General features: G+C 50.1%; 1 protein-coding gene across 15 annotated transcripts; it reads right to left on the bottom strand.

Moving 5' to 3' along the window:
• Nucleotides 1–18,974: 18,974 nt before the first annotated feature.
• On the bottom strand, nt 18,975–61,854 carry ZBTB40 (zinc finger and BTB domain containing 40). 15 transcript variants are annotated; one of them, XM_074893241.1, is made up of 21 exons: nt 61,695–61,854; nt 56,848–57,010; nt 54,218–54,493; nt 53,249–54,036; nt 52,492–52,625; nt 45,427–45,622; nt 44,761–44,903; nt 39,243–39,435; nt 36,281–36,417; nt 35,583–35,772; nt 35,277–35,489; nt 34,389–34,522; nt 33,256–33,424; nt 27,491–27,898; nt 26,793–26,999; nt 25,825–25,989; nt 25,154–25,368; nt 24,419–24,581; nt 24,024–24,110; nt 22,824–23,044; nt 18,975–22,087 (listed from the first exon to the last, which is right to left on the bottom strand). In XM_074893241.1, exons 4-21 carry the CDS (start codon nt 53,973–53,975, stop codon nt 21,896–21,898), a joined length of 3,894 nt encoding a protein of 1,297 aa, XP_074749342.1. In that variant the 5' UTR covers nt 53,976–54,036; nt 54,218–54,493; nt 56,848–57,010; nt 61,695–61,854; the 3' UTR covers nt 18,975–21,895. The 15 variants fall into 15 exon arrangements, 12 of the variants coding, with proteins under 12 accessions (XP_074749342.1, XP_074749341.1, XP_074749347.1 ...); XM_074893240.1 differs by lacking the exon at nt 54,218–54,493; XM_074893246.1 differs by lacking the exon at nt 54,218–54,493 and having other exon boundaries at nt 24,419–24,578.
• Nucleotides 61,855–70,911: the final 9,057 nt, after the last annotated feature.

Below are 70,911 nucleotides of genomic sequence, written 5' to 3'. Positions count from 1 at the left end.
AGCTATCAGCTGCAGATTTCGTATGGTTCTGAGAGGGGTTGGGAGTGGGTCAGAGACAGGAATTGTGGCCAGTTCCCCCCTTGAACTGCAGGAGAAGACAGAGCAGAACTTGCCCCAGAGCATGTAACCTGGGATGTTTTCCTGGACTAGTGCAAATTGCACCAGCACAGACGGAGAGATGAGCTCCCGCCATCGTCAGCACACATGGCACTTGCTGAGCAGAGACTTTTTGCTGCAGGTTTTGTTAGAAAGGTTGCTACAGTCCAGGGCTGAATGTCGCTTCCAAATTGTTAGCTGCTTACTGTGGATTTGCCCTGGATTTCTGACAAGAGGGCACTAGGAGTCACGGATCCAATCTAACAAATACACCCTCAAGCTTCATAGTGAGAAGGTTTTTTTCTCCACCATATTGGTTAGTTTGTGGCATTTAGCTGCATTTCCCAGCCTTGGTTGGGTCCAGCACCAAAGTGTCTGGATCGGGTGGGGACTCCCTGGGGGTCATGCAGACTGTGCTGTGTATAGCCCACCACCCCAATTTCCCAGGCAAGGGAAGCTGATGCCAGGGTTATGAGCACGTGTTTCTGCTGTGCAACTCAAAACGCACTGGGCAGGAGGAGAGTCTGAAGCAGCAACTGAAGTTTGCCAAGAGTCATCAGCCTCCATCTTGGAAGAAGAAGCAGTGCCCAGGGATCACTGGGCACATCCACCGCTGTTGCTTTTGGCAAGCAGGTGGCCAGCTGGTGGTATCACATCCTGGTCACCTTGGGCAAGGCACTGATGGAGCTGAAGCTTCAAACCTCTGATCCTGGTTTTCAGTGTTTCACCTTGTCCCCTTGCATTCCCCCAGAAACCATTGCTTTGGCTGCCAGCAGCCTGGATGGGAAAGCAGTAGTACAGCCAGAAAACCATGCCAGAAACAAATTTTCTCACCCTCTCTTAGATGATGCCAGAGGCTGGGATGCTGCAGGCTCCGATTGCTTTGCTTTTCCCCTGGCAGCTCACCGTCCCTCTGCAGGCACTGGCAGTGCCAGTGGTGTGAGCCCTGGGCAAGGGCAGCAAGCATCCTGCCCCAACTGGGGCATACACCTCCATCGCTCACCCCGAGCACCAAAACCCACCAGGCATCGATAACGATAGCTGCCATGCTCCTTATTACTGCCATTGTAACGCTCGGCTTCCAGGACACCAGCTGCAACAGGAGAGGAGGAGGCAATGCAGGGGCCTCTGTTCCTGTATCAAACACACAGAGGATTGCTCCTTTCATCTGCGGCATGCGATGAGAGAAGCACCTGGTGCCTCCTCTGATCCATCCCTGCCCTGCTGCCTTCTGTCTTGGCAAACACACCCTGGCCCGGCCATCCAGCCGGGGTGTTAATTGGAGAGTGGAGAGGACGGCAGGGAAAGGGAGAGCCCAGACTCGGCAAGGCACAGCCACCGTCATTAACTTTTCATTGCGTCTGCCACTTCCTCTTAGGGAAAAAGGCTTTAAACATCACCATTTTCTGCTTTAATGACCTAAGAGGCAGCCACGTGCCAAGCACTCCTTGCATTGCAAATCCAAGCCAGGGGAGGTTTCCAGCTCAGCCCTTGCACATGGGGATTGCAAGAGCACAGGATTCCACCAGCTGGGGTCTCAGCTCCCCAAATATTGGCTTGTACTGAGCCCAGAGAGCATCATGTGTCATGGGAGTCCCTTTTCAAGACATTTCCTCAGTGATTTGGCAAGTTTGTGAGAAAGTTGAGATCGTTTCCCTGCGGGATCACCTGGGGTCAGGAAGCGGGCTGGAGGAGGGAGCAGGGACTGTGTGTCCCAGACACAGACAGTGTCAGTCCAGGGACCAGTGTGATGGCTACAATGTCCCACTCATTGAGAAGTATTCTTGAGACTTCCCCATTTAAACATGCTTGTTTTTGCCAGAAAAGATCCCATTGATAAGCTCAAAATGCAGGAAACTGATGTAAAAACCTCAGTGGGAGACTGCGTGAATGGGAAGGGGATTTTATTTAATGCCATTTCCAAGATGACCTCAACCATTCGCCCCCAGCACCCACATGAGTGTTCAAGTGGTCTGGCCAGGACCACTTGTTCATGACAGAGGGGACATGGGCCATCAGTCAATGACCTTCTCTCCAGCACTAGCTTTAACACCTTCTGGGAGGTAATGGTGATTACAGGGTGATGTGTCCCCTCAGGATATTGCTTACTTCAGCTCTCACAGATCATGGGGCAGGTTGCTGCCTATTTCTTTATTAGTGTTTCTTTGTGTTCTCATTCTGCATGTCTATGGCTACAGCCTTCCTTCTGGAGGTCTTTCCCAGATCTAGCTCAACTAACCTCCTCTGCTGCAGGCTGTTCCCCAGGGAAGGCAGTTTTGCAGGACAGGTATGGAGGGAGAAGCCCAGGTCATGAGCTGTTTGCAGGTGGGGGTCTGCTCTGTGCCCCATGGGGAAGGAAGAACTAGGCTGAATTTCTGCAGACCAGTGAAGATTTACCATCTGCTACTTCAAGGGGACCTTCAGACCAACATGCACAACCTCTAGAGAGCATCCCTTCAATGTCTTGCTCAAAGAAAGGGTTTGTCAGAGACACATAGTTTCACAGTGTTCATGAAAATCTTTATTTGGGTTTGGCATCAGCCTTGGTGTCTGGTAGTGAATAACCCAGGGTCCACTGGGGCAGCTTTAGAGGCAGAAATTGTGTGACTGCACCATGAATGCAGATACATAACTAGAAAACAAAGATCTCTTTAATGCTACCCAAGAAAGGAGCCACATTCTCCGGAAGGATTAATAGCAAGAGTAGCTCAGTCTGTGCTGCGCAGAGGGAATCACGTGCTCGCCTCTCTCTGCTGGGGGTCTGACATTTTGTCTGCATAGGGACAGTTGGGTCTGGCTTGACGGATGGCCTTGCAGCAAGCTCCCAGAGCTCCATATCTCTTTGGGTTGGATCCCCGTAACGAAGTCTGACAGCAGCACTCAGATCTGCTCTCCTGCTCAGCATTATGTTAATGAGGGGGCAGATGAAAAAAGAAAACTACATATATCTTATTTGCCCACTCAAGAGATAAATAAACAACCCACTAATACAAGCGAGCAGAGTTTGGAAAGGCTGGTGCAGAACCTGATGCCATGTAGATAGGCTGGTGCAGCATGTCACAACTCTTCTCACATGTACTGGGTCACTGTTTTCCTTCCAAAAGCAGAACTAACATCTGCAAACAGCACGGGCTCAGCAAACATGCCCCAGTCCCCACAAGCACATGAAGGACTGTGAGCAAGTTTTGTATCTCCAATGAGGAGAAGAGGAATCACCATTTACCTGTCAAAGCACAGACTAGCTCTGAAGGAAGAGATCCTGAGATTCTCCAATCTGACGGCGTCCCAAGGGGATACTTACAAATTTGGAGACTCCTGAATCTTATTTTCTTCCAAGGAGGTATTTTGGTCCAAGCCAGCCACTTCATAGTAATGGCTTTGAGATTAGCAAATTCACAGCACTTGCTGTGAAAAAAAAAAAAAAATTAAATAAAAATCACTGTCCAGCCCCAGTCATCCTCCCGCATCCTTGATCCCACTGAAGATATTGAAGCCTATCAAATCCAGCAGGCACAAAGCATGAGCTGGAAGGATCCACACCTCTACCACGTGCCTGTGGTGAGCTCACCAAGCATCTCTTCATCTTCCAAATCGCTGGACACAACACCATCTTGGTCCTCTCCTTCCTGCTCTGGCACTGCTGAGGGTTACCTCAGCCATCCTCATGGTCTGGCTTTCCGGGGCAGGAGTTGCTGGGTGCAGCCACGAGCCTTAGCCCTGTCCCTGCTGCACCTGCCAGGGATGGAGACCTTGGTGGCCCTTGATGCAGCCAACATGCGAGCAGACTGCTAATGCCAGAGGCTGTTCACAAGAACACATCCCTCAAGCGGTGACAGGGCCAATCAATACGGTGGCTGCTCTTTAGCAATCCCCGGCAGGGAGCAACAGCCCTCCCAGCACTATCTGCCAGGCAGGCAGGCAGCAGCTCATCTGCAGGATGGATTAGGGACAGACTGACAACGGGTGGCTCTTCCCCCACCACCGCCACCCACACATACAAATTGCAGCTGCAGAAATAGATGGGGATGAGGCACAGGGACCAGGTCACACATCCCGTGCACGCAGATTTACACCCAGCTCAGGGATGTGTTGGAGGACAGCATTGGCTTTCACAGGGCCCCCCTGATCCTGAGGCCCCACGGGGCAGCATGTGCTCCCTGGACACTGCCCAGCACAGTGGGACAACCCACAGCTGCAGCTGTGCCGGGCCAGCCAAGCAGCCCTGGACACATGGCATGATGCCTCCAGCATCCATCCATGCGAGTTGTGTGCGATCCCACTGATAGCGGGAGGCAGATGAACACCAGGAAGGTGAACATCATGGTCAGGAGCAAGAAAAAGTTGTAGCTCAGTACCCTGGGTTTAAATTGGCTTAACCTGTCTTGCTGCAGAGCCCAAACCAACGAACCCCTTACAACAAACCAAAGTTACAGAAGTGCAGCCAGCTGGGTCAGACTTTGGTCCCAGAAAGTCCCGTGTCCATCCCATTGTGCAATGGATCTGGGTAACTCCAGCACTCTGGCTGCACCCTGGTTCCTCAAAAGGCCCTTCGGGATGGTGCCACCTCTCCACAGCACTTGCTCTTTGTCTCCATGGACCACATGCACCTCTCCTGCCCCTGGCTGCACAAATGCTTGGTACCCAGCTCTTCTCCACCCAAAATCCCTGTGTGCCACTGAGCTGTGCTGGTTCAGAGACGTGGATCTTCCCTGGGGCATGTGATCAGGGCCAGCAGCAGGGCCCTGAAGGACTATGCATGGCCAAGGGGAGCCCAAGCAGCCCAGCAATCTTGCTGCTGCCCTGTCCCTGGGGCTCCCGTGGGCAAGATCTTCAAAGGGACCAGGGAAGAAAGGAAAGATCGCAGGTCCCGCTGGAGCAAAGGACCAAGGGCTTGACACAGCGTCTGTGGGACTGTCAGCGTACTCAATCAACCACTCATGAAGCAGAGATGAGCCAGGGAAGGCAGCCAAGCCTGTCCCAAGAGAGCCCATCCCTGCTCAAGAGCAGAAGCACATCGGAGCCTCTTTGTTGTCTGCTGATGGGAGGGAACATGACGGCCCCATGGAGGTGCCACTGCCAGTGCAGAGCTTGCTAGGACATGATGCAGAGCTGCACAGTGGGACAACATCGGCACAGTGGTAGAGGGACAAGATGACTGGTATGGCCAGGACAGCAGTGGGAGCTTGCAATGGTGCTGTTTTCACCAGTGCTGTGCTCCCAGGACAAACATTGCAGCGTGGAGACAGTGTCGGGAAGGTGCAGTCTCTGACCAAGTGAAAGTCTCTTCCTTGGTGGGAGAGATGGGGACGAGATGGGGTAGAGGGTGAACCAAAGAAGTGGGACCAGCTCTGGAGACTGGGAGAAATAGCTGCAGATGCTAAATGTTGGAATGCATCTCGCAGTACAAGCGAAATCCCAACCCAGCACCAATACGCAACAGAAAATACGCTCCTGCCATTGCTGTTGCCGGGTGCAGGCAGGAAGCAGCAGCGACAGCACGAAGAGGTGCCCAGAGCAGGTCCTGCTGAGGAACAGCCTTCAAACTGATAAGAGGCTGCAAATAATGCCTGAGAGCTCCTCTGTGGCTCTTAGCAATCATAAAATTGTTATTATTTAACAAAGATCCACAGCTTTTCCATATGCCACAGGCCATCCCGGTGTTCGTTTAAGGGATCTGCTGCGGCAGACCTGCTTCAAGTATCAGGTGAAAATGCCGTTAGACGGGACAGTTAAACTGCACCTACATGACTCCCTCCAGCATCCGTGAGCCATCAGAAGCAAAATGTGTTGATTCTGGTGAAACTGAAGAAAATAGTTTAAATGCAACAGAGGTCCCTTGCACAACCCAAGACAGAAGAGAGAGTTTTGGACACCAGGTTTCCAGGCCACCTTCAGCTCGAGAGGCAGAGGCATCTTCCAGATCCAGAGTGATGCTGGATCTCAGCCCCTTTGGGCAGGGAAGAGGGAGAGCAACATGCATTAAGCCATGCAGCAGTTATCATTTGACCCTCACTAGCTGGGTACTGTATGTCCCCCTCATCATTTTACAGAGACAAAGAGAGGAGACTGTCTCTTTCTCCTGAAAGATAAATGTCTCCAGACTGGAGCCACTCGACAGGTCCACTGAAATTCATCAGTTCTGACTTGAAATGAAAGCTGTAATAAATCTCCCCATTGAATAGGAGATCAAAGGCAGATCATTAGAGCTCTTGGATTACACAGTGAGAGTGCACTTCCATCAGCTGCAATGCTGCTGATTCCTCCATGTCCAGAATGACCCCTTCGATGGTAGAGCTTTGACTGTAAAGAAAGGGACAATTTCCCTTGGAAGAGGTCTGGGCTGCGCCCCTCTCCTCTGCCCACCTCTTCCCTGACTGCTCTCAGACAGCTCTGTACAGCTTGCGGCCACGTCCTTGGCACCCACGCTGGTACAAGCTGCTGCACAGCATGGAAGAGGACATTGCTCCACCACAGAAGACAGAACAGAAGAGCTTGGGGTTGGCCCAGCCCTCAGGGGAAGCTCTGCCCCACATTACAAACCTCCTGCATCTTCTTCCCAGAGAAGGAAAATCCTCCCCAAGCTTTAGGAAGTATCCCAGCTCAGTTTCTCTCCTTTAATTAAAGACAGACCTCGAGCTGCAAGGTAGAGCCTTGCAACATTTCAGTGGGACCAAGTGTCTGTATCACCTCTGGCTCTGGAGAGATCTGTAAGAATGTTGTGCTGATTTTCCACTCTGCTCTGTGGTGAGTCTCAGTGAAGAGTCTACTGACCGGCGGCCACCAGGGACCAGGAGCAATCCCTATCTCAGCCTCTCCAAACCCATTTGTGGGTAGCAGCCTACGATATGGCCATGGTCTCCATGGGCTGCAAGTTGTCCCCCTTTCCTAAATCTGTGTTGGCTAACCCCTTCTCTCTGTTTGGCCCATGAGATCCTAAACTCAGCCAGTCCCCTGGGCTTCCTCCTTGCCTCATTTCAACCTCAGTAGCCTTCCAAGTTGGCATCCACTTGTGGGTGCAGGGGCAGGTTGTGTAGAAGGAGCAGGTAAAGGAGGCTTCAGACCACAGGTGGTGACATTCTATCAGCCATACAGATGCTTGTCCACCCTTCCTGGCGCCTTGGTCCTGCCAGGGATGATCTTCTCCCAGTCTAATGCTGATCTGGTGAGACAGTTGTGTCTGAGCCAGCTGGAGGAATGCTGGAGAGCAGATACATCAGGGTCAACCCTGATTCTCTAAATGATTTTATTTCTCTAACAGCATAAGGCGAGTTGGTTTTTCCAAATGCCCTGGCCTGTGGGCCAACAGATTTTCACCAGAACAAGCTGGCAAACATCATCTGACATCCCTTGCTCAGCACAAGTGGGACCCACCACTTTGCTTCAGGTCTGGGTGCAGCAGAGCTGGGACCGGGCTCATGGGCTGCCTGCCCAGCAGTGCCTGGAGAGCCGAGGAATACATCTGAGGGACTGGTCCGCGCAGAAGCCACACAGAGGAGTGAGGTTTATCTCCGTGCAAAACGTGTCGCACTTGACAGAGTGAATTTCATTCCTGGAGAGATATTTTTTTTTCCCACTGAGACCAGGTTTGCTGAGCTTAGCTCTGAAATGAGGGACCATAATAAGTCCATTAGCTTCAGAGGTGTTATCCTGAGCATACAGTTCGACCTGTGATCCCCCATTTTACAAAGGGCTAAACGCAGAGAGGATATAGCAGTGGAAGTGAGAGACCCTCTGCCATTTCACACACAGGAGGACTTGGCTGTGATGTGAAAATCAGTACTGGGGGTGAAAGCAGGGTTACATGGGACTTGTTTCACTGTCTGAAGTACATGGTACTGGCCATCAAGCTTCTCACATTATAGCTGCCTTTCAGTACTGCAGGACGGGGTATGGGGTGTCTTACAATAAAGGGTGTCTGGAGACAGAGGGTACACGTGTTGGGGGTGTCCCATGATGTGGGGAGTCCTGCAGTTGGGTGCCCTGTGATATACCCAACAACACCCAGTGTCCTAAGATACAGGGAACCCCACAGCGTGGGATGTCCTGAGGATGTGGGTGTTGCTACAGGACACCCATCACCCTGAAAAGAGGCACTTTGGCTTCATTTTTACTCGGTACCAGCCTGGCTGCCTGCAGGGAAATGTCTGCAGCTGGGAAAAAAGCAACAAAAGGGGGTCCCAGTGCTGAGGCTTCGATAATGAAGAAACAGCCCTGCAATTTGTAGCTGAGCTTACAGTTTTGGAAGTCCATCTCACAGCTTTTGAAGTGCAAACCGGCACAACACCCCCCGCATTGACCAGCTCACTGCCGAGAAAAGCCCACAGCCTTTTGTGTCACCTCCATCGCAGGAGGTTTCCTGGACCCCTGAGCAAAGCCCCCACTGGACACTCGTACAGATGAAACTGCGGAGCAAGATCAAACGTGAACCATTCCCCAGGCTCCCCCCTGCCTCCTCCAGCTGCCCGGATAATCCCCCAGACTGAAAGGGAACCTGAACCCTGAGTGGTTTTGTGCAATGGGAAACAGAGCTGAGCCCCCAAACCCTCTTTGTGCTGGGATAATGGTCATGGTGCCTCACATCCCTGCGCTGTCCCGCTCCCCACCGGCACTGGCCGGGAAGATGAGCTCTGGAGCTGTCACTGCTCAGAGCTTCAATCCGACATAAACCAAACTTTTTGTTTAAGGTAGTAGTGAAAAAAAAAAAAAAAAGAAAAAAAAAGCAGCATATGTCTTTGATCTTGAATAAAGCTTTTATCACAGAGCCTTCAGTCCCGGTGAGCAAAGGGGATTATCTTTCTCTTGCACAAAAGTTCACCTCCTGGTGCAGGTCACAGGAGGAAGATTTCAGTGGAGTGGGAGGCGTTTTCTCTGGGGCATTCACCCCAGGTCCGGCAGGCAGCCACTCCCAGGGAAAGCTTTTTATGAGCTAACCTACTGCCTCAAATCTTTTCAGATGCAAAGGGAAGAGGGAAAAAAAACTCTCCAAAAGAAAGAAGCGGGTGCAAACTCTCTGACAATCTCTGCCAGCCTCATTTAGCAGGAGAGACCTCAGCCCAGCATCCTGCCGGCTACCCTAACTACCAGCAAACAACCAGGACTCAAAGAAGTCACTTGAGGCTGTGTCCTGACCCAAACCCCATCCTGCAAGCAGCCAGAGGATGGGCTGAATTTAGTCTTGTGCGGGGTTTGGTCTGGATCTGGTGGCTGGCTGTCGCCATGAAGCCACTCCCTATGCAGGGCAGGCTGGAGCCACCAGGGTCATCTCTTTCCCCATCGATTGTTTAATCCAAAAGATGGTTGTTGCCCACACCACGGGTAATTGCTCTCATTACCGACGCACTGGGCAGTCTCCCTGCCTTTACCTCCCCTGCCCATGCATCAGGGAAGGATTTACCTACGCCTGGGATCTGGCAAGCATCACGAGTGTACTGAAGCCTGCCCCGGGGGGGTACGCAGGCATGGCAGGGCTGCCCAAGGTGCAGCACCCACCTCTGCTCTCCTGCCACAGCTGGGAGCCGCAGGGAACAGAGCGCTGGTGGCCACCTCCGCGGCTGCAGCCGGGAAGGAAGGGTGCGAGGTGGGGAGTGACAAGTTGCCCACTCCCAGGACATTAATCGAAGTGACAAATACGCCTTGACATCAATTATGTTGCTTTCTTGTTCAGCCAAGAAGTAATTAACTTAAGTGAAGCAATTAGGTAAACTTATCAAGTGAGGTTTGCAGTACCTTAAGCAAACAGCTAATTGGGCTGTGAAAGGAATGGGCATAAAAGGGGATGGGGATAACACCCCCAAATGGGACCTGGGGGTCCCCGGGGGCTGAGGCTGCCTCAGCCATCAATTCAAGGGGCAGATCCTGCAATGGGAAGGTCTGGAGTGAAACATCCCTCCTCATCCCTCCTCTCCTTCGTACTTCTGAAACACCCTGCGTCCCGAGCAGGTTGCACTCCCCCATCACTGTCCCTCCTGCTTGCCTCAGGACACAGGCAAAAGGGAAAGGTAGAGCCCCAGGGGTCTCCTAAGAGCAGAGGTAAGAAATAAAGCGATCGATGGGGAATCCCACTGTGTACAAGAATTCAGATAAACAGGTCTCAAAAGTGTTTGCTGATAATAGCAGGTGAGGCAGAGGATGGAGACATGCTCAGTGATGCTGGATTCCCTGCAGGGACAGCAGACACGACTGTGTCACACTCCCAGCCTCCTACACCAGAGGAGCAAGAGAAGGGGTTGGGACGGTCTGTCGGGAGAGATGGTCACAGGGCAGTGTCCCGTGGGGAGGTGGGATGGCAGCATGGAGAGATGTGATGGGATAGGAGCCCCCATGGCCCAGAAATGCTCCTTGGAAGCCCCCCTGCTCCCAGGACTCATCACGTTATAAGAGACTCAAAACTCTGCAAAAGCTGCCTCAAGAAGAATGACAGAGGGTCAGAGCAGCGGAGCCAGGCGCCAGCCTCCTGTCATGCGTGGAGACGGATGCCGTCCCCCCCGGGCCAGCGCCACCTCCTCAGGCAGCGGGTGCATCCAGGCACCAGGCTGGGTTACAGTCACTTTTCAAAGACTTGTAAGATTTTTTTTTCTCCATGGTGCAACTAGCCGATTTTCCTATCTTTCAAGTCAATGAACTACTAAATTTTCAGATTTAATTTTCAGATTTCAGCAGAAACCATGGCACAAGATGCTTTTAAAGTTTGCTAAGGTGTCGAATCAAAATGCAATACTATAAATCATTAATGCACCCCTGTGTCGCAATGAAGCTGGAATATTTTAATCACTGAATAATGAAGTCAATACTCACAAATCTCAGTTGTCATTAAAAGATCTGCAAGCCTCTGTGCATCCAGCGGGAGAGAAAATCTTGCAAGTGGACTGTATTTACCCACTGGAAGCGCAGCGGCGGTGGGACACGAGGGGCTGGTTTTTGCAGCCCTGTTTTGTGACGGACAGAGAGTTAGCATCCTTTGAGGTACCTGCTTTTTAAGCAGCATGATTGCTAAAAGAAAAGAAGTCAAGCTAACCTGCTGCATGGTTCCTGAGTAGGAATAATGGTGACCTCAGCGCGTCGCAGCCTGGACGAGCGAGGGGTTTTCAAAGTGAACGCTACCAGGCTGCTTGCCGTGGTACCACGGGTACCAAGTCCTGCTGACGACAGACTGGAGCTGGAATGCAGAGCAGACAGAGCAGGAATGTCCTGTCTGTGAGGCCAGATACCACCCTGGAGCTGGAGAGGCCCTGGAAATGGCAGCGTTGAGAAAATCAGAAAGGGCAGATCTAGAAGACAGTGAACAGAAGGCAGAAGGGCAAAGTTAAAACAACTCTGCAAATGCTGGGACATGCCTGCAGGCAACAAGAGACGCAGTGTCCCCTGCACAGATGGAGCATGTGGCTTGGAGCCGCAGCAACTGCGTGGAGGGGGGGCATGGTTGGCCCTGCCAGGGGAAAGGGTGACATGCATCAAGCATTACTGAGTAAGACCAGCTTCGTCGAAGAAAGGAAACCACTTGAAGAACATTGGGCTGGCAAACAGCCACAGCCAGCCCGGAGGCTGGACACAAAGACAGAGGTGCTGATATCTCTGCCTGCCCCCAGTTAGGGTGTTCACCATGATGCACCGCTCATGTATGTGGTCCCACTGCTTGTAGGACCTTCCTTGTGGTGTCTTGAGCTGTGACAACAAGCCTGAGTCTCCAAAACTGTGATACTGGCAGGATGGGGCTGCCACGCAGCCAGATGTCTGGGTACTTGTGGAAAGAGCAAGGTCAGATTAATATCACAGGGACAAGAGAGCAGTGTGGTCCAGGATGGAGGGACCCGTCATTTTGGTACCACCAGAGCTGGGTCAGAATTGCATTCACAGTAAGATACAGCTGATGGGACCTGTGGGAAGTGCAAGTCAGAGACTGCACCTTCAGATCTTCACAAAGGTAGGAGCAGTTGTAACAGTGCTGCTGTGGGGCTACTGCAGTGGCACAGAGCTGCCAAATGGCCACCTGAACCACAGAAAACCTCCCTGGCTCTGGAAAGAGCAGGTCAAAGTACCATAACCTAGTCTTTCTGGGTCCACAGCATAACTGGGAGCCAGATATTCTTCCCCGAGGAGGTAGGTGAGACAAATTTTCCACCCTGAGTTGTCCTGCTCCATCCTATCTTGGCACTAGGATTGCACTGAAGCCCACACCAAAGGTGTCTTGGGTTTGGTCCATTTTTTCTCTAGCAGGAAAATGGACGCAGCACTCTTAAGTTTTGGGTTTGCTTAATACTGCTCTGTGCCACAGTAGGGCTACCCAGACAAAGCCATGGACTCAATCCTTGGAGGAAAAATTGGAGAGATCTGCAAAAAAATTGCAATCACAGAATTGTTGAGGTTACACAGGCATTTTGGAGATCATCTAGTTCAAACTGCCTCTGCTCAAATCCTTGCTGTGTCTTTTCCCTCCCAACATCACAAAGCACTTAGAGATGCCACACTGGTGTAGATGGTTCACACGGCAGGGTTCCACAGCACACAGAGGCACAGCAGGACATTCAGACAACATCCTTCTCTGGGTGCCCATCAACAGTGCCCATCAGATAGGACTCCTGCTTCACCGTGTTTGAGGCCATGACTTCACAGGTGGAACATCCTGGAGAACGTATGTCCAGAGATGCTCCCCTGGACAGGAGGGGCTTGGAACAAGTCCTGCCAACCAACCCCTAAATTAATTTCAACCTGGAAAACACTCATAGGCTTTGCAGCAGTGTAACAGGGTTTGGCACTCCAACAGGGATGACCAAAACATTTACTTAAAAGTTGAGGGGGCTACAGTGCTCCTAAGGGCTTTCTTTCCCCATCAGGCTGTTGCAGAAGTGTTTGTTGGGGTGGCAGAGGATTTTCACCTTTGGAGCATGAGACTGGTTGCTTCTGAAGAGAGGACTCTAAGCGACCTGGACCAGTGTGGCAAATCCCATTTCTTCACTGATTTTCTTGAAGGATGCTCTGGAGGAAGCTGGGTGTATATATTCATGTGAGCAAGGGATATTAGAGACTCGTGCAGTGAGATTATAACCAACACCGAAGGTCGTTCTCTCCCAAACCCCTCTTTTCACACGTTAACAACTTAAAAAAAAAAAAGAATTCTTTGTGCTGGAGATGTCTCAGGCTTCATCACAGAGGAAAGGTTTTTTTGGGGAAAACTGAGACGAAATCTCCGTGGATGTGTACTGCATTATCTGAGCTTGGGGAAAAAAAAAAAAAAAAAGCTGGGGGGAAAGCGCTCCCTGGTAATGCTGTTTGTCATAATCCTCTTCTTCCATCATCCTGCCCAGCAACAGCTGCTCTGCTCTGCCACTGCCCCTCCTACAAGACCCCCCTGCACTCATCCTTTTCCTCTGGAGCCATCTAGAGCAGAGCAGGTGGGTGGACCAGGGCACCCACACATGCCTGTGAGATGCCCTCCTAGACCACCCCTTGGGCAGGCAGCTGAAAGACCCTGGGCCACCCCTTCTGCCCCGTTGCCTCCAGGGGAGAGTTTCCAGGCTGATTCCCCTGTGCTTAGCACCAGCAGGGCCAGCCAGCGACGCCAGGACAAGGCAGGACACCTCCGTCTCAGCTGACAATTCTTCTGGCCACACTCACACAGGGTTGGGAGGGGAAACCTGGTCCTGGTCTGCCCAGTCCATGCAGCCCCGTGTACAGAGCGCGGAGGAAGAGCCACAGAGAGAGCTCACTGAAGGCAGGGAGGAACAGCACAGCAGGCAGGGCCAGAAGAAAATGAAGCAACCCACCAATAAGCAGAGAACTGCCCCAAACAAATGATACCAGGGGATGGGGATGGCTCCCCACAGTGCAGGAAGGGAGACCCCCCCCCCCCAGCCCTCATCACAGGGACTCCAAGCCAAATGGCTTCTGCTGGGCTCCAGCCCCTGAGGGTTCTTTGGGGTCTCCAGATCACCAGCAGTGTGTTTTTCCCCCTGAAACACCACCCAGCAGGCCCACAGCGTGGTGTGGTGGGATCAGGGAGCACGGAGGAGCTCAGGGGATCAGGGACCACTGGAGATGCCGATGTCTGAGCCAGTGTCCCAAGGGTCGGGTAGATCCTACAGCCCTGCTGGATCCCCGCTGAGTATCACATCTCCCTGACCCCAGATGCTTTCAGACTCTTTCTGCTTCCCATTGCGGCAGACAGCCCAGCTCCTTTTACATTGAAACCAACACCAATTAGTCCCCCCTCAAATTACAGGTCTGAGCAATCCCTGCTCCAGCCCAGGGGAAGTGATTGTTCCCAACAGACCTCACCCTGTGAGCACCAGGCATGAGCACAGCCCCAGGAATGGACTTGTGACACAGAAAAAGGAAATTGCGTTCGATCGCTTTGGCAAGGTGAGCTGCCTGCTCCCGGAGGGGAAGAGGAGCTCAAGGTCCCTGTCTGGGGCTGCAGAGCTTTGGCGGGGGAAGGCAGCCAGGCAGGCTGCAGAGGCTGTCCGAGGGCCGCGTCCCACGGCTGCGCGGGCATGCAGCCGCGGGGGGATACGGCTGACACGCGGAGGAGGGCAGGGACCCTGGTCACCCCGACGCTTCCCAGAGCCACTCCAAGATGCTCAAAATAATCTCTCAGGCCTTTGCAATTCTTCGCCAAGTGCTGAATCATCCTTCTGCAGTGTTTGCATTAGGCATGCAGGAGCGGTAGAGCCTTTTGCAGTGAGAAATGAGAAGGGGGGGACAGGTACTGACACACGAGGAAGGAGAAATATAAGCAGTAAGGTGCTCCCTGTGCTACCTGCCCTGCTGGCCCTCCTCAGACTAAGTGGAGGAGGGGACAGTGCCTGCCAAAGCTTGGCAGTCCCCTGCACACATCCCAGAGGGACACAGGTTGGACACACAGCAGGGCTGATGGTTTGGTTTCTTCAGTGTGAAAGTAAGTCACTGTGAACCCCCAAAGCAAGTCCTACCTGTCCTCATCCTCCACTAGAGCTGTAGGCAGACCCCCCCCAACTGTGCAAAGCTCCTGGGATCCCACATCCCATCACCTACCCCAGGGTGCCATCAGCTGCATCAAGTCCTGGTCAGCCGTATCACCAGCGCTCTGAACCAGCCCATCAAGCGAACAGCAATGCTTCCCCTCTGAAGAAAAGCCCTCTTGAACCACTGGGAAATGGATGAGTAAAAGTGGTTTATTTATTTAGACTTTCAATAAAACTTTGACAGTATCCTGCACTGGGGGATTTAAAATCTTGCAACCTACCCTGGTTATGCACAAGGACACCAGAACTTTTGTGTGTTTAATAGATCTACTGAGATGTGGCAGATAGCAGAGGATTATCTGGGTTAGTCGATGAGAGAGGCTGTAGGGAGCTGCAGAGGGAATTCACTGCTAACAGAGACCAGTTTCGCTGCAAGGGAAACTTAGTGTTGATAAATGGAAGTTCACGCACACCATAGGGATCATCTGACCTACTCCTGCGTATCGCCGAATTCGCTATCATCTATAACCACGCTGGAAAAAGCCCCGTGTGTCACTGGACAGCTCAGTAACAACAGCTATTAAATGCTCAGAGACAAAAGAAACAACTTAAGGTTTGAAGTGCAATGGGCTAAACAAATGTAATATTATTATGGTATTAAGTGTCAACTGACAGGTCGGTCCTGCACTAAATACTGTCTCAGCTGTAGCCTCTGAGCTGAAAGAAATGAAAACATCACAAGCTGGATAAAGGGAATGACCCACGTGTTTGTAATTGCCAAGGGGTCCTTCCAGCCATCCCACCCATCTTCCCCCCAGCACAGAGCCCTCCTTGCAACTCCTGCAGAAGGCCAGAACGGGAGTTACTTACCAGCAACTGGAGACTTTCTGGATATGCATCCACGTGTAGTCTCTAGAGACAGCAAAGCCCTGCGTGGGGCTCAGCACACAGCAGGTGTCTGTCGAGATGCACCATCTCCATGGGATGAGCTTTGGGGAAGGTGCTCTGGGTGATGACAGACCCAGTGAAGGTGGGTGGAGGGCTGGGGTGAACGTGCAGGGAGACCTTGTCCAGGTGAAGCACAGCAGAGTGGAGGGATGACAGTGGCTGGCAAGGACTGGAGTTCAACTCTTCCCTACCAAAGTGCTGGCTGAGAAGGCCAGCACCATGGAGTAGGTGGCATATGGCCTCGGCCTCCTTGGGCAGAGAAAGCCAGATTCACATGTCAGGGAAAGCCATCATCATGCCTGGTAGCAGGTTCAGCACAGCTGGAGGGGCACAGATTATCTCCACAGGCAGTTTGAAACCTGAGGCAGAGCTCTGCTCACCTTATTACAGCCAAGAGGAGGAGAGCAAACTCCCTCTCTGGCAGGAAGCCTCCAGTGGCCAGAAGACCTGTGTACCGAGATGATTTTGCACGGCACTAAGCTAGATCTAACCTATCTGGACAGACCCATTTGCTGGTAGCTACTCTGTGCTCCAAGTGAGGATGTGCACAACAGACCCATGCTGGCCAGCTCTCCCCATCTGCAGGAGGCTCTCAGGCCAGTGGGAGAAGATCTGGGAAGCACAGAAAAGAACACAAGCAGGCAGCCTGCCCAGACCATGATTCCCATATGCTGCAGGGCTCTAAATATCCCTGATCCAGGGGATGAAGGAAATACCGGCCAACAAACCTGACCCTGAGTTTCCTGGGAACAAGACAGGGACTGTTTGCTCCTATTAGAAGTGAAAGGTCACTCAATGCTGGGCATCTCGAGGGTGTCCAAGGGGGGAAGGGAAATAAGGCTAATCTGTACATATGGAACCTTACTAGTGTTGATGCCCTTCAGCACTTTGCCTTTGCTGGAGTACAGAGATGAGAGTGAACGCAGTCCCCCAGCACAGGGCGGGTGAAGGCTGCCACCAGCTCACCCCGCCACACCGAGCAGTCAGAGCTCCTTCACTCTCATGCAATAAGGCAGATTTTCCAGCTCTTGACTTGTGCTGGTAGTTGTCTCCTGCACAGCCTTCAGTTTGTCATTTACTTGTCACACACTGCTGTGGGTGAGCAGCTGTATAGGAATGACATCTAGTTGCAGCAATGCTCAGAGCAGGGGGCAGCAGCAAACACCTCCTGCCTTCTGCCAAAAGCAGCTACTAAAGCCCCCAGACGTTGCTCACGGCTCCACACGCCCCCGGTTACAACCAGCAGACATCAGGATGCTTTCAGACATCCTGACCTCAGTCCCCTCCTCTCTCTGCACGGCCAGCGTCGCCTCTTCCCAGACACGCAGCCTGACATTTAGCGATGCTAAGACGCACGCAGCTCGCCTGCGCCCGCATGCCAGGCAATTTGGATCCCCACTGCTCCTTATTGCTCCTTCAACCTCTGTCTCACCAGCACGCTTTGCTGGCAAGGACTTTCTGTTTCCTTGCAGGTCACAGAAACAGGTGCCATGGTCCGACCCGTAGGTGCCTCCCAGCCCCACTCCCGTTTGTAGATGAGACCTATATATAATAACTTACAGCAGGTGCTACACAGCATCCATGTATCTCGTATTAAATGGACTAAGAGCTACATTTTATCAGGTTTGCTTAAATATGATTAGAAACCGGGGCAGGTTTGTGGCTTTGAGTGATCATAAATGGTGCAGGGAGGGCAAAGTGAGAGCTTCTGCTTGAGGTCGTCATCGTGTGCGAAAGGCTGGCTGCAGACCCGATGAAAGAAAATACTGTTTTAATGCAGGAAATTAGGAATCGTGGTGACTTACTGCAACAAGGCATCGCACAGCTGACTGTGCTGGGGGATTAGACGCATTAACTGATGCTGGAGGGGCAGCCGAGCCCCCTCCATTAGCCAGCCTGCTCCTCCCCATTACAAAAGGTTACTGAGCCCATCTCCCAGGGAAGCACCTCGGCTCTCACTGTCTGCAGCAAACCACCACTGTTCAGGAGAGGGAATTCCCTCTGGCTGCTGAAGCGTCTCATCTCCGCCCTGCGAAACGCCGCTCAGCATTTGCTGAGCTGGAGGCTGTTGAAAACATTGCTTCCATTTTCCAGGGCTTGAATTCGCTGGGGACGTGCTAGCAGCCTGCCAGACCGATAATGAAATCTGCCAAGACATCAGCATCAGCCAGGGTGCAGGGGCTGCCAGGGCTTGCCCAGCTCACATGGAGGGTTTTCAGACTGCAGGTACCTGCTCTCCTCCCCCTCTTCCCCAGGAGAGGCTTCAAGCAGTGTCCAAGCTCCTCCGTGCTCCCACCGCCTCCTTCCCTCGCTCCTGAGCAAGGCAGCAGCATCTCTGCACCTAATCACAGACAGGTTGAATTTAAAAAAAAAAACCCCAACCAAACCAAAACCAAAGCCCAGAGCACAGAATTTGCATATGCTGTGTTAAAATAACACCTTGGGGCTGGCAAGACTACACTTTGCATTGGAAAATGCCAAGTGAGGACTGCTCACAGCCGTTGCCATACCCAGCGGCCCCCTGCCTTTTTCTAAAGGATCCTTCATTGAGAAGGACAGACACCAGGTCAGAATGAAAGCCACACAGAAAACAGACATTTCCTAACAGTCACAAGCTTAGTCCTGCGCCCTAAATGGCACCAATTAATGCATGGAGATATAGAAATCATTAACTGATCTAACGTCCTCCATGGGACGTTACTCCCCAGGCTCCTGTTACAGGCATTCTGCCCTTTTTCCAAAAGCATCTGGCACCTGCAACAGGAGGACACAGCAAAGGGCAGGACAGTCCCATGCTCCAGGCTGGCCTGACAATAGCTTCTCTGCTTCCTCACAGAGGACAGCACCAAGGTCAAGAGGGGCACAGGACCCCACAAACCCCAATGGGTCACCCAGCACCTGGGAGAAGACCTGCAAAAAAATCACATTTTCAGAAACAAGAAATCACATTTTCCTTCCAATCAATTGCTTCACATGACACTCTGTAGCTCCGTCTTTCATTCTCCATGTTTTATTTTTACAGAGGAAAAAAAAGAATATGCAGCATAAGAAGCAGTCACTAGTGATCAGCATCTTCAGCATTTTGCACACCAGACCAGGATGTGCCCTGGGAAATGCATCTTCCCTCCGGGTAGGACAGAGGTGTTGCTAACATTGCAATTTGCTCTGACGTGCATATTTCATCCATCAAGAAGGAACTGAAATGGGGGGATCCGAGTTATTATCTCCTTATAATGACACAGGAGATGCCTTGATGGTCTCTGTACAGCTGCAGAGCTCTCATTGAGTGTATACTTCTGGCAGGACTCTGCTGAGGATACATCCACGCAGACTCTTGCAGGGCACAAAGGCAGGAGAGACGGCCCTAAAGAGGAGATGTAAGCCTGAACTGTGCCTGCTGTGTGATCCACACCATCCCCCTTCAACTGTGACAACACTCAGTCAACAGGGACCTAACAGATCAAAACCGAAATGCATCACTTGCATGCTCTCCCCTAGCTAAGCTTCCCCCTGCCTTATAAGAGGGCTATAAATAAGGCCCCTTCTCCCTAAACCCTGCTAAACCTTTACTCTTCCTCCAGAGTTTTTCAGAAACAAAGGGAGATCAGCTTCACCTCGCACTCCCTGAAGGTACTGGCTCCCAGATGAAGGCTCGGACATCTACAAAGCATCGCCTGGACAATCCATCCCCTGCTCCAGAGCACTCACGCAGCCTGTGCAGGATTTCCATAGCTCCCAGGCCCCAGTGAGCCAGAAAAGGGGGAACAGCTTCCATCTCCACCAGCCTGCAGGACAAAATCTGCTGCTTACCTCCCAACACATCTGCTCGGAGACCATCAAGACGTACTTGCTTGTTCTGTCATTACCCCAAGTGCCGTGCACTGCTCTCCTGTGTCCAGGCAGGCATGAGATGGTCTCCAGCAGTTCCCCCTCTGTTCTCCCCCTGGCCAAAAGGGCTCCCAGGTTTTTTCACTGCTTCACCTCAGTAACAGATGTATTTTACCCTCTCCACAGGTGGCCACAGCCCCGTTTCAGGCTCTTCTTTAAGCAGCGATATCCAGGGTTTGGAGGTGTCCTGTCCTGGGCTTGGAGTTGCGCTTCAGCTTCGTGGTGGCTCAAGGGTCTCCTGCCAGCCCAGGAGCTGGGGAAGGCCTGAGAGGCTAAGAGGAGCTCCAGCAAAGGTGCAGAGGCACCTGGCCATTAGCACTAATCCTCAAGACCTTGAGCACCATCTCCTGGTCATTCCTGGATTCAGTGGCAACTTAACCTCACGCTTCATTTCACCATCACCACAGAGCCTGGGGGACAAACCCTGCATGCAACTGAGGAAGAGAAAGGTGGGAGCCCTTCAAGACACGTGCGACTCTTCAACAAGGTCATATGCTTGCTGCCACACGCACACACAAAAAATGCCATGCAGAATATTAGCTCCACCAAGCCCCTCTCCTGGGAGCACCCCTTGCTGTTCACTTCTTCTCTCCAGGTTGCAACAGGAACAAACTCTTTTACTGACACAACCACCTGGGTATGCTCCTGTGTGCCCATCTCTGCCTGGTGGCTGTGAGCAGCCAGCACAAGATACTGCTGGAAAACTCCAATCTGTTCATCTCCTGCACGCCCATGGCTCTGGGTAGCGTGATAAAACGGGCGCTGCTCACTGCAGGGTCTCGGGTTGCGAGATGCGCTGGGATCGCTGCTCGGTATGTAAATATCGCAGTGGCAGAGTTCAACCTTTTGGCATGAGGGAAAGGAAGATAAATGCTACCAGTCCCCTCAGAGCCACAGGAACCCTGCATCTATCTAATTGCACTTCATAATGGATTCAGCAAACCATTAATTATCAGATTATATTTTAGGAAACTGCAGATAAAAAGCTTTATGAAATTTAGCCTTAAAGGGGCCAGTGCGCTGCAGTGAAGCTGTTGCATCGTGCTGGCACCAGAGAAGCAAACTTTACAGTAGGTATGTGAACACATTTTACAAAGCAATGCCCTGCGTGCCGCGGGGAACGTCTACGTGCACTCACAGCAGCTATTGCACACTCAGACAGAAATACCTCCATTAGTGCCAACCCACTGATAGCAGTAACGAGGGGCCCTGGCACACAGGCACAGCTCCTTCTCCTTCCTCAGATGTGGCAGCTTCAGCCTGTTCTCAGTGAATTAGAGGAGGGGTGGGAGATCTCTGGGCTGTTTGCTCACAAAGGGGATGTGGATGCATAGACCTACCTGTGACCCTTCTTAACGGAGAGCCACAGCAAAAACATGGATGGGATCAGATCTGTGCTACACAAGGTATTACCTAAACAGCTCTTAAGCCATTTAGCACAACTCCCAAGAGGTCTCTGCTTGAGCAGAGAGACCAAACGTCAGCTCCGCGCTGGAGGACTTTTCCAGCTGGCACAACAGGCAGCACGATGGTACGGGGGAGAGCAACAGAAAAAGCAAAGCAGCCCTTACTCACCCTGCAGAGTAGCAGATACCTGCAAGCACATCACTGATTCAGCCATAAAAATCTTAACTTCTTTGGTTTCACATACTCCTACCACCCCAATTTCATCCTGCACTAGTCTCCTCTGTTCACAGAAGTGGAGGAACACACGTGAACACACCCCATTCCCATCTTTTCCTTCGCTTCTTTATTTCTCTTGAGCTAGGAGGGATGAGTGGTCCAGTTCACATGAGCTGGCAACTGCTGTCTGCAAGGAGACTTCCCAGGCCCTTGTGAATGTCTACAAACCTCTCCTGTCCTTGGCCATGCTGTGCCTGCTGCATGCCATTTCTTCTGAAGCATCACATACCCAGGGTTGCTTTCCCAAAGAAACCCTGAAACTCCCTGCTGGAGCAGCACCTTGAGGTCCAGCTCCCAAATGATTCTAGTGGATACCAGGTGCCATGCACGGGCACCCACTGCTTTCACTTGGTTTCTTCACAAATCAGAGTGACTTTGTCATCAAACAAGTCCTCCATAGTCACTGCCATCAGCTCAGAGCCTGTTTGGCTCACTTGGGATTCAGGCAACGTCACAAAGACTTGGGAGCCAGCGAGTTGGGTGTCATCAAAAGAGATGATGTGCTCTGCTGCTCCTTGCTCTGATGTCTGAATCACCTGTGTGGAAGACGACCCGAGAGTCAGACACTTACAGCACCACTTTCCCCACGAGCACTTTGCTACCCACATCTGCCCCAGCCCCAGCTCTGGTGATAACATTTAGCTTCATGTCAGAGGTCTGCAATTACAATAGGCGTGAGACTAATGGGAAACACCAAACCACACACACTGATGATGCAAAAGAGAAGACAGGAGAGTAATTTAAATATTTCTCTCCACAAAATTGCTATAATTAGCTCCATAAGCAGTCACAGACAAGGAACACTGTGATTATCCACTGGAGGAAGGCCAGCCCAGGGAATCTTGCACACTGGGCTCCCTCATTCAAGGAGCTGTTCTCCACTGATGGCTGAAACATTGAAAAGAAAGAGTCTGGGTTCAAGCCTAGCATTTAGCCTCCAACACAACAGCTATAATCTCACAGGGTATGTCATCTGGGCTTTAATAGACTCTGAGTAACCAGGCACTTCTGCACACACTGTCAGTCCCTCCCCCTCGGCTCCTGAAAACTAGGACTGAGCTGCTTCCTGTCCAGTGAGCCTGCCTCACACCAGCACAGAAATCCCAGAGCACTGTGGGCTGGGGGGCCTGCATCCTGGACCCCTCTAAGAAGGGGGACTCAGGGAGCAGAAGGGGTGACAGGAGACACAGGGTGGATTTGGGAAGAATAAGAGGGTTGGAGCGGGAGGATGGATGAACAACGGCGGGGGCTGTGGCACAGAGCAGTCTTTACCTGCACAATCTGGGCCGTGGTGGCTTGGGAGAAGACCACCTTGGGATGCTCAGTGCTGTAGTGTCCCTCCAGCTCGCCCTGGGAGGGGAAGAGCTCCCCACAGAGCTCACAGGTGAAGGTGCTCTCCATCTGCTTGAAGTGCTCGCTGGTGACATGGTTCTGCAGGGCCCCTGGGAAGCGGAAGGATGCTGAGCAGTACAAGCAGCAAAACGGGTGGGAGCCTGTGGGGAGAAGCACTGCCCTGAGCCTGGGCTGCCATGGCCAGAGCCTGCCCAAGGGCACAAGGAGCTGCAAACAGCCACAATGTGCTGGGCTGAAACCCACCAGGGCCTCGGGGCACGGCATGTACCAGTGTCCCTTCTCCTGGCTACACCACTGTCTGTCAAACAGGCTGTGGCTGTTCAGATCTCTGTCACCTCTAGTATTCAGAAACCAGGTTGGTGTATCTGCTTGTAGCTGCAGCCGTCCCTTCTTGCGGACATCTCTTCCTCCTGTTCCCTTACACCACCCAGCGCTGCTCCTTGTTGGAGGAGTTGCTTGCACCTCTCGATTCAGCTATTGCAAACCCATTATCCACCCCAGGGGCTCTCTCCTCTCAGAGAAGGCTATGTCTAGGTCTTCTCCTTCCTCACTCTCCAGGCTGGTGTTGGCTGCCCCCTCCAACACCTCCTGACCCATCTCCTCTCCTGCTATTCCATGCACAGCCCTGGGGGCCCACCACTCATAGCAAGTCTGGTCTGCCAGTGCACTCCACCCCACAGCACTGCTTCAGCCTGCCCGCTTACCAGAGGGCCCTTGACATTGTCTCCCCCAGCCCAGGTCCCTCTCTGATCTTTCTGGTGCTAACCTCCCTTTTTCTTCAGCCTCCTACTAGCTCTACCCTCCACAAACCCCAGTGCTCGGGGTTCAGTTCCTTGTTTCTCTATGCTGATGTCTCCTCACCTGCACTTCGCTTTCTTCTCTGCTGTAACAAGCAAATCCAGATCCCTCCTTGACTCCAGTGGCCCCAGAAGCTTAACAAACATATTCCAGCCTCACCAAAACCAGTGCTTTTTCAGTTCACCCGTATTTTCTGTTTCTTCACACTCTGCTTCCTTACCGTGTCCGTGTTCACTCTCCCACTTACAGCTCAGACATCACTCACTGAGAGGAGCAGTCACCGCTCACAAGGTAACGTGAACAACAGTAAATGTAACAGACCTGAGTGCCTGCACTTCATGTGGACCTGCAGGAGAGCCAGCGTGGGGAAGAGCTCGTTGCACATCTCACACTCGTGGAACTTCACATCTGCAAACAAGGCCAAGAACAGCAAGCGTGCACCCAAGGTCTTCTACAAGAGATCTGCACCAGAGCTATGTTAATATTTCAGCAACACCACACATGCACACAAACACGAGGGGCATCTTTGGAGATAAGGAGAGGCCAAGAGCAAGTGAGCTGCAAGACACTGAGACTTGCCAGAAGAGACTGATACAGGATACAAAGAATCTACTGTGATCTGCAGGTAAATGGGATGTGCAACCTTGTCCTATCAGTTATTATATCTCTCCCAGCAGTCACCACGTGGTTTTGTTCACCGACGAATGGGCTGTTACCTGTGTGCTCTGCCTTGACGTGCTTTCGGTGAGCAGCAGTGCTGGAAAAGGTTTTGTCACAGGAGCTGCACTGCAGGGAGGAGAACTTGGAGGAGCGGTGGTTCTGAGCTGCAAAGACATCAGGGTGGTGGGTCCGGTTGTGATACCATAAACCTGACAACTGCTGCAATGATAAGGATCAAATCATGGTTACAATTCAAAGCTGTTCCAGGGGCATCATGACAGTAAGAAACCGTGTGGAAAGAAAGCAACAGGAACAGTGGGGCTGTGCTCAGCAGGTACAAGATCTGCTCATCCTCCCACAGGACAGGAGCTAACACCTCACTTCTGTTTCTCCGTTGCCCCCAAAGAACTGAACGCTGCTGACTCACTCACTGCAGATCCCCGTTTGGCATTGAATTCCTGTTCCCTTGTAGGAATGTGCTCCCACATGCACTCCCACCAAGGCATGCCATTTGCAACATGAGTATTTTTATTCCTGGGAGCTGGAAGCTTAGGTGAAAGAGATTTGTGAGGGTGCAGACGGGCAGGTACGCAGCCCTTTGCGGTCACAGCCCATCTCTCTCCATGGACCTGCCCTTTCCCTGTAGGCCCTGCCTCCTCTGTGCAATTTTTCCCTCTGCTGACCACAAACTGCTGCACTCAGCGCGCACGGCCAGGAGAGACATCCCAGTGCAGGAGCGGGCAACAGCAACCTCTGGTACGTGAAACCAAATCCCTGCTGCACCAGCTCACCTGGTAAGCTTTGTCACAGATCTCACAGCTGAAGGGCTTTCCTCCGACATGGGTTACTACGTGGCGCTCCAGGAGCGACGGGGCGCTGAAGACTTTGGCGCAGGTGGGGCAGGGGTGGTACTCCCGGGAGTGGGCTTCGTGGACATGCTTGCGGTGCTCCTGCAGGGTGGCAAAGCTCATCCGGCACTTCTTGCAGTCGTAGGGATCTTCAATGCCTGCCACCCAGAAGTGCAGCAAAAACCACAGGGGGCAAAGAAATCAAGGAAAAAAAGAAAAGAATTAAGAGGGAAATTCACAGAGGGAGGAAAGAAAAGGGAAAGAAATGCTTGTTACTTCCCAAACGAAAACTAGCAGTGGAGCTTTGGCTCTGCATACAGATGTTGCTGCTCCTGCTGACCTACAGCTTCCTGCAGTGAGTTCCCAGCAGTCTGCAGTTTGCTGGAAGCCATCCCTGCCATTTGCTTTGGGATAACCCTACTCATAGCATTAAACCACTAGAGAGCTCTCGCTCTTGGGAGGGAAAAATCCCACCACGAGACACCCAGCCAGCCTGCAGACACCGTTAACACCCACCCAAGCTTTCACTGGCACAGACGGGCCTGCCATGACCCTGCAGAAGCCACGCCGCGCAGGCTGGGCTGCCCAAGAGAGAGGCAGCTGGCCACACTCACTGTGGAAGGTCCGGAGGTGGATGGAGAGCCCGTTGGCCTGGCGAAAGCCTTTCCCACACTCCCGGCAGACGTATGGTTTGTCCCCTGTGTGAGTGCGAACGTGGCGCGACAGCTCGATGGACTGGGCGAACACGGCGTCGCAGTACTGGCAGGCGTACATCTTCCCTGCAGGGACACCCAGGGTGAGCGCCTGCACCTAACGGGACAGGAGCTCTGTCTGGGCTATGCCTGATTTCGAAGGGAGAGGGAACAGACTGCAAAGCGGACAGGCTGTTCTGGGGTAGCCAGAGCATCTCAGCGCAGGGTCAAAAAGGTCCTGGAGGTGCTGGAGAAAACCACACCTGCACAGGGAGTATTAAATTACCAGGGACCTCAAGTACACGGAGATACTACAGACTTCTAGAGGTACTACAGGCTGGTTAAAAATTAATTGCCCAACTGCATCACACTCATGCAACAGTGGGAAATACACCCGAGCGTATTTATTACAAACGCAGTGATGTATCCTCTGTGCCTGTGAGCTGGCAGAGGCCTAAGCCCCAGTACTGCACGGGGCTGAGTGCAGGGGTGGGAGAAGCACTGACATGAAAAACAACATGAAATTCAGCCAGAGGGAGGGACAGGAGAAAGCAGGTTAAGCAGAGGGAGAAGGGCACATTGCAGGAGTCTAGACAGAGAGGAGCTACTCAGGGAGAAAAACAAAGAAGGAGGATGAAGAAGAAGATCCCCTTAATGGAGAGCAAACTGCTAAATGGGTGGCTAATCGGAGGACCTGGAGAAGGGGATGGGGAAAGGCAGATGGGGAATGGCAGGCAGAGCCACGCAGGTGAAGGAGATCTGGGAGCAGCCCAGCGCTCTCCCAGAGGATGGGGAAGCATCCAGGGGGCAGATAAAGGAACTAGGCACAAACGGGTGGATGGATGGAGCAAGCTAAGCCCATTGGCCAGGCTCCCGCGGGGAAGGCTCACCCTCAGCATGCTTCTTTTTGGTGTGGTAGGCGAGGGCTGAGGCCTGCATGAAGGTCATCAGGCAGTGCTTGCACATGAAGGGCCGGTCCCCCGTGTGCAGTCGCAGGTGGTTCTTCAGCGTGGAGTTGGCCGCAAACTTGGCCCCGCACTCCTTGCAGGAGAAGGGCTTCTCATCAAAGTGCTCGGTCAGCTTGTGGTACTGCATCCCTGGGGAGGCAGGCAGGACACGGAGGTGGCATTGGTGCCTGACCCTGCTGCAGAGGCACCACTCCATCCAGCCTGGATGTCCACCAGCCCACCCGTGACACTGGGGCTCCACCAGTGTCCTCCAGCCCGGAGGTCCACCAGGATATCATGAGCTGCCACAGGGAGGGCAAAGAGATTCAACATCTCTTACTCATCCTGGTAAACCAGCCACAGAACTGGAACAGCTTGATTATTTTTGGAGGCTTTTAAATTTGACAGTAGCCCCACTTTTCCTTGATGAGCCATGTGGAAAACCAATTAGGGAAGAACTAATCAGAAAGTGGTTGCGCTCAGTGGGGCAGCAGAAATGAGCTGAGCTGCATTTCTCACACATGGCGCTTGCAGAGCTGCAGGGAGGAGGAGGAGGAGGAGATTTCAGGCTATCACTTTATTATGTTGTCCAGACTTCTGTCCAAACACCCCTTCTCCCACCCTGCTCCCACAAACCCTACCTGAGGCGTGAGCAAACTCTCGGCCACAGATGTCGCACGCCACAGGGAGCCGCTTCTTCTTCTTCTTGGCGGTCCCCGCCACCCCATGGACCTCCAGCTGATGCTTCTCCAGCTCCTTCTTCGTTGATTTGACCTCGCTGCACTCTTTACACTGGATTTGCTTTCCTCTGGCCACCCGACAACGTTTCATGTGCACCTTCAGGCGACAGTAGAAGTGGAAGGTCTTATCACAGGCTTTGCAAACAAAACTCTTCTTGGAAGAAGCTTTTTCTTGGGGTTCCGTTGGTTCCTTGGCACCAGCACCTCCTGCCTTGTCCTCATCTTTGTCCAGAGCTTCAACTTGGGATTCACTGTTCACCTTCCACTTCCTGATCCCAGGTTTCTCCCCATTTCCCTCAATCAAGAGACCTATAGAAAGAGCAATTCCTGTTTCGGTGGTGACTAGTAGGACTGTGCACCACCCCCTTGGTCTCCCATCTCCTGAATTTTCCTACACAGAGAGTTGTTCCTTCACAGCAATAACAGACACACATTGGACACACGGCCCCATCACAACGGTGGCACATGGCTCTGCGTGGTATGACGCATGAAAGAGTGGTCCTTGAATTTCTCCACCCACACACACCAGGGGCTGGATGCCATGGCAAGAGCCAGGGCCAAATTTTCTAAAGATCTTGCTCGTCAAGGAGGAACAACTGTTGCTTCCAAACATCTGCCTCCTGCTCAGACAGAGGCAGGTATTTGGAAGCAACAGTTATGGTACACTTAAATGTCTGAAGATCTGAGCCTCAGGTATGATACTGTCTAAGTCTACCATTGAGAGTGGATATCCAGCCATTAATTACAAGAAATCTCAGGAACACTTCCTATATGCAAACTCTCTGAAAGGGAACAGATAATCTTGCTACGATCCTTCTGAGTCTTCTGGTTAGGGCCCTGAGGTATTTTAAATCGCTCATTACATTCATTCCTTAAAAAGTCTAACGCTTTTCTGAGTCCCTGTAACACCATCATCTCAAAAAGCACAAGCTGGAAAATTCACCTAGGATCTCAATCTACAGAAAAGACCCACAGGGAATGTACATAGGGAAGAAATCAAAATACAAACAGATATATTTGGCTTCTTTGCTATAATGAGAACCATGCAACTGTGTGGCCATGGAAACAAGTGCAGACTTCTTTTGCCAATGCACAGGAAATTCAGCCTGTGCTTGCAAAACTTGTTTTCTGCCTTCCTCACTATGGGAAGAGCTCAGCAAAGTGTCCCCCTGCACAGCGCTACTGCCCCGGATCTCCAACCAACTAGAAAACAGATGACATATTCCAACAGACTTGGAAATCTTAAGACGTCAAGTGGTGACTCACCAAGGGAGAAAAACAGACTAGAAGACTGGTTTCCAGTTTGTCCTGCTCTGTCAAAATAGCAATACACACCTTTCACCTCTGAGGTCTTTTCCCACATCCCTACAACCCAACACTCTCAGTTTTTCTGACCCCACTGAAGAAGTATCTTTAAACCTCCCAGAAATGTTGAATGTCAAAAAGTCATCTTGCTGGGCAGGAGGAACGTGGATGAAGATATGAGCACTAAGGAAACCAGGACTGGAAATGTCTAGAAAAAGTGCCATGATGAAGTGGAGTTTTGCCACAGACCCCAGTGCACCAAGAGCTGGCTCATGGTCCTCCTGTCTGTGAAAATATTGATCAGGATTACAAACTTTTAGCCTAGACAACAGCACAAGACTATAATGGTATAAAGGCAGAGGGAGTTCTCAACTGCAGTCCACCTTCATGGGGAAATGCATAAAGAGGCTCCAGGAACAGCTCTCCATCACCAGGGGGATGCTACTACTCCCTGAGAAGAGTCTTGAAAGAAAGCTGAAGCAGATCACATGAAATCAATGGCTAGGTACCTGCACCCTGTCCCATGCCAGTGTAATATATACATCCTGGATGGCAGGAGAAACCTTGCCTGATGGTGGAATACACCCTCGAAAAGCTTTCAAAGTCTGGCTACCATGAGACGGGAGAAAGGAGGCATGCTAAACTGCACGACACAAAACGGATGGGACAGAAAGGGAGGCGTCAGGTTGCTGAACTTGCAGGTTTCTTTAACGGCATCAAGTACCACGGGCTGGCTGCTGTCTGGACAGAAGAGGGAACATGTGGCACTACATCGTCAGAGTAGCAATTCCTTTCCACTTGGCAGCCAGGATGTCTCTCAGAGACCCTGCTATGAGTGAAGACAAGATTTCATACCTCATTAGACCAGCATTGAGCAACGGCCATTATCCAGTCAACTTCCATCCTTGCAGATGCAGGAAGCTTGGAGGTGAACCTGAGCGCTCTCATAAGAAATAAAACCAGACTGAAGAAGTGATTGCACATCAAGTTTGAGGGGGTGGTAACTTCAGATGCCTTGGCCATGCCCCTGGCTGAGCCTCTTGGGAGCAGACAGAGCCTGAAGGTAAACGTAGACCAGAAAGGTCCCAGACAGGAATTCCCGACTGCAGGGTCCTCTGGGACTCTGGGCTTTGTGTCACTTTCCATTCTCTGGTCACAAAGACATTCAGCACTGGAAGAAAAGCCCTGCTGTTACTTATGGCATATTTCACACCAAGTTCTCTTTCTCTTTTATAAGTGGTCCGCTGAGCCTGTAATCCTGCTGGCTGCTCTACCCTCCCCGTAGAACTCCAGAAGAAGAAGATCTCCTCGTGTGTGACCATCCCATCTCTCAGTTCTTCAGCTTAAGGTGGAAGAAAATTTCACCTACCCCTTTGCATCTTGAAAGTCATTCTGATGTTTGCTGGCACACACAGTGGCTTCTAATGCAGAACTTTTACAGGGGAGAATGGCATTTTGCTAGCAGACCCTCCAATTTAATGATTCCAGAGGCTGACTCAAGCCTAAGTTAGATGCTGTCTTTTTTAAACACAAGACTATGTAGAGGAAAAGCCTTTTGCTGGAGTTGACACATTTCTGAGATCTGAAAGTGAGGCATATCTTGACAAACATGATCTCCCAAGAAGTGACTGTACAAAGACCTGGAAAGCAGCTGGCTAGAGAGGAGGTTATGGAGTTGGCTGGAAAAGCCAAACCAGCTGCCAACAGTGAAAGTGCTCTGAGTACAGAAGGGACCCAAGGAGAAACCCACAGACTTCATATTGTACCTCCACCAAAGAAACCAGCCCTTTACTTTGATGGGGACGGATGCAGACAGTTTCCTCCACAAGGATGTCTAGTGCTTTCCAAGTGCTTCAGCTCACCTAAATTAAGTATCAGAATCTTTTTCCTTTTTTTTTTTTTTTGTGTTAGAGATGTAAAACCTGATGCTCTCAAGTGGAAATGCAAACTGTACGCATCTCCATGCGGCACATATGTTCTTCAGAGATCTAAGATCTCTGTTTCAAGTGGAAGCTCACATCCCTCAAACACGAGGCCTGCAGTTATCATTCATATCTCATGCCAAGAGCCACATGGCTGTTGATCCATAAAGCCACCTGCAACATTTAGGGCTGGTAAGCAGTGATATCAGAGCTGAGGAGACTGGCCTAGAAATTAAGATACAGAAGTTCAGTGTAAGGATCTGTAGGATGCCAAAAAGGGGCTGGTAACTGGCAATCCTCCTCAGAATACTTCATACAGAATATATGTCTTTGCCAAGTAAATACCATTTTTCCAGGGCTCTTGTTTTTGATGTTACTTCTTGCTTGATTTTGTCTCAACCTTGGCTTGAAGCCCTGTGAAGACACTTAGTAACAGCAGTCTGCTCTCTTTGATAGTGGTGCCAGAGAAGCACGCAGCTGCCAGAGCAATCTAGCTGACTCCACAGGTCCCTTGCTGGAAAGCACTGCAAGGTGTCCAGGAGCTGAGGTGGGCTGCACATTCACAGGCTGCAATTGCTGTTGGCTTACCTCCCCCAGAGTCACCAGGGCATCAGCCCTGGTACATCCCATGGTCAGGCAGGGTCAAGGGGACTGAGACAAGCGCCTGCAGCATCAGAAGGAGACAGAGAAGGAATGGCAGATAAGAAGGAATCGCCTCTTCATTGGAAATCCTCATCAGAACCATGACCAGGTGAAAAAGCCAACTGGATTGGTGGCAGCTCTTGGTGGAGTTAGAAGAGAAGATCTAGATCTGAACGGGGCAGGAACACTGCATCTGCAGCGCAGGACATCTCTCAGGGAGACCACTAAGTCCACTGTGCCAAGAAGGGGAGTAGAGCATGTGCTCTCACCCTCCGAGCCCTATAGCTAGAGCAGTCATCCACATCCTTGGCTGCTTCTACACCCGCACTGCTCCCAGTCACCCAGTCCCATCGACCACCCCAACAACATCTCCCCATTGCTCAAGAACACAGGCAAGCTAACGAACCGAGGGTGCAGAGAGTGACCTAGGAGCAGGTCACTGCCCCTTCCCAGCACAAGAGGAACACTGGCTTGGCCTGTGACTGTCAAACACGAAACAATGGCAAGTGTCAAAGCCAGGAGTCTTGCGTTCACTCATGAAGACCGACCATGGCCCTGACCCAAATTTTCAGACAAAGCAATTAAACCTTCTACCCCTAAAAAAATAAAGATGAGACATCAATAACAGGCTGCTTCCTCTAACCACCTAGCAATCTGTTAGTATTTCTACACTGCACCGTAAGCTAAGCAGCTCTGGCACTGCGAGTAAACAGGGATGGATTGAGCTGAACCAGCACCTGTGCTCGGATAAAAAAAATCACACTGTGTACATCCCAGTGGGCTCTGCAGCCCGAAGAATCTGGATGCGCTGGGAAACACGATGCCATAAAAATGTATGTGAGCAAACAGAACAAGCAAGCCGCATCTGCATCCTTTTCAAGAGAATGCAAACCTGCAGTTAGCTTCCTGGCCCTCCATTATCTTTTTCATTAAAGCACCAAATTCTGTTAAGCATTCTTCCTTCAAATGACGGATGAAGAGATACAATTCGGCTCAGCTGGAAAGCATCCCACAGCTCCGGGCAGGGTCTCACATGCTTATTGCTATGCATTTGTTTCTGGAGTTCACCAAATTGCTATCTGCATACGTTTTGTTCGTACCTTTGCCAAACTAGTACAGTATGTACCGTTCCCCTACTGCTGTGGGACCCTCCCAGGGGATCATTTGCTCTGTAAAGTGTATATACATAGCAAGACCAAATTAAGGCACCATAAGAAAATTAACTCTGAAAATAGTCTGGGACTGCAAAGTGCACCGTCACGGTCATCTTCGCACAAGACAAGTGCACTCTGATATGACCTTTTTGCAATCAGCCTGTGAAGTATCCACACATACACATATAAAGTCAAGGGACTGTAATAGAAGTCCAAATTAATACAGATCCAACAGTACAGAAAGAGCCAAAGAAACTCCAGAGCTTAAGGATAATAATTCTAAGAAATTACAAAATTCTGATATAAATTGCATAATTAAGTCACATAAACGCCTCCAGAGCAAGGGCTGGGGTGGAGAAATGCAAACGCAGTTAAGGAATACCAGTGCGGGGTCAGTTACGGTCTCCACAATGCTCATAACATACAAAACTTTAACATGGTGAGTTTTACCAGCAGGAGAAATGCACACTCCAGCGCTTGGATCCAGAGGTCACCCCTGTGAATCCTCCTGACATCTGGCCAGGGGTAGTTCTTTGAAATGACCTCAGGCCACCAGGACACTGAGGTCCACTGCCAAACTGCCCAAGCCTCCCAAACCATCTGTAAAAGATCACAGAAGGATGAAAGCCGGTGATTTTCTTACCCACATGCCCCAGCTCCTGCATCACTGGCTGCAGGTCTGGGAAGGACTCATGGACGTTGCACAGCAGCTGACAGATCTTGATGGCTGGAACAGACTTCTCCTGGGCTGTGCTCAGAGCTGCTTTCAAGGAGGCCTCTGAACTTTCCTTCTGAGCAGAAATACTCAGTAGCTGGAAGAGGAAGAAAAAACTATCACATGACAGAGATCTTGGGCTGTGAAAGGTCGGGATGGTCTGGGAGCGAGGGCACATCTTTGTTTCATCTCTACTGCTGGGAACCTGCTTTGAGAAACCAGAAAAGAAATCCCTTTCCATACAGGTCTTTGCCCCTCCACTGATGTATGTGCATGAGCTGAGAGAATTTCAGGATTAAAAAAAAAGTTACAAAAAATTAAATTCTCAGACTTTCTGTTTTGGTATTAGCTCAATTAAAACCACCTTTCCACGGAAAGAGTGGTTCCTCAATGCCCTACAACATTACAAGCTTACCTAACTCATAAACCTGTGTTTCACACACAACTCTGAGCTTTTCTCTCCCTTCCAAATCCAAACCTGCTTCAGTCAGTCACTGCACGGAAAAGCAAAGCAAGGATCTGTGCATGCCCATACATACCTCACCCTTCCAGATCTCCAGCAGCAGCTAACCAAAGCAGGAATGAGCAACTGCAGCCTGCTTGGTGGAAAAGGCCAGCTTATTACTAATTAACAGAGTTAGTTTTCTAGGTCATTTTCCCTATCAAAGGAAAACAGGCAAGGCACTCTGGGACACTACACAATCATGGCATCCTCAGTGCTTTTTCTAGGAGTGTTTCATTCTCATATGTCCTGGAACATCCAACTTAAATAGAAACCCCCTCCCTGGCAGCTCTGCTTTCTCTAGGACTTCAGCACCCTTGCAGAGCTGAAACAGGTTTTGCTGTGTTTGAATACCCACATTTTCACCAACTGAGAATCTCGCTGGCAATTTCTTTTACCTAAAAACTCCTTCAGCATTTATATAAAACACTCAACACACTCTCACTTCAGCAGAGGGGCACCTCCAACTTTGGATGGCTTCCCCAACCTAAAGTAACATCCCTTGATTTCAGTGCACGCTGAAATCCTTTGTGCCCTGAACCACGCCAGCTCCTCGTACCTCTTTTACTGCTTCTGTGAGTCCTGCCTCACCCGGAGCCAAGCCCTCCAGGTCCCCTCTCTGCTGGATGGCCTCCGAGATCAGCTTGCTGTGCCGCAGGATGATCTCGATGGCTGTGCTCTCGCTGGTGGCCACTGAAGATGAAAATAAAAAGGTATCTAAAAACACAAAACTCAAGGAGAACAAGTCTTAGCTTCGCTTAGCTTTGTCCAGCTCGCTCCGGAAGCTGAGCTGTTAACAGCTGGAGTGATTTCTTTAGGGCATAGGAAACAGAAAACACCTACAGGCAAGCTTTGGTTACACTAATTGCAGCCCTGACATCCAGCATAAAGACCTAGCAGACCTCACTTCTCACTGCTTGTCCAACTTTGGGTGAGAAGATAGGTGTTCCAAAGCACATTGCTGAAAAAGACAACAACAACCTCAAAAGGCTGGCATGATTCTCCCAAGACTCAGGATTTCTTCTGTCCCCCAGCTGTAGACATTCCACTCTGCCTTTTGCAGAGAAACAGGCATTTCTAGGCAGAATTTGACTCATCTAGGGACAGTAAAAAGTGGCTGGATGCACCACACACCACAAGTGCTGGTTTCTCCAGGCTGAACACAGAGGGGATGGAGGAGTTCAGATGGAGGCAGCTACGCCACAGGCATCTGACTGCAGGCAGGCAAACCCCACAGCTTTGTACCCGCAGGGCCAGCACACACAGCCAGGCTCTGCCCAACCTCCCTCTCCTGCCCCACAAGATCACTAACCTGAGTGCTCCTCACATATGCATGCGATTTCGACAACGATTTTGGGGGAAAAGCACAGCTTAAGTTTTAAAGTAGGAAAACTCAAAGCTAGAGGCTGAGGCTCTGGGGAGGACAGGGTGGGGGCTGCACACAGACCTCTGATGAAACCCATGCTTTCAGTCTGATGGGCCTCCAGACGGTCATTAGTGCAGGATGGTGGCCAGCTCTCAAAAGGTTTGCTCATTAAAAACCTGAAGGCACAGAGCCACAAACAAAGCAGCCATGTTTGTAGACCAAAGTGCTTTTCCAACCAATGAACTGTTTCACCGAGGACATGGGTGTTGAGACCCACTGGAAGAAAAGAGGTTCCTGGCCAGGGAGAGGGCGAGGAGTTAGAAAGCAGCTCCTGCCAGCAGTGGGAAAAGCTCAGGAAGAGCGTGGGGGGGACACCAAGGCCATTACCTGCTTGGAAGAAAAACTCTGCGCCGGGTTGTCTCCGGATCTCCTCCATGAGCAGGTTCAGCGGTGCAAGTTCCTGCACAGCCAGCAGCAGCTGCCAAACAGCAGAGACCGACAGAGACCGCTCCTCCAGCGCTGCCGACACCAGCGAGGCGAAACCGCCACCTTCACGCTTCACAACCTGCTCCATCGCCTTGGAAAGACCCACAGCGAGGCACTAACAAGGGACACCATCCACCTGCCCTGCATCATGCTTAGACAGGACCGTGGCTTACCCCCGACCCAGCCTTCTCTTGCTCCCACCCTGCTAAAGACCTGGCTCACAGTACAACTCAAGCGGTGACCACCTGGAAGCCCGGCTCCTCACCCAACCACATCAGCCATTTCCTCAACTCACTCCAAAGCTGAGCATCTCTCCTCAATGCCCAAATCAGGCACTCTTACTTGTCAACCTTCAACTTCACACACAGAATCACAGAATCATCAAGGTTGGAAAAGACCTTGAAGATCATCTAGTCCAACCATATACGTTACCTGCTTCACTCCCACTACAGGATACAAAGGAATCATTAAACCAATTCCCACTGAAGGCCTTCCCCAAACCAAGCCCGGTAGTAAATCAGATCCTCAGGACTTGACAGGGATCCCAGATGGGGATTAAAGCTCAGTATCTGCTTGTGCATGTGCAGGAGAGTGCTTACCTCTCTCTCAGCAGGAGCCAGGCTCTGTGCAGCAGAGATGCCCTGCAGCAGCGTCTGGGTGTCTGTGAGGAGCTCCACTAGGTTTTCTCGGTATCGTCTCAACAGTTTGGCTCCATAATCCTCTGGGCTCCATTTGGCTGAATGCAAGTGAATGAAAATAAGAAGAGCTCAGCTTGCAGCATCTTCCCAAAGGGCTTCAGAGCTAGGGGAGAATGAAAAAGCCAAGGCAGCTGGTTTTCCCAGGGCCTTACGCTCAGTACACCTGGATTCACCTTCAAGCAGAGGATGAACACGACAAACCAAAACTTCTCCAAATCAAAGACAAAACAGAATATTTTCTGCCTATACATGCCTACAGAAATAGATCTCTGGCACCCAAATGCCTTTCAAGTCTCAGTCCTGGTCTGAGCCCCGAAGAGGAAACTCTCAGTTCTCAGCCACGTTCAGCAGATAAACATGTGGCCTTGTCTGTGAAGACAATACCTCAAGATGTTCATCAACCTCTTCTCATGTCCTGGAATCAGAGACCCCAGTACTGACTCTTAATTGCAGCTTCATTGAAAGAGGTCTGTAAGTGAGAGTCTTTGATCCACTCCACCAAGGAGCTCTGCAACGTGCTTCATCTCAGCCGTGTATGACTATCAAACATACTAACATTTTACAAACACCCAGATGGTCCAAGGTAATCAAGAACTTAGCAGGCTGAGTTGTCCTTCGTGAAGGTTTAAGGAAACACAAACCACACTTGTGATTGCGAAGCAGCAGTACCACCCTCTTCTCTCCCTTACACTAAAAAAATGCAACTTTAACCTCATTCCTTCCTCCTCCTGTATCCAATTCGAAGCTGGGTCTCCTGAGGTTTGCCCTGATGAATCTGAGAAACAATGACTCTAGAGTAACACCACAACCCTTTAAAAACACCCCAGTATCAGGACACAATGGACTAATTCAGGAAAGAGGAACAGTGTTTATTCAGGATAACAAAGAGACTTGGGCAAAATATACTGTGTACCAAAAGTAATATACGATTGTACTTGTCAGATTAGTTGATAAATAAAACTGAAAATTGCCAAATATATGTATCTGAAACGGATTTTTTTCACTGTTGGAGTTATTAAATTGGAGAAGATGCATAGTTATACTTTTGTAGGAGAAATCAAAACAAAAAACTGTAGTTCATCCAGACATCTGTGCGTGTTTTTTGTTGTGTGCTTAGGTCTTTTAATCATTTTGGTTCAGTACCAAACAGAACCTATTTTTATTATTTGCACAGCACTACTTGGGAGAAAAGCAGCTAATACACACAGCCTGGTGAAAAGAAAGTACAGTTTCTGGGACTCAGAAGACATACAGTGCCAGGTAAGCTCTCCAGGATGGTGAAGAGGCAAGGGCAGGCTGTGGGAATTATCAACGGAAGATTCTGAGCTAACATGAAAAGTTCCCTGGACAAAGACTTCTTGGAGACATGAGTGTACTCCCTGGCAAAGCTAAGGGAACCTCATTAAGCACTTGAGCTCCGTAGGGTTTAGGTATGACTTGGATGTGCCCCACGTGGACCAGGGGATGGTTTACAAATGAAAGTATTTTCCTCTCTTCTCCCATCGGAATATTTCTGATTTTATTACACAAATTTGAGTTGTTCTGAATGCACTCTCCAAGCCGTACCAGAACCAGAGCGTGCCCTGCACCACCGTACAAGACATCCTCCTCTCTGTCAGCAGGACAGCACAGGACATCAAAGGCTGCCATCAGTGGCTCAAATAATTCCCTCCCTCTTCATTTCCACAATAAGAAATATCTGCACTTCTGTTTGTTCAATCTGCAATTTGAGGAGATTCAGCTCTATGTAATTAAGGAATGCTCCTCCTTGGAATGGGTATTACCACTAGATAATTAACCATGTTGGGAGTCTGGTATTTCAAGAAAGCAATCATGCTTAACAAATGACAAAGCAAACTGCCTGTCGGGAATGTTTGCTACAGAGGAAATTATCAGCATTATGAGCACAGTTTTGCTTTCTATTAAACACTCATTTACATTTCACTGCATGTTAATTTAGTTTTTAATTTTTATGTGACTTCAGAGCTGGTGAAATTCACGCCTCTATCTGACCTGCTCCAGGGTGGCCCTAAACCCACCCGAACTTGGAAGACTGTCCCACCAGTCAAAAGATGAGACAACAAACAATAAACCTCCCCAAAACAAAAAGGAGGAGGGGACTAGCCATCCCAGATAACAATGTCTAATGGGGACACTAAATGTGGGACTCCCATCAGCACTCTCCACTCCACACAGGACACCACGAATCAGTGACCGTGATGTGCAGAAGTGTGACCTGGATCAAGGACAGGAGCACAGCCCAACTAAATTTTCTCCACAATCTCCCTCAATCACAAGGAATTCACAAAGACAGCAGTCAGGTAAGACATCGTCTGTATTTAATGTCAAGAGATCTACAACTCTGGGGAAGTGTTACATATTTGCTTGCAAAGCCAGCAAGTACCATAAGTTAAAGTCACCAATGGACTTGAGTTTGGTAAAGACGCCTTCACCTGTGAAGCATTTATTATGTGAAAATTGTTCTATTTATTATGGAGACACATGCTGCTGCTGCTTTTAAGTGACTCAAAACCAAAAAGTAACTTGACACTGGAGGGAATAGTTCTTCAGTTTTCCAGAGATAACATCCTGGTTTCTACCCTATCGGTGTCAAACTCAAGGAAGGAGCCCAACAGGCTTCTGACCCACACTGCTCATCTCACTGCAAAGCAGAAGCCTTTTCACTGGCATAGTCCTCCTACCCCAGTGCTCCCAGACCATTCTTGTTTGAATAAAATGGCCATCTCATTCCCTTATGTGAAAGTAAGATTACAAAAGCATGCTGCAGTCCAGACAAGCATCCAAACTTCCTGAAAATTCCCTGGTCTGAGCCCCCAGGCTCTGAAGTTTAGTCTGCCCATACCTTTGCCATCAGAGATGTTTGCTGTTGCCACCAAGTTGTCTAGCAGAAGGTGGAGGCCAGGGAATGATGCTTTCACAGCCCGCAGAAGTTTGACCAAGCTTTCTGCTCTCAGGGTTTTCTCTTCATCCACCTTCCTGAGCAGATTGTCCACGGCTTCCCTCTGAGAGCCGTCTTCACAGCAATCCAAAACTACCTGCGACAAAGAAACAGCCAAGAACCTGTCTGTGAGAGCCTTCTACAAACTCTTGGATCTGAATAGAGATTGGAGAAATAGGAACAGTACCACGGTCCACAGTACTGCAATAAATCCATATTCACTGCTTCCACTAATTTGATTAACTAGGAGGTGTTATGGTGTGCTAGTTACAGGAACATCTAAACATGTCCCAGGTGTGTCTGACACGTGTCACCTTGAAAACTACCCTGGTAGGTTCTTCCACCAAGCCCAGCTCTTGAAAGTGGCTGACAAGCAAAAAAAATTTATTCAAAGGAAACAAAAATAGACTTAAAGACAGGGTTCAAAACAATATTTCATTTAATATTTTTAGATAATACTTTTTAAATTGGCAGACTCTTTTCCCTTGTCTCCCCAATTTTTCTGCTTCTCATCAAAAGACAGAGATGGACAGAAAAAATAAAAGACTTGCTATTTAAATAAGCATCCTATTAATTGAATGATTATTTCTATGATGAGGCCACATGAGACATCTCTTATGTGAGGTGCAATCACTGCAGCTTGGAAAAGCTCTAGTATGTCAGTATAATACCTACAAGGCTCCTACAACAGAAAGCCAGTTGACAAATACAGGTTGACCTCCTCTCTGCAAACGCTGTGTTCCTGAGCATTTGAAACGTAGGACTGGCAGAAACTCTGCAGGTCACCAGCCCAGTTCCCTGCTGTCATAAGCACTGCACTACACAGTCCCATGAATAAAATTATTAAGATCTGTCCTAAAACTAGTTACATTTTTGCTCCCTTTCCCCTGGTTGGAAAGCTCTTCCAGTCTCATTCCCCTGTTGATTCTTCTAATTTTCAGCTTAAATTTATTCATGGCCAGTGTATACCCATTTGTTCATGTGCCAACATTATCTTTTAGCTTAAAAAGCCTTCTAAACTCTCTGAGGTGTTTACCCTACCCTTCCTCTCCAATTTCTTTATAAGAGCATGATCATATTCCCTCTCAGTCTTCATTTCACTTGTCTAAATAAGGCAGCTGCTCTCGTAAAACAGCTTCTCCATTCCCCTGATCTTATGACTGCAGCTGTCTCTGCTTCGATATAAATTCATCTTTTTTGAAGAAGACTAGAACTGCACACAGAAATTTCAGATGAGGTCTTAATTCTTAGTTCTCATTACTGCATCTAAACGCACGCCCTTCACTGTATACTACCACGTCATTCAATTCTCACTACTTAGCTCTGCAGCCGTGTAATTCCTCTCCCCCTTGCAGATCCTCCTATGTGTGGACAAAAGATCACGGTTTTGCTCATCAGCAAGTTTTGCTAAGCATGCTTTGATATTTTTGCGTCAATAACATTAGTGTGCATATCAAGTGCATGCCAAGAATCTCACTGGTAACGTTGCCTCAACCCGTCAGTCCTGCCTTCAGCACAATCTGTAGTTATCTCCCAATAACATACATCCTTTCTTAATATCACTGCTTTCTCTAGTTTAACAATTTCCTCACATAAAATTCAAATGCTTTGCTCAAGTTTAGATCAAGGCAGAAAAACCCATTTTTATCTCATCAAATAAAGATTCCAGGTCAGGCACTCACAATTTACTTGAACACCCTTCCTGCATTTTATCCCATTTTTGGGGGGGATAGCCCTCCAGCCTGTCCCAACACATACTCTTGTGCAACCCAGAGCTGCCTGCCTGGATCACTCTGCCACATGTCTGTCCTGGCCATCAATTGTAGGGACCACTCTCAACTTGGAAAATACAGCAATAAACCTTGTCGTTGCTCTCGCAGCCATGTGTGTCAGCTCCTCCAGCCTGCTGGGGGATGCCCTTTGAGTTGTGGTTTCACTTCAGCTGCAGGAAATTCCTGTTTCTGTATCTCTCCTGGATTTGTCCCTAGGCTCAGTCATGAGTTTGATGGTCATTCTTCTCGTTGTTATTCTTCTTTACTTGATCAGACAAACGTTTGTTGCCTCAATATAGCCTGTGATGCCCAGCAGCCTGATGTACCACAGGACTCTCTTCATACCTCTAAAGCACATTTCTTTGCCTGCCGGACATTTCAGCCATTCCTTGCAGGTCCTAATACTCTTCCTCAAGTTATTGATTCACTCAGGTCTATAACCTCTCGTACAAATTCTTCTCTCTCGTTGAGGATGCAAACTTCAGATAGTTCTCCTACCTTTAACATAAAAGAAACTAATCCAACAGCTCCTCCTGTGCTCTTACAAGCAGCTGATCTCATTAATTAGTTTCTCTCATTACTAAAGATCTGTCCTTTTATAGCCAAAACTCTGTTATGGAACCTGTTGACATATCCTCCCATCTAATTCACACTGAGCTGACTCTGGATCACTCAGTCTGAAGCCCTCTTTTAAGAGGACGCAAAAAGGGGTACCAGAGCAGCATCCTTTTGGGGAGCTCATGTTGTAACCTACCACTGCTCCCAGGCAAGTGTCGACAGGCACAGAAGTGATGTCCCTGGCAGTGGGAGACGCAGCATTGACATTTCAAGACTCATTTTCACAACACTAGGTGAGAAAGTCAGAAAACATCCCCAACTGGGGCTTTTCCATCCCCAGTTAAGATTGCTCCTACAACAGCCAGTAACCTTGCTTGTGCTGTCATTGATACCGGTCCTAACTCTGAAGCAATTGGCTTTGAGCATCAAGCTATGGAGGCACTGGAGCCAAAGGGAAGGGAAAGTGCATAGCTCAAAATACCCAAGTCCCCTCTAGAAGAGAGGCTGGAGAGAAGGAAAGGACAGATGTTTCTACCAGCTACTCTGATGCTCTGGGTTCAGGGCTGTACTGTGGACTGGTTGCTCTGAACTCTGCAATGACCTAAGCTGTGGGACACCATGCATGAGAGGTTACCTGCTCTTCCTCTGTATCCAAGTTTATTTCTTTTAAGTGATAATCAGCATCAAATCCATTCCCCAAATCCTCCGCCCTACCTCCCCATATTACAGAAACACTAATAAAGCCACAAAGTTAAGCACTCAAAAAATAGAAATGGTAGGTAAAATGTTCCCCAGAAAAAACAGGGATTTACAAAGAGGCTTCAAAACACATCAGGTACTGGTTTTCCAGCAAAGAAAATCAGACTTGCTCCATGCACAGCTTGGACCAAGCATAGAAAGAACCCGGTTGCCTAGAAAAAAGGCTGTTACACGTAAAACTTGTGCTTGTCTTGCTGAATAAATGTGTAACTAATGAGGCAGTGACTGTGAGAAGAAAAAGGAAAACCTCTTCTTTATGAACCCTTGGAGAACTAGATCCTACCTCTGCCAGTCAAGAGCTCTAGTGCAAAGCTGGATGAATCAGGAAAGATGAAACCTTCAGAGGTGGCTACTAATTCCATGTTCTTTTTCCCAGTACTGCACCTGAGACACCAGAGATGTCAGCTGCACACACGCCACAGGTCCACCATTTTAATCAATTTAACTTCTGAAATAATTAAGCACTTCTCCACTTGTCTGAGGGGTGGGGCGGGGGAGGGCAGGGAAGAGAAAAAAAACTAAATAAAGCAAGCCTGGAAAAAAGGGAACGCCCCAAGGTCAGCCTACACTTAGCAATTTCTGCCTTATTTTCCTGTGGCACAGCAGGGGAAAAGCAATGCACCCAGCCTCAGGGGAGTGCTCCCCAAATCCATTTGTTATTTGCTGGGAACCTGCGGCCTAAAACAAGAGCATAAAGGGATCTGATAGAGAGGAGAAGGACTTTGTATTCGGAGCAGCGTTTGGAGGCTCTGCAGCAAATGGATCATACAGTGACTGAAGAAGATAAAAAGAAACACTGAATAACACTACCCTTTCACCAAAAGAGGCAGGAGTCCCGTAGTACATGATGATGCAATTAAAGGCTGTATCCTGTGCCCAAGGAGCATAATAGTGATGGCAGAAAAGGTTTGTTTGTTGGTTTTGTGGGTTTTTTTTTCAATGGGAAGGACAAAGAAAATGGATGCATTTTTACTACCTAATTCCATGAAGACAAAAAGAAAAGTGCAGGGAAAAGGTGCAGCCTTTAAAAGAAAGGCCGCACTGCAACATGAACAGGCATATATGAAAAATCCTCATCTCCCCACTGCTGATGCAGCTTTCACGGCTAGGAGCTCAGCTCCAGGCACCCTGCACGGGTCTCTGCTGACAGCCACAACATCCCCAGCAGATGCTGAGTCCTTTGCTGCATTCACGTCTTGCTCTCTCCTCTCACTTCCACATTCCAGGCTCAGCCATGCTGTTTTCAGAGGGGAGAATTCATCAGCTGCCACACCCTAGCCCACAAGGACAAGGCAGATGCCTCTGTTGGCAGCACCTTCTCTGGCCCTCCTGCCCCGAGCTGTGCCCATGCTCAGGGATGCTCTACACCGGACGCTTGGTCAGGGACTGCATGCAAGTGAGCAGGGCATTAGTGGAAGGACTTATGAGATGGGCAGAGATCCTCAGCCCACCTGTCGTGGCTCTGGTCAGGCTCACTCAGACAGAAAGCAGACATCATTCATGCCACTGAGCACAACAGTGCTTTCCACTCACTATAATGCCGCGTCAGGGGAACTAACTGATGTGACAAGCTAGGACAGGAGGTCTGCGAGCTGCGTACGGAGCGCAGCATGCTGGGGCACCCTGCAAGTTTCAGCTGCGCAGGCAGGGTATAGCTAGCTCCCCCCAACACAAAGGAAAGCAGGTTATACACGATATTTTGTCCTTTATGGCTTCTGCAAATCAGTACGCATAATGTAATTGCTTACAGGAAAGCAACAGTCCTCCCCACCAACTGCTGCATTCAACACATCAAAAAAAATAAAAAAATCAAAAAAATCAGTCAGTGGATGTGCTACTCCTGCAGGCAACTGTGTGATAAGAGTTAAAGAAAAGAGTTACAGCTGGGAGAGTCAGCTGAAAGGCAAACTGATGACCATGTACACAAGGAGGTAACTGGCAAGCACAGAGGTATTAGTGGTTCTGCTGAAACCAAACTCCACTACAGAGCCTTCTCTGGGCTCACAAAAAGATATTTTCAGGGCCTACAGGAAGTACCAGGCACCTCCTCTGCCCCAGGCTCCACTTGCAGGAGCAGCCTGACTCTGCGCCTGGCAGCGCTCCTCCTGGTCTTGAGGCTGCCTTCACAGCTCAGCTTTCACTGTTCCCACGGTTCCGCGCAGAAGGACCTGAGACAACACACGTGTGCAGTCAGTGCTGTACAAAAGGGAGGTGAAATTGCCAGGTGAGGCTAGCACATCCCTTGGCAAACCATGTGGTAAGACGTTTCCTTGCAGACACACCACACCCACCCCCTCGCCCACAGAGTTCTCCTTATTTCAGATTTTTTTTACCCGCTTCTCCGAGTCAGTCAGGAATCCCTCTTCTGCTGCCTCCAGGAACTCTACGATGGGGCTCAGCTGTGTCACACTCTGGATCAGCTCCTCCCTGCGTCCCAGCAAGCGAGCGGTCAGCGTCTCTCCCTCGTCTGTGCTCTCTGGGGAGAGAAGGATTCAGAAACACAAGAGAAGAAACAAGTCAGTCTGAAGGAACTGACAGGCTCCTGAAGTGAGTGAGACTCTGTGAAAGATCTAAGTGAATAGCAAAGCTCATCCCAAGCACAAGCAGCAGAGGAAAACCACTTTACTATTCTCTTTAAACTCTATGAAAGGAAAACGTCTCATTTATCTAACAGAGCACAAAGCCATAAAGCAAGCTGGAGGTTAACACCAGGTTTGCAAGGCCACTGCTTTGTGTTAGACTCAAGTAAGAAAGGAGCTTTCAATCCTGAGGCTCAGCTGTGCTCTGACTCATGCTGGCTGTGCAGCCATCGATCCAGCCCTCCAGGCAGCGATGGGGAGAGCCCTGCACTGCCCACACCCCACTGCTGCGGGATGGAAAAGCTCCAGCATCTCGGCCAGCATATGATAAACCTCCTGCATCCCAGTAAGGATACAGGGCTTCTGGAGTCCTGCTTTGTCTGTGAGGTTGCCTGCTCACTTCACCAGAGGCTTCTGTACCTGTTTGCTGCAGGGTTTCTCCACTGCCCTCTTCCCTCTCTAGCAAAGCTGCTCTCAGCTTGGGATTCCCGTCTTGAAACAGCTTCAGTAAAGACACAAGGGTCTGAGCATCCAGGGTCTGAGCATCCTTCACTTTGCTCAGCAGTTTCTTGAACACCGACTGTTCCCCTGCCTCTGCCAGACAGGCAACCAGAGCCTACAACAGAACAGGCAGGCAAACACAGTGAAGGTTTTAATAACAGAGTCAACTGCCCTAGACAAACAGACGTGAAAAGCAGAATCCTGGGATTTTTGTTCAGGGGACAAAAAAATTAAACAAAACAAAAAAATAACCACATAGACACACATCACTGAACTCAAGCTCCAGTCTGCAGCCAGCAGCCCTGGGAAGGAGGCAGCAAGCCATGACTGCCAGCCCTTATCTTTACAGCAAGTCCCACAAACCAGAGCTGAATCATCTTTTCGTTTCTCCCCCTATCAGCCAAATGCCAGTAAGTCTAAGAGACCTAATAAAACATGGTCTAATTACTTTGGAAACCCACGGCTAGGGCAGGGGACACTAGATTTCACTGCAGAACAAGGATAGATCACTTCACAGAAAGCAAAGAGCATTTTAAATGGACTTTCAGGAATCTCCAGCCTCAAGTCACAATGGAGTTACGTCTCCTAGCAAAAGCTTTGGAGAGGAGGCACGCAAACCCCGACTGTTGTGGGCTCTCAGCACACCTGGCAATCACACCCAGAGCTCCAAAACCCACTCCAGTGACCCAAAACAGCAACCAGAGGCAAACATGCCTGCACAGTTATGGAAATAAAAGGAAAAGAAATAAGCTGTAACTCTTGCTCCCATTTCCCCGGAGCCCTTTAACGCTGTAAATATTGCCCCTAAAGACACACGCTTCCCAGCTCTCCAGGAGAGATGCCAGCCTTTCAGAGCAGGCGTCCTTTATTAGAGACTCCAGGGATGCTATAAAAGTACCTTTGAAGTGGAGAGCTTAGCCCAGCTCCAGAGAGAGCGGCCATTTTCTGCTGTCATTGTCATTTTTATTTCTATGATAAAAAGACTGAATGCAACTGCTTGGGGCCGCACCAGGGGGATGGTGGACTTGCTTTTCCTAGCAGGTGTAAATGCTCATATATTAGGGCAGCGTGACAGTGCAGTGACCTATTGCAAAGAGTATCCACAGAGGGGAAGCTGCAGGAGTCCCAGCTCTTACCCGCTAACGGCATTTTTCCTGCTGAACAGAGAGACATGGACATGAAGGACTCTGTTATAAAGGAAGAAAGGAGTTGCTGCAGACGAGCTGAAGAACAAGCTTAAAGGTATTTTTTTAATACAAACATTAATTTGTAATGAGACTTGATAACCAGATCATGTTTGTTCTTAAGGTTTGCATGCCTCGCCCCTTCCAGATCAAAATGATCCTGTAAAACGCAAAATATCTTGACTCTTACCATCCTAAAGGTGCTCAGCACCCTGCCAAATACATGTTTTTACTAATAGAGATGAAAAGTAACTGGCATTGTCACAATATTTTTTTTCTTTTTATTTTTTCAAATTAAAATCAGCACAGCATTGCTACCCAGAGCTCCAGATAACATCCCTTCCTCAGTGCATGGATTTGGTTAATGGAAATGAGTTTTCAGAAACTGAAAGGCTCTGCTATTTATAGTCTCTCTCCGGAAGACCTTTCCTCGGACACGTTGCTCAGTGGGAACAGCCGCCTTTCAGCAGTGTTTTGAAAGAGCACACAGCACATTTTAGACTTACTTTGAAGCACTAACAATTCCCCAAGATCCTGGAAAAAAAAATGAGAAATACTGGTATTAGCTGGAACCCCAGCTTCCACTTAGTCATCGTGTGCCCACACATTAGAGCCTGATCCATTATGCTTCCAAAACCCTTCATGGCCAAATTGGCACAAATTAGCACACATCCAACTTCCAGACTGGAGCAAGAGATGCTCTCTGAGCAGGGAAACTGAGTCACCAAGACTTAGCTTAAGCTTAAGCTGTGCCAACAAATAGGTTCAATTCCACTGAGAAGCTTGGTCCCAGTTGGGGGTGCCAGTTCTGGTGGCCACAGCACTCCTCAGTTCCCCGGCAGTCACACACCATGGAACAGCCCTCCCAGTTCATCTCAAACCTCCCCATTTCCAAGGCAAGCTCTGAACAGGAATCCCCACAGGAGGCAGGTCTCCTATCTCCATATGATCTCCAGATTTTCCACATTTTTCCAGATTTCCTAATACATTCAATTCCTACACTGCTGTCTTCCTTCGCCCCACCACAGAACCTCTTGCTCTGTCCCTTCGCTCCTTACTATCTTCTGCTCCTTCCAAGATCTTCTGCCACTTTTGATGGGAAGATGCACGATGCTGCTCATGCAGAGCCACAACCTGCTTTTGAAATGGGCAGGAGCTGTGTCAGCACTGTGTCCTCCCAGCCAGGCACTAACCTCCCTCCTCATACCAATCCACAACACTCCTAGGAAGACAGTGCCTCTGGGACCTCCACCTCCCCCTCCAGCATGATGGTGAGATTAAGTTTTTCTGGGTGGGGACAGGGCTGCTCCAAGAACAGCTGGTGGCTGGCCCTGCAAGAAGCAGTCCTGAGCCTGGGCTGGGCTCAACTCAACGGGTGTGCCATGCTGGGACACGTCCTGTGACCCAGAGAGGACCTCAACCAGATGGACAAGTAATGTACATTCCACCAGGGAGTGCAATGGCCCGAAACAGAGACTGTGCAGGGCACCCTGAGGATTTCACCCAGGGATGTGGGGAGAGAACAAGGGCAGGTCAGTGCAGCCACTAGCCCAGCTAGCCACTAGCCTCTTCCCTGCAGGTGGGCAAGCAGGGTTATGGATTTTCATGCCTTATCCATGCTTCTGCTCCCGGTGTGAGAGCACATCTCAGCAAAAAGGCACTTCAGTGACTATTACTGAGAGATCTCCCTCAAGCATTGGCTTTAGAGCGAACACAAGCACCCAAAGGGTGGTGGGGAGGGATCTGCAAGAGACAGGCTGGAAAGCCACGGGGTCTAGGGTGACAGAAGCTAGCTCCCTTCAGACACCTCCCTCACAAGGGAGGCACATTCAGTTAGAATACTCACCCCTGAACGTGGTAACTCCTGTGCCAGCACCTCAATGCCTCCTCCATTCCCTGAGGAGAGCTGCACTGGCCATTCAGGGAGCTGCAAAGTCCCTGACCACAGGAAGCTGGTCACCACAGGGAAACTTCCAGAAGCATAACCACCAGTCCTCTGTGAACACAAACTGCTTTGCGTTTTTCTACTGATTAATTTTTGATGTGCGTAAGGGGAAGCAAACATAAAAAAAGCCATTGGAAATCTGCATGGACAGAGCTGCTGCCCACAAGAGTCAGTGGCACAGACAGCACAGGGACTGGCTCTACACATCTGGACCACAGAGAAGCTCGCAGGCTATGGCTGTGTCGTGAAGTCTGTCAGCTATCACTGTGCCTACAATAATCAGAGAAAACTAGGTTCCCATTTCTGGTTCAGATATCTGAAGTGCTTTTTTTTTCAAGCCTGCATTTGTATGTGACTGCTGAGGGATACCCCAGCACCAGGAAGGCTCTGTGGAGAATGCTGACCACTGCTTGCTCCACATAATGGGAGCAAAAGTTCAGTCCAAACTTCCACACAACTACACTAGAATGGGGGCAAAAAGTTCTCCAGCTCGGCCACCACAAAATAAAACCCTCACAACCCATCAGTTCTCATCAGGATGCAGAAGATAACAGGAAACTTCTTTCTTCTGCCGCATCCAGAAATCCCTGCAGCTGCAAATGAAGGACAACAATAACTGGACAGGCCCACAGACAATGGTAATGATCCATAAGCACGGTGACATTTATTTTTACATGGGAGAATCAACGCTCCCCCACTTCATCTGAACCCAGTAGTAGAAGGAACAAATGAGCTGTGCAATAATTTGAATTGAGTTTCTCTAAGAGAGCACAGGAAGATAAGACTTGACACCAACAAAGCTCTTCTACGCTTCCCCAAATTACTGCAATTTCAGTCTTGTTCTCATTTCCAAGCAGGTTTCATCCAAGCCAGAACCAAATTAGATAGGAATAGTTTATGTCAGATACACAGACTCTAAAACAAAAACAAGAATCACATCTCCCTAAACAGAAAAGCAACTCATCCACATTTTTCAGCCCAGGGAGCAGAATGTAACATCAGACTTGGAGAGAAGCAATAATTCTCATAAAAGCAAGCCCTGCACCACAAACCTTCCTGGGGAAAAACTCCACGACCTAACAAATCTCCACTGGAAGTAGCAGGAAATAAGGCAGCAAGACCAGAGGGGAGCAGAACAAAGGCACCCATGCAGGGATGAGCTCATGAGCAAGGGAATAGAAATACAGAGGCTACGTCCAAGGCAAAATCCCTCGGTAACCAGAGGAGCCTGAACACCAGGACAGCCTCGCTGTCAACAGGGAGGCTTGCAAACCCCCACAAACACCCGCAAGCCCCCATACTGCCCAGACTTTGTCTTCCAAAACACACTGCTGCTTGCCCGTAGAGATAAGCCACCCACAAAAAGCTCCTGAGCAGAAGGAAGCGTGCATGAGGGATGGGAGATCTCCCCTGCAGCAGGGCAAGCACGCGCAGCAAGACTGCTCAGTGCAAAGAAATGGCATCTCATAGGCTTCCAGGCTTTTACTTGCCCCGAGGCACCCAAGAGACTTCAAGCAAATGACTAGTGAAATAATACAAAAAAGGGGGAGGGAAAAATTAAAGGAGAGAGGAAAAAAGTAAAATCCACTGACGTCTACCACTGGCACAATCTCAGCCTTAATTACGCATCCTAAGCTGGGCTCTTTGGAGCTGAACTTGCACTTTAAAGCATGACTTAAAAAACACACTGCTGTGCTTCCCCCGAAGAAAACACTGGGCTCTTGTGGGAAAAAGCTGCTCCGTCTGCCGGAAACAGAGCCCAGGCTCGGTGCTGGTGCCCACAGGTTCTGCTTGTCTCAGAGGGGAGCTCAGAGAGGGACAGATCTGGCTGGGCCCTTGCTTACAACAGACTGCAGTCTGTGCCCCCCACTGCCCTGGGGCTGACACTTTTCATGCTTGTCACAGCTGAGAAGCGATTTTTCAGGAAGGCTTAAAGAAAATCCATTTCTCATTTATTCAGCATTTATTTATAGCTGCAGAAAAATTGTCCAGCTGCCATTTTGCGGTCAGACACCCAAACTGTCTCTGAGCTCCACAACCTCTCGCTTGGCTCCTGCTGCAACAGCTCATTTGGGAGCATAAAGGGCCAGGCTCGAGTCTGTGAACCTCACCTGCTGGGTCCTGGAGGTGCTGAGGAAACATGAATCAACAGCCACTGCAAAGCAATAGAAAATGGGGCTGTTAGGCAGAGCACAAACGAGGCCACACGCCTGCCTGAGCACTCTGCAGGTGCGGTTCTGCCCCGTGACCGTGGAGGCAGCACAAGCGGGCAAGGGAAGGCATGCCAGCACGGGTGATGCCTGCTGGCACGAGTGCATGGAGCTGCCAAATCCTTTCTGGCAGTGCTCATCCACATCACCCAGCACCCTCCCAAGCTCTGCTCCAATTGCCAAGGTGCAGAAAAGGTAAAACCTTAAACCTGACCTATTTTTCTGATCAGGGCGACAAACAATCATACAAAAACCTAATCCTTCTTGGGGCACGCAGGCATGCTGAGAGCAACGCACTCACAGGTGCCTGTCAGCACAGTCAGGCTTGCTGCTACAAACACGAATTAGAACACACATCCCCCTTCTAAAGCCCTGTAGATGTTAAGTTCAACACCATCAGGAGGGTCAGCAGGTAAAAGAACATGAGCCTCCCTCCGCAAACATTCAAAGGCTCATCAAAAAAGAAACCTGCACTCCCCAACTCAAGGGAATTCTCCCTGCTGTCATACAGGTTTTTGTCTAATAAACAGGTTACCTTGGGTTTTTAAAAGCAGAATGCCACCACAGCCAGAATGTCCCATGTCTCATGGTCATAATGGTACTGGAGGGACCAAGTGACTCAAATCCAGACAGCTTCCCAGCCAGCAAACACATGGGAACCTACAGAGCACCGCAGCCCCCCGACCCAGGGAATAGCATTTCTTGGCTTCAAAGGCTCAGCTAACCACAGAGCCACTGAAGAGCCAGCCATAAAACAGTTGCATTCTCATTTTTACACACACAGAAAAGGTACACAGGGCGGTTCATGCACCCTGGTATGAAAAACGCTCCATCAGAAACACCCAGATGAGGAGAGCAAGTCCAGTTCCACCCTCACTCCATAGTGCCACAGCTTTTTTCCCAGACCCTGCGATCGTGCAGCAGTGTGCAGCCAGCATGAGTGCCCACATGGACCCACCGCAATCATTTCCAAGTTCCGCATCCTCCTGCACCACGGCCACACCAATACGGACATAACCTGCTGTTTCTGTGGTGGCTTCGAGCCGCTGTGTACAGCTGGTACCAGGCTACCATTGTTCAGAGCCCAGAGTATCCTTCAGCATTAACCAAGCACCAGACTCAAATATCCCCTCTGACAGTAACTCCAGCATCATTCACCAACGACAACTGCTTTTAAAGTGGCACAACACCAGCAGAAGTGCCACAGGGTGGCACCCGTAGCCCTCCCGTAACGCTCCCCACGAGCGGGCTGCCATACGCAGAGCCGAGCAGATGCTCCACAGCAAGCTCTCGCTGAGGGCTCGGGAAGTCTATTTTGGGATCTCATATGTCAGTCATCTACAAGCCGATACAGTTCCCAAAGCAAATGCCATAAACAGAAGAGAAATCAGCGCTGGAGCTCTCCTACAACACAATGTCTTCAGGGTAGGACATACACTTCTTTACCTACACGCATGAGCAGCTTGCTCTCACAGATGCTTCTCTCCAGGGTATTGTTCAGGTGAGCACGTGTTGCCCTTCAAACAACCAGGCACCAGCGCCCCAGTTGCCCATGAAATGATTTCCTAAACAGGGCACAAACTATTCCAGCCTTCAGCAGGGTGAAGAAAAAATCTGTATCATTGACCCAAGTAAACACACCTACCTCCTTTTGAGAGGCATCAATTTCTCTGCACTCTTCTAGTCTTTTCAGCACAGCTCGGGCATCAGAAAGGGCCTCAGAGAAAACACTTTCATATCGAAGAAAGAAATGCAGTTTACAGCTTTTGCTCTCTGCTTCTGTGTGAGAAACAAGATGAGTTATTTGCTAATTGAAGGGATTCACAGAAAGCCTGATGTGATTGAAAGGCATCAGTTTGTAACCAGCACATTGGCTATAATAGGGAAACTGTGACTCACAAATCCCTTCTAAAGATATCACGCAGCCTGGAGGGAAAACCAACAGTTTATTTAACACCAGTTATAAATGGAACATTTATTTTAAACCCAGTACAGCCTCTGTTTTCCTCCCATGCTGAACAGGAGTTTAAAGGATAAGGTAGCATTAGCAGGCAACTCTGTTCACTTACTGTGATAAAGATTGCCTTATCAACCTCATGTCCTGCACTAATGCAGACCCCACTGTACGTCAGATGCAATCAGGTGCACAGGTAAGAAAAGTTTTGCTCACTACAGCTCTGGTAAAGTGGTGAGCGTGAAGCAACTGCAAAGGCCAAAGGAGAGTATTGCAAGGTGCCAAAGAAAGTCCCTGCAGAAAAACTGTACATCTTGGTGCTGCTGCCAACCCAGGGCAAACTAAAAAGAACAAACACAAAAGGAAAAGATCCCCCATAACAGGAAAAAGTGAGTCAACATGGTTGCAAATAAGAGGCAATGCTGTGCCCAGACCTGTGAAGTCTCACCTAAATCCCTCGCTCCTTTCTCCTCTGGAGGCTCAGCAAGCTCCTCTTCCGCACAGCCACCCTGCTCATCACGGGCAGGCTGGTCAGGACGAGAGCCTGAATCCTCCTGGAGGGATCTGGAGTCACTCGACATCGCGTCCTGGCGAACCCAGGTGTGATTCACAGTAAGTTCCTGGCCAGGAGGAGAAACATCTGCTTCTATTTCTGCTTCTACAGCACCAGGAAAAGGGGAAACTCTCCGAGGGAGGATAATATCTGTTTCTCCTTCACCAGGTTTTTCAGACTGGGGCAGGTTATTAGCTTCAGCACAGTTTCCAGATGAGTCTGCTGCCTGGCTGGAGACTTCTCTCACTACCTGGCCCTGAGTAGAACAGCTGATGAGGTCCCTGAGGAGGTTTTTGCAACTAACAGCCACATCAAACATCTGCAGACTATCTGCCACGGAGATAACTTTGGTGAAATTGTGTTTCCCCAGTGGGAGTTTGCCACTGTATATCATCTCCAGCAAGAGTGCAAACTCCTCAGGGGTCACCACAGAAGCATCGATGGAGATGGTGTCTGTGCTGTCCAACAGGGATTTAAAAAGCAGGCTGGCAGCAGCCAAAACCACCTTGTGTGCTCTAAAATGAACATTCCCAATGAAGATGGTGCAATCGCAGAACTGCTTCTCTTTGCAGAGAGCGTACAGCTGCTGCAGCAGCTGCTTGCTGTAACTGGGAAGCTCCATGGCACCAGGGTCTACTGGCCTCCTCTTGATATGGTCTCCACACTGCTTTCACAAAGCCCAGCTAGTGAAAAAAAATAAAGGATCCTGTTAGCACTTTGCTCAGATAGTAGCCAGACAGAAAGAAAGAGTAAGCAAAAATTACTTTTCAGTTTACACCTCCTAGTAGTTTACTATGCCGCAGTTCAGTGGTTACAGCAAGAGGCCCCATTCTGAACTCACGCTCCCCAAATTCAGCAACTTACCCTAGAGGAGCTGGAGAGTCTAGATACTGTTCAAATACAAGTACTTCACAAAGAGCTGAGGAATGAGTACTGAGTCCCAGGAGCTACAAGAAGGGAGAAGCGACTCCCTGATGTGCCTCCTGCCACAGAGCTCAAGGAGGTGTGAATGCTCTTGAGATCAGGCACTGCAGTGCCAGGCTCTCCCTGCCTCCAGAAGCCAGAGCTGATACTGAATTCAGAAGCTGGTTTCTGAAAGGGCAGGTGGGGAAGCAGCGCAGGAAGACCTCTTCAGACCACCTACCAAACAGAGGAGAATCTGAGCTGTTGGTTTTGACCTGCGAAGCACTAAGTGGTTTGGGACCAGTTCATTTTCTCCCCACATCACTGCTAAGATCAGCAGAGGCACACGAGCATTAGACAGAGGCCTGCTTGCAGCCCAGGGCCTTCAGCACCTCCCTTCTCAGCACACCACGGTCCTAACTCATCAATTTACAAGTCTTTACCCCCAAGCTGTAATTTCTTGCTGAAGTCCACAGCCCTAATTCCATCTACCAGAGCCTCACTTTTACTTTTCTCCCCACCCCACTGCAGGAGTGAGAATAGATAGGACATCTGCCAACACAATTTTTATCAGCGGGATATCTGGAGTTTTTATGTAAGCTAGACAAGATAAAGATGTTACTGCCTTGTCTACACACTAGGATGCCTAACACTGGTCCTGGCAATGATGCTGAAACAAAACAGCGTGAGCGCTAGGGGAAGAGCACCTGGATGGACACGATTTACGTGACCTTCAACTGCTTAACATCTTCACACTCAGCTTCCTACTCTCTTGTAGAGAACAGGAGTAATATTGCCTGTCATCAGGGCACGAGCTTTAATGAGCCAATGCTCATACACCGACTTGAGGCACTGCCTCACACAAAAGTAGGCTCGGAGCAACTCCCAGCTTACACCAAATTGCAAGTTGCAAGCAGACACTGGGTGCAGGTTGAGCTGGCATCTCGCCTCGCTCCCACAAGGCGCCAACCCCTCTGGAGTTCAGACTTTGTGGGAAGCGGGACCTCCTGCCCACAGGCAGGCAGGACTCCAGCTGTCCTTCTGCATGGCACTGCCTGTGGTGGCTGTGGGAAGACAGGAGGGAGCCAAGAGACATCACTTCATACCAAAACTACAGACGGCTGAGCAACTGGTTGGTGGATACCACCTATGCAGGAGAGCTCTCCTGCTCAGCCAAGAGCTCTCCCATGCTTTAAAGATGAAGTACTATGTAACTTGCTTTTCAATCAGCAGGATAAGATCACAGATGGTTTTGACATCACCTCAAAGCAGAGGTGTCATGCTCCCCATCTGAATACCTTTGAAGCAAGAACACAGGGTAGGGGGGGTCCTTTTATGGAGGGCAAGGAAACCTAAGTAGCTGTGTGGTAGTTTGACCTTGGCTAAATGCCAGGTACCCACCAAGTCGCTCTATCACTTCCCCCCCCTTCCCCCTTTTCTCTCAACAGGGCAAAGAGGGGAAAGAAAATAAGATAGGAAAAAAAACCCCAACAAAACAACCAACCCTTGTGGGTAAAACAAAAGCAGTTTTAATATAAGCAAAGTGAAGCCAGACCCAGTACAAGCTGCTGATACCCCACCCTCCAGCCTCCCAGGAACAAGAGCTTCTCTGGGCACATGGCTGCCAAAGGCTGGCTGGTCTGCAGCTCACCTCTGCTATTGCGCAAGTACCAGAGCTCCCCCCTCACCCGTGCACAGGGCTGGCCACCTGCACTTCCACCCTCTTAAACACCCAGGCTCTGTTATCCTCCCACGCTGTTGTAAACCACGAGCAACCAAGCTGCCATCAGTGGAGTTGCTGCTGGTCGTGGGAGAAGAAAGAGACACGTTTCTTTTGCCAGGCTCAACGTAATAGCAGTTTTAGTCCACCCACTCCTTCCCTGCAGCTGAAGGACTTCCAGTATCTGAGATTAAATTGGGTCTGCTGGTTAAATAATAATAGCTGTGGCTCTTCCTACAAAAGGGCAAGAAGGAAGAAGCATTGATGTCCTGGAAGAGATGTGTGCTCACTTTGCCATGAATAGCCTTCTGCATAAAACCTATTGCTTCTATCATGGCAAGCTGGAAGAAGCAGCAGCACCGTCTGCTCCCTCTATTCCTGGCAAGAATATAGAAGACATATTTGCCCATGACAGCTCAAAACAGTAAAGCTCTAAGCAGCCTAGCAGCACGTCCCTTTTATTACAGCAACTCAGAGCACTGGAAAATGTGTCCTGAGCAATTAGATCAGCCATATTTGTTTCAATACATTTTACTTCTTTAATTATGGGGACCCAAAGATCCAGTACTGCCAAGGAGAACAGACATTTTTTAATGAGGGGTGATGGCCAAGACCATCCTCAAGGCAATTGCCCCCTACTTAGAACACGCTTCAGGGTTTTATTCAAAGCTTACAGCCAGAAGGGATCACCACCAGCAATCTGATTTCTCATCCGTCACTGCCTCCTAGATTTCCGGACTCAGTAACTTGGGTTTGGCTAAAGCTTCTCCTCCAGCAAGGTTCCCAGTCATGATAAGAACTGCTTTTTAGGGGGAGGAGCCTCCACCACCATAGTTATTCTAACTGTTAAATTACAGGTCTTGTTTCTTACCCGAATTTGTCTGGCTTCATTTCCCAGTCATCTTTGAGACAGCTTTTGGGAGATTTGGCTGGAGGACTGAGCTGAACTGAGAATCTCTTTGAGAGCAGGTGACTAATACTTCAGCAGCAATGAGTGCTTACAGAGCACGAGCCATCTGCCTCTGCGAGCACCACTGGTAAGAAAAAAACAGTTACTTTTTCAGCTTAAAGCTGCTTCTCCACACCCTCTTTGGAGCCAGGATCACTGGGGTTTTTTATGAATTTCAAACTTAAGGTAAGTGGGCTGCTTCTGGGGTCTCTGACACCTGAGAAACAGCAGCACTGCCCTATGACAGAATACCATCTCACTTGAGTCAGAAGGGGGGACAGAGGAGACAGATATTTGCTCAGCTTAGCTACCCTCCAGATGGGCTTTGCAAAAGAAGAATGAATCTTTTGAGAAACATCAAAGGACATCTTAAGCCTCATCCCGCCAGCTTCTCAGGGAGAACACCAAGGTGGCTTAGGAGTTTTCATTCCACTGACTTCCAGTGAGACTGCAGAGTCAATCAATTTGAGTCACATTTTCAAAAGTGTCTAATATTCCCAAGGCTCTGCTCAACCACATGTTGATAAATGTCCTCCTGTTCATCCTTAAGCAGCAGTTATCATCTGGGACTGCTCTCAGGTCACCCACTTCAGCAAAGAAGCCCCTTCTTCTGAACCTCCCAAGTACAGGAGGTCCAGAACAGGTCTGCACCAAACGTTACCCTCCACCATCCAGTTACAGCTCTTTCCTCCTTTCCCCAGGTATTTCTGTCCCATACACCTCCACAGTTCAAGAGGATCATGTCTTTTTCTTTAAGCTACATTAGAATAGGAAAATGATATGTTGATAGCAACAACACTTCTTCACAGAGGAGGAGGAAACAGGAATACCCAATTCTACCTACATGACTGAATGGGAGTTTCCAAATTAAATTACTTCATTATTCACACAATTACTTCAAACCAGATTCAACGGATTCAAAAGCCATCCACATCACTAGGTTCATCAAAAGATAACTGTAATTTAGGACTGAGCACTTTAGCAGTTAGAGCCTACAGAGATAGGTGCTCCAAAGATGCCCAGATGACACCATCCCTCCCTTAGAGTTACGAGGCTGCCGCAGTACCTCACATCATCAGAAACTCCATCACAAGGCACAGAGCAAATTTTAATGCCACCATGGCCTTAGCAAAAGGATTCTGTATAACTCTCATTGTCATAATTAAGGGCTTTTACAAGGTGCTGGTCAACACACCTGCTGGCATTAATAAAATAACACCAAAAGCTACTTCCTGCATTGATTAGTAGCATCTCAGTGGCCAGTTGAAGATGTGTTCCATGCCTGAAATTCTTCTTTGGGATGCACATGGAGCAGGCTTTTTTTAGCTTTCAAAAAAAATTTTAAAAAACCCCAACAACTATTGCTGCCCTGCCAAGAAATTAAACAATACCATCACACGGCTTTCTAAAAGCACAAACCCACAGCCTTGTGCTCCCTCTGCTGACAGCACCGCGCAGTGCAATGCACAGACGGGTAATAAAACTTACTAAAAGCAACCTGCATTCGCGGTGCAAAAGTAGAAGACAGCAATTCCTACACAAGCTCTAAAAAGCTAAAATAAAGCAGGCAGAAAGAACTAACGTGGACAGAAAGCGTTAAGCAAAATGGAAGAATCCAACTTCTCTGTCTCAAGTAAATGCCACTTCTGTTAGAGCTGACTGGAGGGTCTCAGAGGAGCAGCCCAACAACACGCCTGTTCCCTGCACTCTCCGCTTTCTGCTCACAGGAGCTACAATCCAAAGTGGCCATTGCAGTTAGCGCAGGGCCCAGCCCACGAAGGCTCCCTGCCCTTGTGAGAGGAGCTCACACCATCACTGCCCGTTTTGTACTTACTCAAAGGCTCATTTCACAAGACTCACGTACATCAGTAAATGCAGCCGGACAGAAAGCTGAGATTTGTTCTCTCCTGTTCCTTGGACCTGCGGTCCCTCGAGTGCAGTAACAGCCTCCAAGCGATGGGCAACTTTCTGTTTTTAGCTCTGAGGAGTTAAGGACAGTGACAGCCTTAAATCTGAATCTGAATACTTTTTGTGTGTGTTTACTAGTTTCCTGTTTTCTTGTTACTAAGATGATGACCTTACAAAGAGGGTTATTGCAAAGCCAGAAAATCATGTGCTGCAATTCAATTTTCGTACCTCTCCCACCAAAAGTAATTCAGTCTTTGAAGTGTTGAAAGAGGCTGAGGGGTCATTACCTTTCTCTGGGGTGCTCCAAAGAGCCAGAGCAAGCAGCTCTCCCAGAAGATAATGTAAAATCCAGTACAAGGAGCCAGGGCACACCAATTTGTTTTTCAATCTATTTTATTTCAGTTCAGAGCATCAGTGCAGACAGATACCAGAGGAAAATAAGCAACACTTTGACTAAATGCAGTGCTCCACAGTCTCCAAAGGCAGCAGAATATACCGCTCAAAAAACATGCAACACTTTGGCTATCTCTTCTCCACTGATGCTCTGAATGGAAATATAATAGACTGAAAAACGAATAGGTATGCTCCAACTCTTAACAGCACGTTTTCCATTACTCTTCTAAGCGAGGGCTGCTGTCTATCCCTCCTGGAATAGGGCTGTCCCAACAAAAAGATGAAATCACGCAGTGGAAAACCAGCATAAACCCAAAGCAACAGCCAAAGTTTGCTCCAGTCGCTGCTCATCCACGTCTCATTTCGCCCAACAGTGAAAGTGGTATTTGTATTTTACAGGTTCCCATAACATCCTCAAAAAACAAAAGCTGGACATCTGAACTCCCGTTTGTCAGGTAGGTTTACATCAGAGAAGACTGCATGTTGTCATTTATTAGTGGTTTAAAAAAAAGAAACCACACTGCTTTGACCAGTTTTTTCAATCCGTTTCGCTGTCAGCAGAAATGCAGAAGACATTTGTTCCTGCACCTACGATCAGACAAGGCACAATGCACCTGTAAGGTGCCTTGATTAAAGGCTTCTTCAAGCACACAGGGTTAAAAAAAAAGTTTTAAAATGACACTTCTCAAGTGTGGTCAGCCCAAAATGGGGACTGGTTCCCTCAGACTTGTTAGTAAACTACAAATAATTACCCTGAATCTATTGAGATAGTCAGACAGGAGGGACTTGGACTTCCACCACTGTCACCTCCTGCTTTAGGCCAGTGGAGAGGCACCACCAGAGCCCCGAAACTCCATTAAGGCAAAAGGACCTACAACAACTCTTCAAATGTGTGTGCAGCTGCTTTAAAATACAGACAGAGAAGGATGCTGCAATATAAAAGCCTAACAGCATTTACCCCAGGAAGCCAACTCTATCTCCTGGAAAACTTCTGTAACTGCTGAGCTACAGTCTGGGCAACAACAGGCGCATTTTCAGCACCTTCTTTAAGGGGTATGTCATGACAGTTAACTCAAAATATACTGGAAAGAGAGATGAAACAAGAGCAAACAAGCTGGCCACAGAGGGTGGGGTGGTCAACCAGGAGAGGACCTCTGTTCTGGTCCGTACTCCAACAGGCTATTCCTGTACCACCCAATCCTCGTACCGGGGTGTGAAACCCAAATTCCTCCTCAAAGGCAGGACACTTGGTCCATCTTAACCAAAACCCTGCAGAATCATGCTCCCTTATGACTTCATGGGCCAATAAACCAGGTGTGCCAGCCTTCCTTTCCACCATAGAAGAAATTACCCCTGAGACTCACCTACAAACCTGTCCCTCTCTGGGGAGGAGGTGGGTTTTATTGAGCAGGACCCACCATGGCACATTCCCGTAACACATCAACCAGCGAACAGGCTGCTACAGAAAGGGGCAGCCCTGCTCCTCCCTTCTCCCAGCTCCTCTGCAGCAGCTCTGTCAAGCTGGTGATCACACAACGAACTGGATCAGAGTGCTGATTTCTCTGCTTAGTGCAAAAAACCTATTTATTTGTCTCTTGATGAGTCAGTCTTCTAACTGATCATCTCAATGAACAGACATGAGTAGTGGTCCAAAGCAAAGGAGAGGAATCTGTAGCAAAAAAGGCATGGAAGAGCAAGGTAATTCCCTTCCCTGTCTAAAATATTTTCTAGAAGGTTCACAACTTCTGCCCAAGCAGGGGACACCACCCAAAGATCCCCTAAAGCACATCTAGTGACAAACTCTTTGGGGGGTTAGTAGTACCCAGCTGGCAGGCTCTGGCTCACTGCTAAAGCCAAAATTCTGGTGGAAGCATCTTTGATTTTCAGCGTAGGTTACAAAAGGAAAGACTCCTGCCATGTTTTCCACAGTAGCGATGCAGTGAACCAGCTCCCTTCGGCAGAAGGGACACATGCAGTGTTTTAAATGAGAGGGACGACAGTCCTTCAATTTTCTGCCCCCCCGTGGAGCACCTATCAAGCACACCTCGTTTTAATACAGCACTCCCGTGGGGGATCCACCTCCCGGCCAGGCTGTAAGCGAGGGCAGCCCGCAGGCTCCCTTCAACCTCCTCGCCCGCCTGCGAAGGCTTCGCGGGAGCCGGCCCCTCCCTGCTCCCGTTCCCCTGCCCCCCGGGACGAGGCAAACCGCCCCGCTCCCGGCGCGGGCCCAGCGGGGCCCCCCCGCGCGGGTTTGGCACCGAGGTGGGGAAGCGAGGCCGGGCCCCGGCGGGGGAGGCCGGAGCTGGGGACAGCCCGGCGGGGATGGAAGGGAGGGGGGGAAGCTGCCCGCTGAGACCCTCCGGGGAGCCGCAGCGGACGGGCCGAGCGAGGCGGGTCGGGTCGGGCCCGGCCGCCTCCTCAGCGCGGCCCCCGGCCCGGCCCGGCCGGCGCCCCGTCGCCATGGTTACCTTTATTGGGAGCGGCGCGGCGGACACGACGCGCGGCGGCAGCAGCCGCCACCGCGGGAACAATAAAGCTTCAACAACAGCCGCCCCACCCCCCTCCGCGGCGCTGGGCCGCGCGCCGCCATCTTGAGGCGGCAGCGGGCCGGCTCCCGCGGCACGTGACGGAGGGCTGGGGGGGGCAGGAGCGCGAGCGGCCGGCGGCTGCTGGGCATGCGCAGTTCCCGCGCGCGCGGCCCCTCCCCCCCCGCCACTGCTCACGGGGCCGCCCAGAGGGAGCGAGTGGCCATGGCCGCCGCGGCGGCTGCTCCCGCCCCGCCTTCCCCGCGCCCGGCTGCCTCAGGCGCCCTCGGAGTCCCCTCGGTTCATAAACCATCACCCTCCTGGGGTAGAGCCGGGGCGCGTTTCCTGAGGAGGGCGGGGGTGGCTGCGGGGGGCCAGTCGGGCTGAGGCGGGGGGTCTCCGGTGAGAGCGAACTCTGCTTGTGGATCACCTGCCCTTAGGCTGGGCCAGGGGGAGGAAAGATCTGGGCTGTGCTGGCCTTCCAGAGCCAAGATGATGGGATTTGGAGGCGCTGGCTGTGGGAGCGGGGCAGCTCAGAGGGACACAGTCCTGGCAGTGGGTCCCGATCATCCTTCTGCCCCCTCAGCCGTTTGCCCAGCTGCTAGCCCTTGGTTTTGCAACACACCGCTGGCACGGCTGCCTGCTCCCTCCTGGCAGCCATCTCAATATTGTAGTGGTCACCTACACCTTCCCTAGCCACCCCGAGGGCAGCCTCGCCAGCCAGCCTGCAGCCCAGCGCAGAGCCCCGCCACAGGCTGGGGAGGCCACCTGGGTCACCAGGTCTGGAAAGTGAGTTGGGGGGGTTGCTGGTAATCCTGCAGGAACCCCCTGGGTCTGTGGCTGTCTCCTGGAAAAACAAGGGCAATGGAGTCGGCAGGTACTGAGGGCCATGCTTTTGAAGGTCCTGTGTACGTATGCTGTGCATTAGCCTGCGTACAGCAGGACGAGGGGTAGGAGCAGGCTGTCCTCCCTGAGCCTGCGCGCAGGCAGCCTGCTCTTGGGGCAGAGCAATAAGACCCCAATTTGTATTTCTGTACAGACACGCACTGGCGTAGCAGGAGTGCTCCTTGTTCCTCCCCAAGACCTTGGTCTGTTTACGTTCCCTGTCTCTCTGTCAGTAACCTGACCCAGCCCACAGCTCAGACAGGGCCTCTGGGTGCATTTCATTTCAGCAGGCTCTGAGAGCTTCCAGATGGCCCCAGTAAGCGGAACTGCCCCTGCCATCAAACAGCCAGTGCAGGGAACAGTCAGAGGCCACCGAGTGTCCCTGCTGGCCTCGCTAAATCACAGCTGTGCTCGGATCATGCCCTGGCTGGAGAAGACGTGATCCCTCTCCCGTGTGTTAACGTCAATGGGGCGTTTTCTGCTTTCTGTACAGTTGCACAGTGCCAATGTGCACACCTGAAAGCTGCTCTGTGCACAGCTCCGACAGTGCTCTGGGGAAGTTTTGTCTGATTCGTGTCATTGTGCAAGCAGAAAGATTTGGGCTGTATTCTGCATGAGAAAAAAAAAATCGCCAGACAGTGCAGAGAGTAGCAGGTTCAGGCATTGCCATTTGTATTCCCAGGCCTGGAAGGGGGCTATCTGCTGCCATCTATTGATGGATTGAGGAAGAGACCTAATGAGCCGACTCATCTGCTAATTTTGGGAGAAGTGCATGGAGGTGGGGAGAGTAATACCCTCGGCTATGTAACTTTAAGACCAGGCTGTGTGTGACTCGGTAGAGAGCAGCAGGCAGGCATGCAGGGCCTGGGATTGTGGGTCCTGGCGACTGTCAAGCCCTCCGCAGGGATGCAGATGAAATTCTGGGGCTGGCGTGTGGTCAGGCAGATCAGTTTGCAAACAAATGGGTATTAATTAGAAACCCACAACGTCATGATGAGACCTGCTCTGCTCTGGGGCCTCTGCGCTCTGCCAGGGAAATGCCTTTTGGCCGGGATCATCAGCCACGAGTGGCACAGCCAGCTATTCTGGCCAGTAGAATAGAAATGGCATTGCAGCAGCAGGTTTGAAGGTCACTTTTGGTGAATGCAGGAGAAGCAGGACAGGCCGTTTTCTTGCAGAGGTGTAGAGAGAGGTTCCTGGGGACCTGCTCAGACTATGGTCCGTTGCTGCTCTCCTGCAACTAGTTGTCTCTGTTACAGCTGTCAATTCCCACTCCACCAGTTTTCTCCTAAGTGTTCCTATTTATGTGCTGAAGAGTTCCCTGTGAAAAAGCGCTGGACCCAGATCCGGTTATTTTTATCCTCAGGCCAGTGATGATCAAAGCGAGTTGATGCTGAAGCCCTGAGAAGTCACTCGTGTCTGTTGCTCTGTGGCTGCTGACAGCAGCTGGCCTAAAGATGATGACCAGGCTGTGTCAGATGAGAAACCTGCTCCCCATCTGCCTCAGAGAGAGGCTGGCACTTGCCAAGAAGCATCGGTGAGAAGGGCAGCGAGTGCTCCCGACCACACTAGAAAGACCATCCTCATCGCCAACAGATCTGCACTTGCTGGCAGGGTCATCACATGCTGTCTGAGGCAGTGATGTATCACAGCAGAGTAGGAGATGTGCTTTGCAGTAGATACTTTCTCCAGAGCAGCAGAATCTTTCCTGCAAAGCCTAGGATGGCAGAGAAGAGCCTCGATGTCTCTGGTACCTTGAGTATTGGCCCTTGGGGAAGAAACTTGCGGGTCCGGCACTAAAAGGGGTCTAGTGGGGCATGAAGTTTTGGCTCCATGTTTGTGAGCCTGCCTGTGTAGTGTCTGGTTTGGCTTTGTGTTATGGTAATGCAACAGATGGCCTAACTGGAAGGGACTGCAAAGCCAACTCCCCCTCACTGTCCTTTCCTTGCGTTTGAAATCCATAGATGATTTTCTGAGAAGCAATTCCTGCATACATCTAGGGAAACTAGTGGTAGACTTGGCAGTTCTAGGTTTAGGGTTGGACTTGATGATCTTAAAGGTCTTTTCCAACCTAAATGGTTCTACTTCCAGCAAACACCTGGAGTAGGCATTTTTTCACCAGAATTAGAGAGAGGAAAAAGCTGAATGCCCATCACTGCCCAGATCAAGGCAGCACAGTAAAAGGCTTTTTGCTGAAACCAGCTCTGGAGTCAAAATTGCTGTTTTCTTGGCAGTGTCTGTGATTCAGGGTAGATTGATGGAATGATGAGAGAGCAGCTACAGTCTCCTGCCTCACAGGTCGTGGACAGTGGTGTTTGGAGATTACAGGACAGTAGCATGATGAGAAATGACAGAAGAGAACAACAAACACGCCCTCAGAGAAGGCAGGTGGGCTTTCCTCCATGGGCTGAATATAAGTGCTCAGAGGGGACAGTCCCATGATACTCTGGCTGCAGGGACAAAAACACACTCAGAAGTCCCCTTCCCCATCTGCCTGTTTCTGTCCCTTCCGCTGCATAACTCAACAGGTTTTGGGGCCACGCTGTGTAAATCAAACCAGTGCCATGACCCAGGTCAAGAGTAGCCTCCCCAGGTAAGGAAAGGGGTGAGGAAACAGGGGACAAGAACAGTGTCCCAATATAGCTTTGTCAATTCCCATCACAGCAACCCCCTGTTGTCCACTGGAAATGTCTTAATTCTTGTACAGCAAGTACTGGTGAGTGGAGGTGTACCACCTGAATGTTTTCTTTCCCCAAGTGTAGGACCGTAGGACAAAGCTCCACCAGGTGACTCTTCAGGGAACCCACAGGGGAAGACCTGAGTGAGGTGAGCTGGTTTTGAGATCACCATCCTGCCAGGGATCACTTGTGTCACACGAAGGTGAGCATGTACAGTGTCTCGCTCCCGCTGTCTCACTGGGAGCAGGCAGAGGTTCCACAGGTCCAGACAGGCGAGAGGACTGCTCTGCCTTGCTGTGCCAAAACTGTCTCCACACAGCTTGGAAAGCTCCCGGCAGGGAGTCAGATGGTGTGAAACACAACCTCCTCTCCAAAGCTGGGACACTGAGTCAGTCCTCTCCTCTCCAGAGGAGGTCACATCTTCCGGAGGGGTGGGTCCAGGAGGTCTGGCTGGGGGGGATCGCTCCACCGATGAAATCCAAACCACACTGTTTTCACAAGCTTTTAACTTGTGCATCTTTTCCAGGCATCACAGATCTGCTTTGGATGCTCTCTGAGCATCTCTTGGTGACAGCTGGGCGCAGATCTGCCCACACAGGAGAGGAGAAGTAAGACAGGGGGATGCAGCCATTTTGGCTTAGTACGGACAGGGACAGCAGTGAGCCAGGCTCAAGGACATGCAACTACATCTTTCCCCTCCTAGTTCATAATCTCTCCTCTGCACCGCAGCCTGGGTGGTAGCAAGCTCCGTCCCTGGCTTGCGGATTCTCCTTTTGAGCACTTGAGGGCACTGTTGGAGTTTGGAGAGCGGCAGATTTCTGGGGCGAAAGATTTGTTTCATGTCGTACCATGCAGAGGCACATCATTTTGCAAGGACTCTGGCTTCCACTGGAAACCTTGCCGTTCACAGGGGTTTATAACTTTGGCATGAACGCCCTGTCTCAGGCAAAACCTTTCACAGAAAATATCAAGTGATGGAGACTTTTGTCTTCCTTTTTCTGTAAGCATTTCTCCCTTCCATGTTTTTATCCCCAAAGCTTCTCTCTTGAGGGTCTGATTTCAGGGAAAAGGGGTGGGCTGCACAATCAGTTCTGGAGGGGAAGTGGTGAGTTTGATCCCATGGAAACACACTTCACCTGCACAGATGGATGCTTTGAGTTTCCAAAGTGCTGTTGATACAAGGACTTACAGCCTGTCCACGTGCAAACACAAATCTCATCACTCCTGGTACCGGCCTCCAAGGGAGGCAGCAGAGCAGGCTGTGCTCTGGGGTCAATGCTACAGCGGCTCAGGGCTGCACGCAGCACTCTGCTGGGAAGCTGTGCCAGAATAATTATTTACATGTGCTGGCATAAAGTAATTACTAATGGAGCGGAACACCATGCACAACCCCTCCAAGCTGTCCCAGAGGAGACACTGGGAGTTACCAAGCAAAGTGCACTCGCCGTGTACCAAACTCCAGATTTCCTCCCACCCCAGTCCTTCCCCCTCCTCCCAGAGGAGCAGCTGTGTCATGGCAGGGGAGTCTCTGTCCCCGCTTTTGCCTCATCCTCTTGCCTTTGCCAGCACATTCCAGGGTTGCGCTCAGAGACTGTAAGTTGCCCTCCTTATTCCAGCTAAATTGCCCTCAAAACTGAGTCTGATGAGGTCTTTTGGGGAAGGGGACATTCACATTAAGAAGCAGGGACTGTAAATGCGTTTGGAATATTTCACTGCTGTGTTTCTCCAGCCCAAGTGAATTTTCACCTAAGAGGTGGACTACTGGCACCCAAACTGACTTCCTAATGTCCTCTCGTAGTTTCTGGTTCACCAGCTTCCTTGGCGTTTGACTTCATTGCTTTTTACTGCAGTGATTCCCAAGAGGGACTATCTCCTTGGCATTTGCCATTTCTGCTCTCTTCTGTGTGGTATGTGGGGAAAGATATCTTGTGTCCAGGTTCCCACAGGATGCCAGACTGTGTCCACTCTGTTGCTGAGCGTGGTGGGCCAGTGTCTGAGCAGAACACGTTGAGAACATCAGGCTTTTTCAAGTGCATCTTCAGTGCATCTTCACCTTCTCTATTAGATTCTGACTTCAATGGCCTCCAGAAAGTCCAGTTCCCGGGCTCTGTGGTTGGTATTGCAGCAATCACGTATCTGTGATCCATTACTAAATGTGATCAGGTTTCTCCCAGTCTTTCCATGGACAGGTTGGAGTTTCAGGAGGCTGCAGATATTCCTTTCAGGATGGGACACAGCACTTGTCTTCAGCTGAGCATCAATATCCAGTCCTGGCACCTCTCCAGGCATGCCTTCATGCTCGACTCAGCATGCCTAGGCATCTGTCCATGATGTCAGCTCTTCAGTCCCCTGGTATTAGTGCCTGGCCTCTTTTAAGCAAAATCCCACCCAAAATGTGGCCCAGAACTCACCCCTCACCTGCTGGTAGGAGCTGCTGTTATCTGTCACGTTGATTTTTCTGTGATCTCACCAACCTTGCTGTACGAATTATTGTCCTGTCTCAGTACCTGTTTCTGTTGGGATCTTTGTAATGTCCCTTGAGCCTCTCCTTCCAGCCATGCCAGTGCTGTAACAAGCTAAAAGACTGCAGATCCATCTGCGTGTGTGGTGCAAAGTAAGCCCAGCTCAACTCACTTGAACTCCTTTTTTTTCTCAGAGCTGATCTCCAAAGCTCCTCAGCAGGGGCTTCTTCATGGTGACTGGGGATTATGGCAGTATGCACTGCCTTGAGCTGGACGGTCCATCCCCTTCCAGAGGACACAGTCAGCAGCTCCTTTTCTGTCTGAGCGCACCCTCCTTCCTGTCTGTAGACGCTCTGTTAGCAAAGCAGCAAGCTTCTGGCTTGGCAGGATCCCTGCTCCTAGATCTGCAAGCTGAAGACTGCACTGGGCACTGAGCACAGAGCGGTTCCTCCGCTGCTGCCCAGAGCCACACATTTTTCTGTCCACTCTATTCCCTTGTGCCCATTGTACATCACTCTCAGCCAGCATGTCTCAAACACTAGCAGCTGCCACTCATTATTGATCGTTTCTTATAGCTGTTAGTCTTGTGACATTTCTTCTGTGTTAGATCTGCTTCTCTCAGCATCTCCCCTACATGTTCTGCTTTGCTACCTCCGCAGTCCCATGCTGATGCAGAGTCCCCCGCTCCAGAATCAAGTATCTATTTCTTCTCCCATGTCTTGGCTTTAGGTAAAACACAGTATCTCTGTACTCTCATTTTTTCTGGTGACAGCACCCATCAACAGCTCTCTCAGCTGTTCTAGTGCTTCAGACACCATTCCTGAGCTGAAGAGTTCTTCCAGAAATTATATCCCCATTTAGATAATAAAGGCTTTTCCTTTCGCTTTCCTGTCTTTACTCCTGGTGGCCAGCTCTGCTCACAGCCTGTTTTTCCTTCCATGCATGTGCATGGGTTTGTCTGTGATCCAGCATCCCCGGTGGTCTGGGTCCCTCCATGTTGTCCATTTGCTCCGTTTCTAGGTGCTGATTTGTTTTCCTATTAATCTCACTCCCTCCCTTGCCACAGCTCTCCCTAGACTGACCGCTGCCAACATGTTTCATGTATCATGTGCTGCGTAATAACACAAGGGAAGGGGACTCCATGCCTGTAACCCCGTTCTCTGTAAGAGCTATTTCCAGAGGTGGCAGGTTCTGGCAGGGCTCCAGTCTTGCTCTCGCCTGCTGATTTAGCTGCTCTCCCTCCAAACTTCCCCCTGTGGCACATGTCCCTCTGCACTTCCCACCCCAGTTGCTGCATGGACCATGTTCCTGCTGGAGCAGAGACTCCTGCCAGTCCCCTTTTTGGCTCTCGGTGCATGCAGGCAGCTGCACGCCAGTCCCTGCTGCTGGCTGGGAGCAGAAAGCATGCTCGGCTTTCCCACCACCATGCTTTGCTTTTTCTGCTGGAGGAGCAGGGGATGGACACTCCTGCAGGCCCCTGATGCTGCCAAGGTAGTGCCATGGTTTGGATTGTGAGCTCCTTTCCAGGCAGCAGGGCTGAGCTGCAGAACAGGAAGGTCTTGATGTGTTCCGTCACTCAGCCATGGAGGTAAATCTGTGCCCTGTGCACCTGTGTGAGTAACCTCCTCTTCCAGGCCTCCATCACAGAGGATTAGCACCCCAAACACTTCAAAAGGGTCCTTTCTCATGTCCTGTGTTGAATGAAGGCTGAGTAGGAGGGGTTCTGATGGCAGGCATCTAGCAAGGTGGGACCTATCCCTAGCTGATGTAGGCAGAGCAGCCTGCAGCCCATATGCCATCCCTCGGGTCTCCCAGTCCAAATACCAGGCAGGACATTTTGAGAAGCAGAGTTGCAGAGGAGGCTTTTTTATCAGGGAAAATCAGTTTATGGAGTTGCTGGTAATCATCTCTCCATCCTCATGCCACAGCTTGGTGTCCCTGCCATCTGCTGACACATTTGTGCTAAAGATCGAGCTGTGGAGATGACTTGGAGGTTAAATATAACCCCCATCTGCTTTCTACAGCAGTCCGCAGTCAGCAGGATAGGAACAGTGGAGGGGATGGCAAGGAGTGAGAGAAAGGAGAGAAATTATTAAAATCATCTTTGTCACTCAAGAAAACATGCTGTGTTACTCTGGCTGGGGTGAGAGCGGGTAGGGGGACTGCCAGCCAGGCTGGTGGGAAAGGACAGCTGTCCTGATCAGGGCTGACCAAGTACTGTGTTTGCTGACTGATTTGTGGCCTGGAAAATTGCAATTCAGAATAAACCAAAATGCTTATTTCTTTGCAGTTTTCCTTATTGTCTCAAACTTTGGTCATGTCCATGAAAGTTCAGGCACTGACCTCCAGACTCTTCTCCATGTGGGCAGGACAGGCTCCTGGGAAGAGGAAGGCTGCTCTGAATCCTTGAAGGCATGGGAGGATGGAGAGAATCCCTTGTGTCCAGGGGGGTTCTGTGCTCACTCTGCTATCACAGAAGAGCCCCCAGCCCTTTCTGATGTGGGAAAGCAGCTTACCAGTGGCCAGCGTAACTTGGCGACTTCAACCCAACTGGGTCAGCACTGGCTCCAGATTTCCTCAAAAATTCATTGTGTTTTCATGTGGGAGGAAAATTCAGCCTCCATGCGAGCTGCTCCTGCCCAGCAGCCTCCCTGCACAGCCCAGCCCTCCTCCTCCGGCTGCCCCAGCCCGTCCTGCTCCTCTGGGGCACAGCGAAGCCGACTGACACTGTTAATGCACATGGACCAGGCTGGGCTTGCAGCAACCCTGCCCGACCCCGTTCCCGTATAAATCACCAGGTCACGGAAGTCACAGCATTTATAAATATTGATCTGTCTTTGGGGAAGCTCACCATTTCAGAGAGGGAGGTTTTTCTAAATGACATTAAATAGAGATACTGGAGTTATTTTTGGCTCTGTCAACAGCATGGATCTGTGTGTCTGCCCTGTGTGTGGGGCTGAGCGCACCCGCCTGGTCCCACTCCCTGCTCCTGCTCCTCTTTCCCCTGGGGCTCAGTGCCTTGGGGATATTTATTCTGGGGTCTCTCTGGACAGGGCAGGCCTGGAAGAGGTCTGTCTGTCACAGAGCTCTTTTCAAGGGAAATGTTTTAGTCCTCTGACTGTTTTAGCCCTCTCC

The sequence above is a fragment of the Strix uralensis genome, chromosome 23 (genome assembly GCF_047716275.1).
Source record: "Strix uralensis isolate ZFMK-TIS-50842 chromosome 23, bStrUra1, whole genome shotgun sequence".
Taxonomy (NCBI): domain Eukaryota; kingdom Metazoa; phylum Chordata; class Aves; order Strigiformes; family Strigidae; genus Strix; species Strix uralensis.
The sequence above is the reverse complement of the archived record's forward strand: the minus strand, read 5'-3'. Positions and strand labels throughout refer to the sequence as shown.

Bases quoted from the DNA above. Each gene is read 5' to 3' on its own strand.
- ZBTB40 (XM_074893241.1), bottom strand. From the start codon at position 53,975: ATGGAGCTTCCCAGTTACAGCAAGCAGCTGCTGCAGCAGCTGTACGCT. The intron at 33,425-34,388 runs GTACGAGGAGCT...TTCCTCTTCCAG, and splicing joins TCACAGAAGCAGTAAAAGAG to CTACTGAGTATTTCTGCTCA. The intron at 27,899-33,255 runs GTAAGAAAATCA...CTCTTTCTATAG, and splicing joins GCAGGAGCTGGGGCATGTGG to GTCTCTTGATTGAGGGAAAT.